The sequence below is a fragment of the Saccopteryx bilineata genome, chromosome 2 (assembly GCF_036850765.1).
Source record: "Saccopteryx bilineata isolate mSacBil1 chromosome 2, mSacBil1_pri_phased_curated, whole genome shotgun sequence".
Lineage (NCBI taxonomy): Eukaryota > Metazoa > Chordata > Mammalia > Chiroptera > Emballonuridae > Saccopteryx > Saccopteryx bilineata.
The window spans coordinates 304504159-304575395 of NC_089491.1; the positions used below are offsets into that span (position 1 = coordinate 304504159).

Below are 71237 nucleotides of genomic sequence, written 5' to 3' on the forward strand. Positions count from 1 at the left end.
TAGGAAAGAAGGCCAGAACCAAACCTGCAGGGCCTTAGAGACCCTGGAAAGAAGCCCTGGGAACCATCTGAGGTTTCCGATCAGAAGCGATGTGAGCTGATTTATGTTTTAGAAGAGATAAGATTATTAATTGTTTCAATAGCATTGGAGTTTTCTAATAATAATAACAATGTTTTTTAAACACACACACACACACACACAAACTTGTTTAAAGATGAAAGAGAGCGAAAGAGAGGAGGGCAGGGAAGATAAGGGTAAGCTGGGAGTAGAGAAAGCCATTCGGCCAGCAAATGGCTTGTGCGGGGGTTTCCCTTGGCTTTGGCTGCAGCTGAATTAAGCCTCATTCACCTTCTATATATTAATAATGGTTGTAAATGGAAATAACTAAATAGATTGCCAGGGCTCTGCTGTGAGAGGGATCAGATTTCTTCCCCTTTCTCTTCCCACCCCAGGGAGGGAGGTAGCCCTGGAGGAGACGGACCACTTGCTGCTGCACAGGGGAGGGGATCTGATGAGCGGTCACCCTTCGGTGTCCTGGAGTCAGGACAGTGGAAAAGGGAAATGGCACTGCTGGGTCCTGGCTGAGACCTCAGATGTCTGCACAGCCTGTCTCCTCAGCAGTGGTGAGATCCAGCTGGTTCGCACCAGTTCAGCAGAACCGATACCTAATTTTTTATTGAGTTCAGCGAACCGGTTGTTAAAATGGCACTTGTGATCAGGGTTTTCTCTAAGGTGGGCGCCTGGGCAGCTGCCCAGTGTGGAAATCACAAATATACATTCCTTACTCTTTTTTAATGTTCATCTGTGCAACAGCGTATTCTAAGCACGCATAGTAATGTTCATTCCATCCACAGGTGAAAAAAATTGCAAGTGAGGACACCAATCAAGAAGCAATATGGAAATATCTTAAATAACAGTTTTATTGTTTTTTGTCAGGTATTATTGAATACTTTTTCATTAATATTTTAAAACTCTTTCTTATAATATAATATAGTTTTGTGTATCTCTTTTATTGTTCTTATTTAAGTATTAAATGTATGAAATAATAAGCTACCTTTCTGTATAGCGTTTTTTTATACTTAAACCAGTCATTAGGGCAGAGAACTGGTTGTTGAATTATTATCTGACGCCCACGACCGCCTTCACCATCCTCCTATCCCAGCCCTCTTCTTCCTCTGGGTCTGCATCTTCGGAAGCTTTCAAGAAGCAAAGGAAAGGAAACCCCAAGAAAGAGGAACTTTTCAGAAAGCAAAGAGATTTTCCTTCCTAAAAATTGAATTTGAAAAGTTCTGGAAAACTGAGTAATCCCACGCATGCAAATAAAATGGAATTATGCAAATTGTAATGTGAATCAATGCACAGTCACATTTCCTCCTGTTCATTTCCAGTGCCAGCTTTTGCACCCCTGGAGGTGTCTGGGTGGGGGCGGGGAGGATCCTGGCAGAGCCTCCATGCTTAAGCAAAGCTTGAAGAAGTGGATTTCCCACCCCCCTCATTCCTAGGCCGCAGACTTGTCACTTGGCTATTTCCCTCCATTCCCAAGGCGCCCCTGGAAAAAGACCTGGGGAAAAGCCCCTCCACCAGCTCCCTCCCTACCCCCCGCCTTGACCTCCTTGTTTTACTCACTGGACAGGACATGCATGTACCATGTTCAGAGATGATGGGACAAGTTTGGAGGAGTGAGGAGCTAAAAAAAGACTCATGCAAATAAAATTCCTTTATGTTAATAATATGCAAATATACACTGATTCCCTTTCCTTGAACCCCTGGAGCCAAGAAATGACTTGTCTATGAGCAGTAGACCAAAAAGAGGCCCAGAAAGAGAGAGAGAGAGAGCTGCAGAGAGGAACAGGGACGAAAGAGAGGACTTAGAGCTCTAGCTTACACCCCCAGACTCAGGTGACCCACTGGACAAAGCACAGCTGAAGAGGGAGATCAGCCACCTGGACAACAGAGGTCCAGCAGGTGGGAGTGAGGGAGTGTCTACTGTGTCCTGAGCTTTCAAGACAGGTGCTATCTCCCTTCACCACCCCCACTCCCGTGGGACGTTCCTCTCAGCACCTCCCTCCACCTGTGTAGAGACTGTCTCCCTCTCTGCTATTATCTCCTGCAATTGCTCATAAATGACAAGGCCCCCAGCGGCCTGCCCCGCACTTGAACCCCTCCTGACCAAGGCTGCTTGCTCGAGGGTTAACTCCTCTTTGGAGAGCCCACAATAGCTCTCCACATCCTTTGTGCCTCTGTTTGCAGCAAATATTGAAGCTCTCTCCTGAAACCCATTACAGGCCATGGGGACAAAGGCTTTCCACTATCTCCAGGACGGAGCCAGTGCCAGGATGTTCCTGGCTACTGTACCTGCCGTCTCACCTGCCTTGTCTTCTCTAGTTTCCCCCAGAGGGAAATAATCTACATTTACACCAGTCACCTCTGTGCCAAGGCAGTGGTCGGGCTGATGCAATGGTGCCCACACCCGGGCTTGCCCATTGGAGGGAAGTAGAGAGATGGGCACCCTCAGAGTGGGCGATTAAAGGATGTGAGTTGAGGTACCCTGGGGTGGGGCTGAGGACACAGCAGCAGGTGCGCTATGATTTCCTTTGCCATCGGATCTTCCCAAATGCTGTTACCTCTTCCTGGAACATTCCTCCCTCCCACTAATTTTCGGAGGCTAATTTTATTCATCCTTCTGGACTCAGCTTAGACTTTGCCTCATCATATCCTCCAGGAAGCGATATCTGTCTCCCAAATTCAGGTGTGCCTTCTTGGTACTCACACCTGGTATTCAAAATACCTGTTCAGTGTCTGTTCCCTTGTCCCTCTGACACCTCAACCTCTGAGCTCCTGGGCCAGTTCATTATTTCACTCACACTTGGCCCAGCTCCTGGAGCATGGCAGATAAATATGGTTGAATAAATGAAGGATTGAATAAATTCAACAAAGGTGGGCTGTGCCTGGTCCTTGAGTTCTCAGAATTCTGACTAAAGTGGTTTGAGTCATGAAGGTGTCAGGGCAAGGAAGGACCCAGAATTTCTCCCAGTTTCCTGTGAAGACCCTCAGTTTAATGAAGAATACCAGGCTGAAAGTCCACCAACCAGGATGCTGGGCAGGTCTCTGATCCCACCCATGCCTCAGTCCCTTTATCTAGCAAATGGGAAGAATAACATCGGGAAAACAGAGGGAGAGAATGCTCTGGAAACAGCAAAGGAGTTGATGGGTGAGCCATTACATGGCGGACTGTGAAGGACCCTGGCTCAGGGCGACAGGATACTTCATGAGGAGACATAAGGATGTTCTTTGGGCAGGGGGGGTGACTCCGGCAGTCACCCAGCTGCCACTTGTAACCGTGCTGGGTGCAGAGACACAGGGGATCTGCTTCCAGGTGGAGGAGGGGTCAGCGCCTCTGGGAGTGGAAACTGCAGGAGGCAGCCCTTGAGCCTGAGAACTGCGGGCCCTTTCACTCCTGGGGTTACCGCAGTGAGCCTGGTGGACCGCCCGGGCTGACTCCTGCCATTCAGTGGGCAAGCTTCTCATTTCTCTTTGCCTCAACTTCCCCGTCTATAAAACAGAAATTAACAGCAGTGTTACCTCATAGAGTTGCTAACAGGCTTAAATGAGGTAACTATATAAAATATTTAGCAGTGTCCCCAGCATGTAACAAGGGCCCGGTAAACACAGTCACGGTTCCAGTCTGTCCCTGCCCTCACCCTCGCCATTCTGCGGAAGGAGAACCCAGAGAGTTTCTGGAACTTTACCGCAGGGTACTGGTGACTCAGGAATGGGAGGTGAACACAGACCTAGGGTGCCCCGTTTCTACTCCCATTTCCTTGTGGTTTTGAACTTGAATCATTGTCTCATTATTTCATGTGTACAAATCCAGGCCACCCTATGAGGCAGTGGTTTCCCTGTGTCCCTCTTAGCCCCTTGGCGATGCTGAGCTATAGAAACCCTAAAAAAAATAGTGGAATGGCTGGTGTAGTGAGAGACCAGCACAAAGCAGAAGCAGTTCCCTGACCCCTCCCAGCCCCCTGGAGACCTGACTGAGCTGAGGAGCCCAAAGGAACCGGGGTGTCAGGGAGGGGACTTCGCAGGCCTGCCTCCGAAACAGGAACTTTCCCTGCAGTAGCAGGTCGGAGGCCAGGCCGGGGTCAGCCTGCGCTGCTCAGCCTGTCTGCAGGCCTTTCGTCACAGGGAAGGAGGCTCCCTGTGGAAATGTGGTGATGTGCCTGAAAGCTGGCCGCCAGTCAACTCTAGAGGTTTCCCTGCAGAAGCAGTGGGGGCAGGTTGGGGAGGGGCACTCCCGGGGGAGGGTGTCTTCACAGGGTGAAGAGAGCTCCATAGGGCATTTTAGCCCTCCAGGCACCGACACTCACTCCTTCCTGGGATCCCCAGCACACCTCCACCCTGCCTCCTAATCCCCCTTGGGGATCTGAGTCCCCGAGGGCTATTTGGGCAAAGACCACACCTCTGCCCTTGCTGCCTAGGTGTCTGGTCTGTGGATCGCTCCACAGGGAAAAAGGCTTTCCAGGAAGAAGGGATTTTCTTTTTATTTTATTTATTTTTTGCAAGAGAGACAGAGACAGAGAGAAGGACAGCTAGGGACAGACAGGCAGGAAGGGAGAGAGATGCAGAAGTATCAGTTCTTTGTTGCAGCACCTTAGTTGTCCATTGATTGCTTTCTCATATGTGCCTTGACCTGGGGGCTCCAGCAGATTGAGTGACCCTTTGCTCAAGCCAGCGACCTTGGGCTCAAGCCAGTGACCATAGGGTCATGTCTATGATCCCAAGCTCAAGCCAGTGACCTCGTGCTCAAGCCTCAAGCTGGTGAGCCCACTCTTAAACCAGTGACCTCAGGGTTTCAAACCTCTGTGCCCTAGTCCAACGCTCTACCCACTGCACCACCACCTGGTCAGGTCAGAAGGGATTTTCCACTTGACTTTCAGCTCAGAAGGCCAGGGAACAGCATTCCTGTTCATGGTTCTTTTTCCTGTACTGAGCAAGTACAATAGACACTACAACATATCTGAGAAACAACTGAACGAACTGCCCTCAAAAAACACCGGCACAGAAACTTCCACAGCCTTCTTCCTGGACCCATGTCAGTGCCTCACGAGTCCCTTCCTCTCATCTCACCTCAGTCCTTTCAGCTGTCGCCTAATCTCCGATTGTTGGGTCAAGAGTCTAATACATAAGCCTCTCCAAGTTCTTGGGTGGAGATAAGGCATCCCCTGAGCCTTCTCTGGAATAAGTAATCCTAAAAATATCTTTCTTCACTTCCTTGGCTCTCCTCTTGGCCCATCTCCAAGCCCTTCCTCAAATTTCCGCCTTGGCCCAAACCTGAGCATTCCTGGCCAGCTCTGCTGAGGGAGAGACTCTTGTGTGGAGAACCTGGCTCAGGGGTGGCATGGGGGTAGGGACCGGGAGGTGAGAGAGCAATTTTTCGCCTCAAGGGCCTCCAGTGAGGGCACTGCCTCCCTGCCTGGGTTTCCGAAACTCTGCTTATTCGACTGGTCTTATCTTACCGCCACCAACCCAGACTCCTTCCTGGCATCTCGGGCGACTAGTCCCTCCCCAGCAGGACGTGTGATGATCTCACGCGGTAGCTGTCGACCTGTACTATTTTAAGAACTCCCCAAGGCAACCTGTAAGAACGCAGATCCCTGAGCCCCATCCTCAACGATTCTGATAATAAGGCTCAGAATTGTCCTCAGACACCCCAACCTCTGTACCCACTCACTCTACATACCCTCCCTCTACATACCCAAATCCTAAGGCTCTCCCCAAGCCTGCAGACTCCTGCCTGCACTGAGTTCTTTCATCGTCTCCAAATCAGGGTCCCCTGTCAGTCTTTCAACCCCACCTGGCCCCACACTCCCTGAGAACCATGATAAGCTCTGTTAGACACCTGAGTTCTTTGGGTTTTACTGGGCTTGAGGAAAAAGAGTTCTTTGCTGCCTAAGTGGGAGCGGGAACTGGGAGGGAACCTGGCTTCATAAATTTTCACCCTCACAACATCCTGAGGGGACTGTCCCCAAGGTTACACAACTACTGTAAGTTAGTAGCAGCTCTTAGAACCAGACAAAAAAGAGATAAGTTCTTGGGCGGTTGCCTCTTTGTGTAGCTCTGCATACAGAAGTCCCATGCACATAGAAGTCCTATGGTAGAGACATCTGCTATGACCCAGAACTCATTCACTCACTTGCTCGTTCATTAAACACCTACTGAGTGCCAAGAACGTGCCGAGAGTGTGCTGAGCACTGAGGATAGTGAAGAACATAGTCTAGCAGCCAGGGGGGTGGGGCTCTTAGTGGGGTGGGATCCACCCTGGCCCTCAACTCTTGGCCATAAGGGAATTCCAAGAAGCAGGAGACAGCATGAGCAAAGGTGGGTAGAAGCCGTTTGTGCATGCTTAGAGAAAGATCTGGAAAGGTGTATGCACAACTGCTCTGGTTGGTTATCTCAGGAAAATTTGGTTGTGGAGGCTTTTGCTTTCTCATTGGCACATTTCTATTTCGTTTGAAATTTTTATAATAAGCAAGAATTACTTTGATAAGCTGAAAAATAACTAATACACAAGAAAGAGTGTTGTGTGTACGATAAAACTTTAACAAACATGGTATTTGGGAGCATAAAATTGGAGACTGCTAGTAGCAGAGGAGAAAATCCAGGGAGCTGTCAAAAGTCCCTCAGGCCTGAAAAAGCAGTGGGTCTGACTCTAGCCCCAGGCAGTGTCTGGAGTGCTCATTAATTGGGCCAGTCCTTGCCTGGGAAGCCTCAGGGCAGCCCTCGAGGAACCCCCATCAGCTCAAGCTGATGTATTCCAGCTAGAACTCAGGGGAGTGAGCAGTTCCCTAGGGCTCTGGTGGCCCCAGTATGACTCCCTCTTTCCCTCGGGCTGGGAACCATGCAAAGGTGAGGCTGAGGGAGCTTCCGGGCTTCTTCTCAGGGTTATTCTGGGCGCCAGTTCCTGTCCCACCTCCTCACTCCTAGCCTGCACCTGGGCTAGATTGGTGAAGGACAAAACACTCAAAGCTCTGGGAACAAGGTCATTTGAAAAGTTAATCGTACAGAACTTTCAACGGAGTTTTCTATAGACATCAGTCATTTAAAACACCCTCAGTAGTAGCAGGGTCTTTATTTGTCCTTTGCCAGAGAAGGAGGAAGTAACTTGCAAGATCTAACTCAGGCGCATCATTCAAACACACATATGTTTATAGTTTATTCATTCATTCAAGTAGGGTCTGTAGGAAGTGGCTGCAAACTGAGGGGAACCAACAAAGTCCCCAATCCAGAATAACCCCTCTTTCAGTGCGGGAATTTTCTCTCAGAATTAAGAACTGTTTACTTTCTTTCTATAGCTTTCCCTTTCTTCCTTCCTCCCTCCCTCCCTCCTTCCCTCCCTCCCTCCCTCTCTTCCTTCCTTCTGTCCTTCCTTCCTTCCTTCCTTCCCTCCCTCCTTCCCTCCTTTCTTTCTCTCTCCCTCTTTCTTTCTTTTTTCTTTCTCTCTCTCTCTTTCTTTCTTTCTTTCTTTCTTTCTTTCTTTCTTTCTTTCTTTCTTTCTTTCTTTCTTTCTTTCTTTCTTTCTTTCTCCTACTAGAAATGCCCTGAAAAGGTTAGGAGGAGTTACATACTAAATTTAATACAGGTTTACTGGTGCATATTTCCCTCTGTGGAGACCACAGACCAAGACAGTAATATCAGTTCCACGGCTTAAATAGCTCAGAACGGGGACGGGGTGCCTGGGACAGGGTGCCTGGGGACAGGGTGTCTGGGGACAGGGTGGGGTACTGGTTGGTATTGTTGATGTAAGAAACATCTAAACCTGCAGAAAATTTTTATGAGACCTTTGAGCCAAAATTGACAACAATTGCTGGGAAGCAAGATCTCAAATGCTTCAGAGAATAACAGTTTTGCCATTTCTTTCACGCATTTGAAATTAAAGAGGGAGAACATATGGAAGATTTCGTAAAGGTGAAAAAAAGCAAGGCAGGGGTTGGGTTACACTGTTAAGTTTATGTGCTCTCTTGAGGGTGGTTATGCATTTGAGGGGCATTACTTCTGAAATTCCAAAGGTGTGTTAATCTGGATGCACAAGAACAATGGACAGGTCTGGCTTTAAATTCTTCCACTGAAGAAGTAACTACCCACCATGACCTGCCCAGCTAGGAATTTATGATTGTATCACCCAGTGAGGCTTTCGGTAGAATCCCTTTTCCATCTATAGTGTATATTACCAATATCCCTCCTCTCCTTGGGACTGAGGGGAGACTCTCCAAAAAAGAGAAGCCAGTTTTTATTTATTTATTTTGTCTTAGAGACAGACAGGAAGGGAGAGAGATGAGAAGTATCAACTCATAGTTGCAGCACCTTAGTTGTTCATTGATTGCTTTCTCATATGTGCCTTGACTGGGGGCTACAGCAGAGCCAGTGATTCCTTGCTCAAGCCAGCGACCTTGGGCTTCAAGCCAGTGACCTTAGCGTCATGTCTGTGATTCCACACTCAAACCAGTGACCCTGCACTCAAGCCGGTGTCCTCGTGGGTTTTGAACCTGGGTGCTCAGCATCCCAGGCCAATGCTCTGTTCACTGAGCCACCACCTGGTCAGGTTGAGAAGCCAGTTGTTTAAAGGAAAAGCTTGATTTGGGGTTGAGACTAGAGTCCTCCCCTAAGGGCCAGTCCCCAGTTTGACCACTTCCCTTTTGGCTAGGACAGTATAAAGCTGCTCTCTCCCCAGTGCCCTCTACAGCCTCAGTAAATGAGGGGCAGCTTCAGGAGACAGGGGCGTGTCATATACAATGACACAGCTGATGACAAAGGATGATAATTTCAGCATCAGTTTGGAAATAGCACAGGAGACAAAGGGACACTTCAGAGACTGATTGGTTTAAAAGTGATGGTGTAAAAAGTCATCCATTACCTATCAAAATCACATCATTTGTGCCAGAAAACAGAACACTTATTTCAGAAGTTAGAAGAGAAAGAGGGCAGGATTTGGGGTAGGGCAGACTTCCCTTACCTAAACTATGTATTTGGATTATCTAAGGACCTTTTATAAAATACTTGTGACTAAGACCCACTGAGACATAGTGAATCTGGTTATCTAGAGACAAGACCTAAGAATATGTACATTTATTTTTTAAATCCTCCAGGTAGTTCTAAAGTACAGTCAACCTGGAAAACCTAACTATGGTTAAGATGAGGATGGGGAGCTGGGGGAAAGGACCACTGGGTTAGAACAAGAAGCGGAAGAGAGTCCAGCTCTGAGAAGGTGTCAATGGAAGGAATGTCCAAACCTATAGAGAATTTTTGTAAGACTTTATTTGAGCCAAACTGCCAACATATGCTGTAGAGCAAGATTGTCAATGCTCTTAGTGTAAGAGTCCTGCAGCTTCGTTCATGCACTTGAAATTAAGAAGGGAACATAAGGAAGATTACGTGGAGATGGGGGCAAGGAATAGATTACAGGTTAATTAAGATCATGTGCTCTTGAGCAGGTGATTGCACAGTGGATAGAGCATTGTACTGAGACACAGAGGACCCAGGTTCAAAATCTCGAGGTCATTGGTTTGAGCGTGGGCTCATTGGCTTGAGCACGGGCTCGCCAGCTTGAGCCCAAAGGTAGCTGGCTTGAAGCCCAAGGTCGCTGGCTTGAGCCCAAAGGTCACTGGCTTGAGCAAGGCAGTGACACCCCCCTCCCCCAGTCAAGGCACATATGAGAAAGCAATCAATGAACAAAGCAGCCTCAGCGAAGAATTGATGCTTCTCATCTCTCTTCCTGTTTGTCTGTCCTTCTCTCTTGACCCTCTCAGTCAAAAAAAAATAAAAAATCATGTGCTTTTTTGAGGGTGGTTATAGCTTATTTCAAAGGTATATTACCCTAGATGCCCAGAAACAATGGACAGGGTTTGCTTAAGGCAAAAGTAAACCTTTTACTAAAGTTATACGCCAGGGACGTGACTACCCACCATGACCTGCCCAGTTAGGAATTAATGACCAGATCACCCTGTGAGGTTACTTTCCATAGAAGCCCTTTTATTCATCCACAAAGGAAAAATCTGGAGGGGGGAGGCCAAGCAGAAGCGAGCTGGTCCCATTTGTGGTGGCCTCCTAATGCTGAGAAAGCCCATCGGGAAAGAAGCTGGACTTTCTCTGGTTCAGAAGCAAACTTCCCACAGCTCAGGAGCAGAGGCTCTGGGAGGAGTGGGGCTCACAGAGAGGAGGCTAGCCTACACAGCACCCGGACATAGCACAGCCAACATCCTGATAAAAGGACCAACTTGGATTTTCCTCCAGGGCCAGCAGAATAGACTTGATTTTCTGGGTCCCTCAGACCCAACATACATTTCCCATTTCCTACCTGGATCTAAAATGCCTTTGCCAAAGGCTGTGACTCTCAACCCAGGGCATTCTTGGAGGGCAGGGGCAGTCAGACAGTCCCAAGCCCAGGGAAACACATAGCACATACCCTTTTATCCAGTGATCTGGCAGCATGTTGGGGGGGGGAGGGGCTTTCATATCATAAATAAACCTGAGCATAGTGTGCAGTGGGAGGCCTCATTCGCATACACTTTTGAGAAAATACACAATTTTCAATGACGAAACTGTCTTCATCTCCCCTCTCACTTTTCCTAACTTTTGTTGTGTTGGGTCTTCTGGCAATTGCCTTTGGGCTGTTCAGAAATGTTAAACCTTTATGCATTATGATTATTTTTTAGATGTCAGCTCCAGATAGTGATTATGGCCTCCCCATCCCCTACCCCCAAGGAAGGGCACAACTGGCATCACCATGCATCCCACCCTTCTCCCTTTCCTGTCAGCACAGCATTACTGAATATCATCACTGTTATAAAGCCTTCCGTGCTGGGGCTGGTTCTAAAAATCTGTATCTTTTTAAAGAAACGCCCTGCCCACTGAGCACTGCAGGGGTTCTGCTCTCGGGCCCTGTGGGGACAGGGCTCCCTGTGTCCTTAGGAAGCCTAAGAGGAAGTCAGAGAGGCACTGCACCCGAGCCTATCGGCCTGGTCAGAGATAAAATCGGGAACAAGTCCGTCCCGTGGAGGCAGCACCTCCGTGGAAGGCGGTCCAGTTACAGTGTAACCGGACTATCAGTTATCTAGTGTAAATGGCTGGATATCAGATCCTCTAGTTTGGGCTGGGAGGTGGGGAAGGGTGTGAAGAAGGCGGAGCCCTAAGCTGTGGAGGGGGAAGAGGATGTCAAGTGGGTGCTGGGGTCCCTGCAAGGGCAGTGAGCAGCAGCAAGAGAGAGCTGGGGCCAGGAGACCTGGCACCCTCTGGGCCCAGCCCCGTTACCTTCACTGGTCAAGGACAGACGGAATGGGCGTGCTGAGGTGTTGATCATGCCCTTGCAAACAGTTTCCCTGTGGTTAATGAAGATTATTATAGATTTGGGGACATGTTTTTGGGTAGTTAAAAAAAAATGTTTTAACTTTATAATAAACTCTTTCCCAAAGAATGTGAAATTATTATACCGAGGGACAGGAGCCTTCTCAAGAGTACATATTATATGACTTGTGCATAGAAATGAGCAGGCAAAGCTCATCTGTAATAAAAAAACAAATCAGGACACTTTTTGAGTGGTAACTTATTGGGAAGGGACATGAAGGAACTTTCTGGAGTCATCACTATGTTCTGTGTCTTGATGGGGGTTTGAATTGCACAGGTATAGACATTTATCAAGACTTATACATGGTATAGAGGAGATTCATGCAATTTGTTGTATGTAAAACTTACGTTAAAAGAAAGAAGTAACAAAAATATTGATCTCTTGTTAATGATAATATGATGCTGAAGTGTTGGCCTAGATGATATTGATGTCTACACCTTACTTTAAAATGCATCCAAAACTAGCCTGACCTGCGGTGGCACAGTGGATAGAGCGTCACCCTGGAATGCTGAGGCTGCTGGTTTGAAACCGTGGGCTTGCCCAGTCAAGGAACGTACAACAAGCAATCAATCAATCAACAGCTAAAGTGAAGTAACTATGAGTTGAAACTTCTCACTCCCTGTCCCTCCCTCTCCCCTCTCTATAAAATCAATAAATAAAATCTGTTTAAAAAATGCATCCATGTGATAAAACACATATAACACATTAATGGTAGAATCTAGACAGTGGACACATGGTGCTCACAGTAGAAGTCTTGCAACTGTGCTATATGTTTAACATTTTTTATAATAAAATGTGGAAATGAAGACAATTAAATCATCAGAGAATCATCCACTCTACCTCCTTTTGGCCCTCTCAGCCCCTCGCACAGAGTGTTGGCATTTGACTAACAGTCTGGCTGAATGAGCAGAGGGGTGAGTAACCCTTCTCTCTTCCTCCTTAGCCTGGCTTCCCCTCTTGCTCTGTCCCTTGAGTCCACTTGCCCAAGTAGACCTGATGACCATTCCAGATGTCTCTGGCCCACTGGACACAGAGAAATACTGTATCTCACAGACTCCTCACCATTTCCCTGTTCTAAGGACCAAAGAATCCTTCTCCCTTGACGACTCACAACCCACCAGGTAAGTAGCCCCCTGGCTGCTGCATTCTAAACCCAGGATTCCCTCTTTCTTTCTCATTCTCAGGCACAGAAATAAGATGTAGTTTCTACTACACCTCTCAATTTGTTTGATTATTGCTTTTCCTTCTGTCTGTGCTCCAGGCATTCACCAGTAGGGATTCCATGCCTTATTCCTATGGCTGCCTCCTGGCAAGTCCAATGCAAGGATCTGCCCCACCCCCATCCTCATCCCCACAATTAGAGAGATAAGCATTTCGTTCACATATATAGAGACTATCATACTTCCTTCAAAAGATTCCACACTGTCCAGTCTCTGATCTAATACCCTCACCCCAGGAAGTTGTGTCTAGCTTAAATACTGCATGCTGCTTTTCCATAAAAGTCGATGAGGCTGGGGTCTATGGCTCTTGAAACCCAAATGTACTCATGTTGGGTGCACAGGGCTGTGTTTGTGCAATTGGGGGGACAGCAAAATCTAGAGTACTGGGGTCAAACCAGTGGTGGGATTCAGCCAGTCCACACCGGTTTGGCAGAACTGATACCTAATTTTTTGTTGACTTCAGCGAACCAAGTTGTTAAAATGGCACTTGTAATCAGGGTTCTCTCTAAGGGCCAGGCAGCTGCCAAATGTGGAAATCACAAATTGACATTCCTTACTCTTTTTTAATGTTCATCTATGCAACAGCGTATTCTAAGTGCCCATAGTAATGTTCATCCCGTCCATAGGTGAAGAAAATTGCAAGTGAGTATGTCAACCAGAAACAATACAGAAATATCTTAAATAATGGTTTTATTGGTTTTTGTCAGATATTATTGAATATTTTTTCATTAATATTTTAAAACTCTTTCTTATAACATAATTTAGTTTTGTGTACCTCTTTATTGTTCTTATTTAAGTATTAAATGCATGAAATAATAAACTACCTTTTGCTACATCATTTTTTATACTTAAAACGGTTGTTAGGTCAGAGAACCAGTTGTTAAATTGTTTGAATCCCACCACTGGGTCAAATCAACCTTCCTTCTCCACTGGCCCTGTAGCCCACACTCCACCCCAGCACCTGGTGTGGTGGGGTCACTCGAGGTGAAAGTCCCCTGGGCTGAGGATTTCTCTCAGGGGCAGCTTAGTATGGTTCACCCCAGGAAGATCCAACTAGGTATCTCTTCCTTCCCAGATGCCAACTTCTTCAGACAAATCTAGGCCTGCAGACCAGTTTACCTCGAAGTCTTGCAGTAAGGGCAGGAATTGGATGGGACAAGCTGTGTGGGAAGAACAACAAACCCTCCAGTTGGCCCAGGAATGAGCAGGGATGTCTTTCCCCTTTACAGAAGAAGAATCTGAGGCCTGAGTTGGCTAAGTGCTTTGCCCAAAGTCAACAAAACACCCTCTTCTTTATGTCATCCTCAATGACTAGCACTTTCTGAGCATAAGTCAGAATACACCGTGTTTTCAGCCTGGCAGTATATAGAAATTACACAAGGCTAGAAGTCTGGAACTCTGAGGTCTGATGCAAAAGTGGGCATTTCCCTGGGTAGAGAACTCCTCCTCAGTTTCCACATATGAAGAATTGGAATGAAGGCTCCTGTACATGTCACAGGGCTGTGGCCAACAATTAGAAGAGATGACATATGTGAAAGCACTCTGCCTACTGTAGGTGCTCTACAGATGCAGGGAGTCTTTTTCTTCTTAACCTCAGTTAGTAGCACAGCTTCATCCATCACCTTCTTGCTGTTGTCACTCTGAGCCAAGCAGGAGGGCTGAGCCCTGATCCAGGAAGCTTGCTTTAACTGAGGGCATTGGTTCTGGAGATTCTGCTGTTAGAGACACACAGGGCTGTCTGTCCCACCTGACCCTAAACTGACCTCCAGAGTCCGGGTGTGTCTGATGAGCTCTATAGACCTCTATTGACAAGAGGGGAAGAGTCTCCTTAGTCAAGTTTCTGGGACAGAGAAGGAGCCTCTATGGCCTCTTTGTAAGACAAGCCCTGGGGATTGGTCCATTCCTCAGGAAAAGGGGGTGCAGGACCACAGTCAGAAGCCGAAGGGGTTGTGTTCTCACTGCACTCAAGTCCCATGTGTGCTAAAGACTAAACTCCAGGACAGTGGTGGCACACAGTGGCTTGCAGAACATCGCTGTTTTTCTCTCATACAACTGTCTCACGGCAAGTTGTCCAGGCCGGTGGAACCCTGGCTCCATGATGTCATGCACGAGCTCAAATCTTTTGCTTTCTCATTTACCAGGCCATTGTTATCACCCGCGCAAGCTCGGTCACCAGCTTGACAGAAGGAGGCACATCCAACACCTTAAGGTTCAGACCTGGAAGTGGCTCAGCTCACTCTACATTCTGCGGGTGAGAGCCGAATCACACAGCCCCACCTCATTGTAAGGGGGGGGGATGGGAAATGAGGCCAGCTTGCCACCAAGTGCCTCACTATAATGCTGTCTTTGAGGCTAGACAGCTAGCAGTCTGCACCACAGTACTATCAAGGTTGAGGCAACACAATGTAACATCGATTGAAGAGAAGCCACCACCTATACTCTGGGTGATGCATGGCATGGCTACTGGTCATGATGTGCACTAAGACATTGGACCCTCAAGGCTTGGACCTCCAGGAGATAGCAGAGCAGAATTCTTAGCAGGGGCCCTCTCTCCACGGCAGTGGGCAATAAACGTTAAGAATGAGCTTGGAGCAAAAAAATCTATCCAGAGACGCACCTCCATCCCCGATATTCTCACACCTAATCACAAGAAACTGTAGCCAGGGATGGGATTCAGGCTCTGAGGTCAGAAGGAGGGGCACAAACCAGCAAAATGTGGGTAAGTCGCAATAATAGGAGCTCACCAGCTGGTGGGGTGTGGCTGCAACCAAAGCACTTCTTTGGGAACCTTTGCCCTCACAAATCATGGCTGCAACCTCAATAAATGATGGGCCTTCTGACTGCCTTGGGCAGGACCCAGGATGGGCATGTTCAGTCAATAGGAAGCACTCATGTTAGAATGCTTAGTACAGTTTGGTCTGTGAAGAACAAACCAGATGCAAAACACCCAACTGTACTCTCCAGGAAGGTCACCTCCTGTAAACCATTAGAGCCAAATTCCTAACAGCATGTGGTCAAGTGTCTACCAGTAGTTATCTCATGAGAAAACTACAGGCATTTAAATACAATCAGAGCAAACAGGTGGGCTTCATGGAGGAGGCATGGCATGAGCTGAATGATTTGGAGAACAGAGAAGGGAAGGGAGAACATTTTAAGCTGGATGGGGAGAGGGTGTAATAGAAAGGACGGTGCCGGTGGGGTAAGCCCTCTAGAAAGTACCAGACCCTGTGCTACTAAGTGCTTTTCATGTATTACTGTGTTTAATCTTCCCAACATCACTTGGAGACAGGAGGCATTTTGCAGAGGAGAAAGCTGAGAGATCAGAAGAGTTCGCTAACTTGTTCATAAACACACAGCTTTTTCCTGCAGCACCAGAACCACATCCAGATGCTCTGGTTACAGAGTCTGCTCTCAGTCAGCCTCCCCACCAGAGCCAGCGGCAGCATTGGAACTCCCCCGGAAGACTTGCCGCTGCCCTTGGCAAACAGCCCCGTGGTAACATCAGTCGCATCCCAGGCTGATGAGCCCCTGGCTGCTTCTGAGCTCCCTGCTTGGTGGAGGAACCTGGGTCCTGCCCACAAGCCTGGCACCCTGCCCGCCCCCTAAGATGTTTTCAGTGGGAATCACAGCCAATGAATGTACTGGCAGGATGAGACAAACTGAATGCTCAAGAGGCTCCCCGGGAACAATGCAGCTCTGTAAGCAGCCCCAGCCGGAGCACAGCCCAAGAGGGCCGACAGGAACCAGCCCCAGCCAACCGAGGTGTCCCGAGGACTCAGAACATGCTTGGACTATGGAGCTGTTTTCTACACTCTGGGGGTTAGGACATGGAATTCTTGGATCCCAGCGCCACTTAGCCAGACTCCATCATACCCCTCCCCCCGCCTGCTATGCAAGGGGGACCCAGAGAAGTGGCCAAAGCAGAGGTCCCTGGTTCCATCCTATACCCTCCCACAGGGACCATGTTCTTGGGAACTCCATGCTTGTCTCACATCCTTCCATCTCCCAGAGGGAGAAGAGGGGCCTGGCTGGCGAGGGCTGATGGGCCTGAGGAGTCCTGATTGTGCCCCAGGCGTGGTCCCAGTCTCCCACTCTGAGTGGCCCAGCCCGTTCTTCGCTAGGGCTGAAAACTTATCCCTGACCAGGCTCCCGCCCCCAGCTTAGCCTTTTGTGAGTAGGCTGCTAGAAGGAGAGAAAGGGAAGAATCAGGGTTCTAAATGCCCTGCCCTTGAAAGGTTAAAAAGAAAACCAGAGATAGAAGGCTGACTTTGGGGAAGGACGCTGATAAATTCCTGGACTAGACCCCCAAATATAGCCCTTGGGGAAAAAAAACTCAGGAGAGACCCATTCCTCTCCACCCTCCCTTGAACTAAAGGCACTTACAGCTGCAGGACTCTGCTCTTATAAGCTGCCATGCATCGCCTGACCTGTGGTGGCTCAGTGGATAAAGCGTCAACCTGGAAATGCTGAGGTCGCCAGTTCGAAACCCTGGGCTTGCCTGGTCAAGGCACATATGGGAGTTGATGCTTCCAGCTCCTCCCCCCCCCTTCTCTCTCTCTGTCTTTCCTCTCTCTCTCTCTCTCTCTCTCTCTCTCTCTCTCTCTCTCTCTGTCTCTCCTTCTCCTCTCTAAAAAATTAATAAATAAATAAAAAATAAATAAGCTGCCATGCATCAACCAGAAGTATGGGGTGTGGCTGAAGGGCTGGAGGCAGTGGGTAGCAGAGAGATGATGGAGATAAGCAAATGGTTGTGCAGTACCAGCTCTGTCCTGAAGGAAAGGAAGTTGTCTTACAAAAGCATTTTCTCTTTGCCAGCTGTCCCATCTACAGAAGGACAAATTAAGCCTCAAAGAGGTTACCGTACTTCCCCATGTATAAGATGCTCCCAAGTACAGTATGTCCGTAAAGTCATAGTGCACTTTTGACCGGTCACAGGAAAGCAACAAAAGACGATAGAAATGTAAAATCTGCACCAAATAAAAGGAAAACCCTCCCAGTTTCTGTAGGATGATGTGGCAGCATGTGCGCATGCACAGATGATGACATAACACCATGTATACAGTGGAGCAGCCCACAGCCATGCCAGTTGAGATGTAGACGGTACAGAAGAAAGTTCAGTGTGTTCTGTGGCTCGCTAAATTCGAATCTGTGACCAAAGTGCAACGTGAATATCGGCACGTTTATAATGAAGCACCACCACATAGGAATAACATTACTTGGTGGGATAAGCAGTTGAAGGAAACTGGCAGTTTGGTGGAGAAACCCCATCTGGTAGGCCATCAGTCAGTGACAAGTCTGTAGAGGCTATACGGGATAGCTACCTAAGGAGCCCTAAAAATCTGTGCGTGAGCCCACATCGAACTGCACTTAAATAGGTATGAAATTGGGAGAGTTTTCCTTTTATTTGGTGCAGATTTTACATTTCTATCGTCTTTTGTTGCTTTCCTGTGACCGGTCAAAAGTGCATCATGACTTTACGGACACACTGTATAAGACACACCTTAATTTCGGGGCCCAAAATTTGGAAGAAAATGTATTACATAAAGTTATTGCACTCAAGTTTTATTCATCATAAAATTCATACAACTCCTCATCACTGTCAAAACTCCCATCCATTATGTGGAAAACAGTATGGAGATTCCTCAAAAAATTGAAAATCAAACTGCCTTTGACCCAGCCATCCCACTTTTAGGAATATACCCCAAGGACACCATAGAATGGTTCCAGAAGGAGAAATGCACCCCCATGTTTATAGCAGCATTGTTCACAATAGCGAAGATCTGGAAACAGCCCAAGTGTCCATCAGAGGACGAGTGGATTAAAAAGCTTTGGTACATATATACTATGGAATTCTTCTCAGACATAAGAAATGATGACATTGGATCACTTACAATAACATGGATGGACCTTGATAACATTATACAGAGTGAAATAAGTAAATCAGAAAAAAACTAAGAACTATATGAACCAATGCATAGATGGGACATAAAAATGAGACTCAGAGACATGGACAAGAATGTGATGGTAACAGGGAGTGGGGTGGAGGGGTGGGGAAGGGGCGAGGAAGGAGAGGGAGGGAGTGGGGGGAGGGTAGGGGCACAAAGAAAACCAGATAGAAGGTAACGGAGGACGATTTGACTTTAAGTGAGGGGTATGCAGCATAATCAAAGGTCAAAATAATCTGGAGATGTTTTCTCGGAACATATGTACCCTGATTTATCAATGTCACTGCATTAAAATTAATAAAAATAAGATAAAAAAAAAACTCCCATCCATTAGCTTGTCCTCATCTGTGTCTGATGACAAATCACTGTCTTCAACAATGAGCATAAAAACAAGCGTGAAAAAGCAGGAAATGCAAGTTAAAAAACTACAACAACTGATAAGACACACCCAATTTTTAGACCCCAAGTTTTTCACAACAGGGTGTGTCTTATACATGGGGAATACAGTAATATTTTGCCTGAGGTCACATGACCAGCAAGCCCAGAGTCAGGATTTTGGAGGAAATTCTGTTTTTCCCACTATATCGTGCTGTCTCTCAAGTACATGTGACACAGTCCCTGACTTCAAGGAGCTATTGGGAAGACAAAACCTAGAAGATCCAGAACTCCTCGCCTCTGGCAGACAGTGGAGTACAGAGTGGCTGTCAGCACTCCGAGGAGAGAGGCCTGTGGGATGGAGTGACTGGGTGCTGGGTGCTGGGCACCTTCCAGCTTTACTCCTTCCTTAGCAACTGTGGAATAGGAAAGGGCATCGTTTTCCTATGACTTTCTCAAGGTCACAAAACACCTTCTGACTGAAATCCTGGCTACGCAAGCTGGACCCTGGAGGTAAGGTGAGGCCCTGGAACCCTGGATCATCAGTCCCATGTTTCTCCAATTATCTCAGTTGTCCCTGAATTGGGGATCTTGCAGCCAGGAGACTTGTGAGTCAACATTAATCACCTGGAACTCCCCCCCTCCCCATGTCCAGCCTTATTCTCAGTATTCCCGGGGCAGTGTGAACCGCCTGGAACACTCACCCAGGCCACCAGTTTCTGGGTCTGAGCAGAACCTCTCTGAAAGCCTCCAGACCAGCCCACCCGAGAGCCACATTCTGCTGGGCTGCCAGCCCCTGACACTGAGACCTGCTTCCCCACACCTTCCCCTGCTCAAAGCTGGCTGGCGCTCCATAGGCGGCATGTGCCACCTCACCAGAGTGTCATGTCTCTCGGAATGATCAGGTGACACCACCAAAGGGGAGTAGGAGAGGGCCCAAGCAACCTCCTGCCACCTTTGTGGAAGGAGAGCTTGGTTTGTGCCTCAGGGCCAGGCTGGAGGGATAGGCTGGGGGCCTGTGGTGAGCAGGAATTCGGGGCTCTGACATTGTCTCTCTGTCCCTCTTGCCTTCGAGGCCTCAGGGTCCCTATCTGTAAAAGGAAGTTAGTGACTCAGATGGACCCCAGGCTCCTCTTCTCCCCATGCTATGGTTCTGTGACACTCCCTTTCCTGGAACCTCACATGCTTGGGGGTCTTGGCCAGCTCAGATCTGACTCCAGGTGGGTCCTGTCCTCACTGTTCACACTTCAGAGTCCACCCTTATGTTCCTTTCAGCCACTGTCCCCTCACTCTGTCCTCATCTGTATTCTGGGAATCCTCCCTCAGCTCCTTTCACTGTCTGGACCTCCCAAAGACTGGCTCTCCTGGGTCTTGTGTTCCCAGCTCCTAGCACAGTGCTGGGCACATGGCAGGAGCTCAGGTTCCCTGAGTTGAAAGACCAGACACAGGTCGGCATCACCCTGCTCACCTCACCTCCTCTGTCTCCTGATCGATCTAAGATGCTTCCAACTGGGGCACTGAGCTCCTGGCTTCCCTGAGGAGAGAGGTGAGAGTTTGCCTTTCCTAGAGTCTCTCCCAGCCCCGCAGTCCCCAGGCACACATGAAACTGGCAGCCAAGGGCCAGGTCAGAGCTGTCACGGCAGGGCTGGGCAGTGAAGACTTTTCTGCGTCCAGCCTTAAAGTGTTTGCTTAAGTCACTGGGCTGCTCTGACCAAAACATGATCCTGTTCACACCTTTGGCACAGGCCCCACACAGGACACACATGCAAGAAGCCAGCAGATGCAGATAAGACCAGAGGCCCAAGGTGAGACAAAAGTGGAAGAATTAGTCTCCTTCTTGGGGGATTAGCCTCAGTTTGTTCATCAGAAAACTAGGTATTCTTTAGCTGGACCAGCTCAAAAGTGAAATGTGTCAGGAGGGTACTTTGTGGATATTTTGGCTTATCTGCACAGCTCAGTAAATCCCCAAAACCTGTCTGGTGTGAATGTGTGAGAGTGTGAGTGAAATGTGACATGTCGAAAAATAAGGTTGGAAGAGGATGATAAGCTCTGGGTCAGAGAGGAACACAGGACACAGAAATGGGCTTGAAAGGAGAGACTCTTGGATGGATTCAGAAGTCAGGGGGCTAGGGGACAAACTGGAAACTCTTTCATAGAGTAGTGCCTTTGGGGGCAGCCCTTACCTTCTCCTTCCTGGAGTGGCCACCTGGGGTTTAGAGCTCAGGGCCGCAGGCCCTGGCTGAGGAGGACCCTCTGTGACCCCTCCTGGGGGAAGTCTTCCCTGACCTCCATCCAGCAGGGACCGAGGGTGGTGCCTCTCCTCTGCATTCCCATGGCACTCTGTGTTTCCATGTAACAATGCTCTCTGCGAAGTCAGGTCTTTTCCACCATAGTGAGATCCTTTCAGAGCAGGGGTTGTGTCTTTCTTATCTCAGTATCCTCAGGAGAGGATCCTGGCACTGGTTTCAGTTTTTAAGTGGAAGAATGAGTGAGTGAATGAATGAGTGAATGAATGAATAACAGCTTTCAACCCTAGGGGTGGGGGTGTGGCCAGTTGCTACAGAAGGAGAATCTATATGCTCCAGAGAGAGGAATAAGAGGGATGCTTACCTCCTTTCACTGTGAAAAACGGTGATTGAACAAAACTCAAGACAGGGCGTTGCTTTGGATGTTAATGTGTTCTTTGTTCCTTGCTTGTTGTTTCTAAGTCTCTTTTTCTCTGTGTTTCTATTAATGCCATCTGTCTCTCATTTCTTTTCTTTTTTTTTTTTTAAGATTTTATTTATTGATTTTACAAGGGGAGGGTAGTGAGAAGTATCAACTCATAGTTGCTTCATTTTAGTTGTTCATTGGTTGTTAGTCATATATGCCTTGACCTGGCAAGCCCAGGGTTTTGAACTAGCGCCTTCTGCATTCCAGGTCAAGGCTTTATCCACTGTGGCACCACAGTCAGGCTTTTTTTTTTTTTTTTATTCATCTTATTTTGTTTACTGATTTTTAGAGAGAAGATACAGAGGGAGGTAGGGGGAAGAGGGAGAAGGAACAATTCATAGTAGTGGCTTCTTGTATGTGCCTTGACCGGGCAAGCCCAGGGTTTTGAACTGGAGACTTCGGCATTCCAGGTCAAAGCCTTACCCACTACACCACCACAGGTCAGGCTCTCATATTGTTGTTTTCCCTCCACCAGCCCTAACTCTGTTCCACTGTTTAATTCTATCCCTATTAGCCATCAGGGCCTCCCCTCCCCCTGCCTCTGCCTCTCCAGCCTCTGCTCTGGATTCCTCCTTGCCGGCTTCTCACTCACAAGGCTCCTTGTCTCTCTCCCATGGTGACTCTAGAGGTACCTCTAGGCTCATCTAATCTTCTTATCACTATTCTGCAATATCTACACACCCAGAATTAGCTAAGACAATAGGAGAAGGGTTAGGGAAGAGAGCCAACAAGTTCCAAACCCAGAATGTGTCCTGGAGTCCCAGCCACCTTCATCTGGAGAGATATACCGGAAGTGTCTAAAAGGTGGGGTCTTGTATCACCAGTAGCTTCGCAGGTTCAAAGATTAAAGTGATAAAATGGACAAAGCATGGGATCTGAAGCCATAGCACCTAAGTTAGATTCCTGTCTCTTCCATCTAGTCTTCTGTGACCTTGGGGCAAGTTGTTTTGCTTCAGTCAACCTCAGTTTCCTCATCTGAAAAATGACAGCAACATGCCTAAACCACATGGTTGTTATGAGACTGAAACCAGATAACCTGTGTGAAAGCCAAGTGTTACTATGGAAACTCAGTTGGACTCAGGAAAGATTGACTCACATTGGCAAAACTCACACTAGACCAGCTGATAGGCCACAATGTTTAGGGATCATTTAAAAGAGAGCAATGTACCTGCAGGCAGCCCGGGATGCTCCAGTCAGTGAGGCAATGCTTTCTCTGCTCTGAAGGAACCAAATTATAACAAAAAGTTTCCCTGACAGACATGGTATCCCATCAAGGGGACTTTTGGTTGGCTGACCTCAATGGTCACTGTCACCTAGCTATAGGAAGAGCCTGATGACTCATCTGCTTTCTAAGAAGTGCCTGCCTAAAGTTTAGAATAGGTCAGGCTACCCATGCCACTGGACAGTGCTGGAGACATATGAACCAATTCTTGCCTTCCGGCTCTGTTTTGTTTAAAGACCCCATCATATAGTTATTTACCCATTCCACAAATCTACACTGAGCTCCCACAAATGCCAGGCACTGGGCTAGGCAGTAGATACAAAAGTGAGTGAAACAGACACTGCCCCACCCTCCCCATGGAGTTCACAGTCTTTAGAGAAAGACTGACAATTAAATGCATAATGACCATCCGTTATGAAAACAGAATATTGTTACCATGGTGAAGCAGGGGCAGTCGTGGGAACATGGCAGCTAAGCCAGTGCAGAGCCTGGGGAAGGGTTCCTGGAGGAAGTGTCCATGCACATATCCTTTCTTCAGCAGGTGACAGGGCATGCTTGGGTGGCTTGCATTCTAGCTTTCTTTAGTCGTGTTCGGGCACCTTGCTACACCCTGACAACTTTGAGTGACCTCGGGTGTTACCCTAGTCCCCACAGCAATGCATCTATAAGCTCTCACTTGGGCTAGGCTTGCAGACAATTCATTCTTTTATTCACTCAACAAATATTTATTGAGTCCCTATTATGTGCTGAAGCTAGCTCATTTCACCTTCCCAGGGAGACTTTTGCCTTCCCAGGTGAGGCAGCACTTTATCGAAGCCCCCTGTACTCGTTCTAGCCCCCTGCAGAGCCTCTGTTTTCTTCTGGAGAAATGGGAGGGCGTTCAGGATTAAGGCAGCATTGCTCCAGATGTTGCAAAGGAAGGGGCTCCTGGCATCAGGTGGGGACTCTCCTTCCCAGGACATATATTAAGAAGTAGCAACTCTCTTATCCACCCTTTCTGAGGTTCTCCCATAAGGCTCAGCGGGTCAGGGAGAAGCAGGCAGCTCTAACGCGGACAGCAGGCATCAACCTGAGCAGAGCTGCGACCCAGGAAGACATGAATTCTTGGAAATGACAGAGGCCTATGAGTTGGAGACTTGCTAGCCTTGAGGAACGCTTACCTATCTATCATCATTGTGAGTCCACTGTCTTGAGCTCCTTCACCATACCCCCAACCCCCATGTTCCCTGTGCACCCTACCTGGGAAGTTAGGAAGGCGGGGAGTACTTTTCCCTTTGCACTGCTGGATAGACCAAGGCAAAGAGCTTACAAGCAACTTAAGGTTGGGGACAGAACAGGGACCAGGTCTCCACTGCAGCCCCAAACCTCCCAAGGACTCTGAGGGCCTCCCAGACAGGGCTTGTCTCATGCCTCAGGGGTGTTCAGAGGTCTACTGTCTCCCCCACCATCCTCCCAGCTGTCCAACCTTCAAAGCAAACAGCCCTAGGACCCCAACCCGCTGGTGGCCTCAATGGGTCCCATTGTCCAAGAGGCTATTTGGCTTGACCCCAGCCCCATCAGCAGCAGGGCAGCAAGCTTGGAGAGGGGTCTGCCTTATCCCCTCCTCAGCCTCAGCTGGCTGCCTTGGGGGAGCCCGTAGTGCAGGGGCCCTGCTGAATGTGACCTATTGTCTTCAGGGTGGATTTAGGAAGTGCCAAGCTCCCATCAAACAGCCCTGCTCCTCGGGTAAAACAAAAAAAGGGCTGTTCATTTGGGACCTTTTCTCCTTATCTCCTTTTCCTATCTCCTCAGGTTTTGCATGGTGTAGAGTTTAAAACCACTTCCCCTCTGAGCCAATCAGAAGCCGGGGCTCACCCCGTGGCCCTGAGCTAAAGTTATTTATAAACGCCTCCCTGGATTATTTGAGCAGAACCCTTTCGAACACCTCTGGGACACCTTTCAGCCGCCTGCTCCCCAGACACACCTTCAGCCTTGCCCAGCCGGCTCCGCTCACCCACCGGTAAGCCCCACCCAGCCCACCTCACTAGGCACAGGCGTGCTGAGGAGGGATGCCAGGAACCTGCTGGCCGGGGGAGGGCTGCGTGCCATCCCACGCTTGAGTGGGAGGGATGCCCCGCCCTGGGTCTGAGAGCAGCCCCCAGCCTCGAACCTCTGAGGAGCACTTTGGGCTCTCACCTCCATGTGAGGACCTGAGCCAGAAGTCAGGAGCCTAAAGCGAGGCTGTAGGACGGAGGCTCTGGTGGAGGAGGTCTGCCAGCCCCCCGAGCACAGTGGAGCAAAGCACCAGCTCCTCTGCAAAAGCTCCTTTCCTTTGCAAAGGAAAGAACAAAAATATTGGACCCTCCTCGGGGCGCCAGGCTTTGAAGCTGCTGGCTGTACCTCTCCCTTTCTTTTCAGTCTTGAAAGCAAAAAGCTCTTAATGCCTGGCTCCCGGGCCTGCTCTGTGGGCTGTCTCCCCCTCCTTCTGCCCCCCAGATGTCCTCTTTCACTCATTCACTCCTCCACCAGCTCCGGGCACCTGCCTGGGCGGCTGGGCGGCGTGGAATCTGTTTGTCGCCATTAATCCTGAGAGGTTGGAAGAGGAGGAAAGAAAGGAAACGGAGGAGTGGGAGAGGGCTGTTGAGGACCCGGCTTTCGCAGGCAGGTGGGATCAGGACCCAGGGACCTGACTCCCAGGTGACTCCTTTAACACAGGAGGGTTTAGGCCAGCCCAAGTGGTTCCCAGCCTCCTAAACGCAGCTCTAAGGGGTCTTAGGTCACCCTCAGGCATTGCCCCTGTTTCTCAAGATCAGCCCACAAGGTCCCAGCCTACATCAAACAAATCTTTCATCATTCTAGTGTAAACACCCCACTCACCCTTGGCCCCCCTGGGTCTGCGCACAGGGAGGAAAACTGGCTTTAAGGATGTGCCCCTCTGAAAGGCATAGCCTCCCAGCTTGGGCATGGGCAGATCACGAAGCTCTCCCTCTGGATGGCTTCACTCACATAGACACCCCCTCCTTCAGAGCCCCAGGGTCCTCCTCACTCTCACCCCGGGGCCCTGGCATTCGGAACCTGGCAAGACCCCCCCTGAGCAGCATGGAGACCAGCACATACGGCCTCCTCCACCGCCAGAATGGCCTCCCTGGGCACTTCCTAGAGCCTGGTCGACTGTACTGAATGCTCTCATCTGGACAGAACCCCGGACAAAGACACCCTCTTATCTCTTAATGTCGAGGGTCTCCTCAGGGATTGGCACAATTGGGTGCATGTGTGCTGCATTGACCCAAATAACCAGAGTCTGATCCAATGAGCTCCCTCAGGGAACAGGGCCAGCTCAGCAGTGACCAAGCTCTGGACTCCTTGGACTAGAGCAGCTGGCCCTGCACAGGCCTCCTTGTCCATTCACCTGCCTCCAAGTGAACCTCGCCCTGACCTCACAGACCCCTGGGTGTCGAACCTGAAATGTCCATTTCAGGGCTCCCACGGCCTTGGTCAGGTCTCCCTGCTGGAAAGTGCTTCTCAAAGTCCAGCCTCAATCTGGTTACTGGAGCTTATCTCTTCAGCCCTGCACCAGTCCCTGTCTCCAGCAAGGAAAGCAGACAGGGAGGGAAGCACGAGCTCAGAGATAAGGAGGGACGGGGGTAGCAGTAACTAACTCTAGGATGCCACTCCCTAGAACAGCCGGAGTGTGGGAGGCCAGCTCAGGGGCACCTCATTCCTCCCCTCACATTACTAATGGGGGAACTAGGCTGAGGTGAGGAGGGGATAGAAAATGTACCCGATAACATGGGGACAATAGGAATAAAAGGAGTGTTGACAAATGCCTTGGTGACCCACAGGCTTGCACTCTCCCTTCTGCCAGGGACATGGTTCCCAGCTGAGAGCTCAGCCCTCCTATCCCATCCCCATCTCCCCCCACCCACCCACCCCGCCACTCAGAGGCAGCTCTCACCCCGTGGCTCCCACCCTGGATGAGGCAGGAAGGAACCAGCAGCTAGAGCAACAGGGAAACCTCAAAGTGACCTTCCCTCTCCCCAGAACACAGCGACAGCCCCGGTAGAACCAGTGATAAGAACGCTAGGGTGGGTTGGCCAAGCCAGGACTGCTCCCGTGCCTGGTACATGTGCACATCAAAGATCAAAGAATCCCCCACCCCTTCCCCGCCCAAGCACAGCCAGGCTGGGCTAAGGAGAAGTCAGCCTGGCTCACAATGACAGAATCACCTCCAGACCTGCCCCAATCCCCACACACAGGTTCCTCGCCTCCCTATTCCCCAGATGCCCTGCCGTCTTCTAAAAAGATTTTCTGCTTTTCCTTTCACCAGTCCTGGGAGATTTTGGAGGGACAGGTCATGGGGAAAGGGAGAGAGAGGGATATAAGGGCAGATGTGAAAGGGAAGGTCAAGAAAGGCAGAGTGACCTGCCTAAGGTTGCAGAGCAAGGAAGAGAATCCGCAGCGTAATTGTAGTAATGAGAACAATAACCCAGCTGGAATCTGTTGCACGCTGACCATAGCCAGGCACTGTTCCAAGCCTTTCTATGCATTACCTTGGGCACTGTGCCCGGGCTCATCTCTGCTCACAGTACTCTGATGATGTAGCCAGACCTAGGCAGTGGGTGAAGATACCTGTGGGCTTTCTTTTTTTTTCTTTTTCTGAAGCTGGAAACGGGGAGAGACAGCCAGACAGACTCCCGCATGCGCCCAACCGGGATCCACCCGGTACACCCACCAGGGGCGAAGCTCTGCCCACCAGGGGGCGATGCGCTGCCCCTCCGGAGCGTTGCTCTGCACGACCAGAGCCACTCTAGCGCCTGGGGCAGAGGCCAAGGAGCCATCCCCAGCACCCGGGCTATCTTTGCTCCAATGGAGCCTTGGCTGCGGGAGGGGAAGAGAGAGACAGAGAGGAAGGAGGGGGTGGAGAAGCAGATGGGCGCTTCTCCCATGTGCCCTGGCCGGGAATCGAACCCAGGTCCCCCACACGCCAGGCCGACGCTCTACCGCTGAGCCAACCAGCCAGGGCTGGGCTTTCTTTTATATAAGCTCTTTGTGGGGTAATTAGGGTCTGACGAGGGGTCCTGGAGAAGCCCAGAGGGAGGTCTAGCCCATGCCCTCCCTACAAAATCCATTTCCCCTTTGCCCCCCCAAAGCTCCTTAGCTCTGCAAGACCTGTGGATCCCCTTGTCCCCAGATGTGACCCCATTCCCTTGTCAAGCTTTGGGAATTGAATTGTCCATACACCCACCTCTCCAACCCTCTGCTCTTCCCTTCCTGCCTTCTGTTTCTCTGAAGTTCCACAGCACCCCTCCAGGTCTCTCTGGTAAATCAGGACTGGCCCCTCCTTCCCTCCACAGTGGGGAGGGGGTAGAGACACCCTTTTGTTCCTTAATATTGTCACATGGCACCTGCTATTTATCCCTGACCTGATGGGGGTTGAAAGTGCTGTTTGATGGGAGGCAAGGCTGGGTGAGACACACCTGGCAATCGAGCACTTAACTTTTTCCAGCGATGCTAACGTCGGTGCAGAGCTCTGTGCTTGTTTACCTAGAGATCAAGTCATCAGATCTCCTATACCTCTCTCCCTTTCTTGCTCTCTCTTTCACCTTCCCACCTTTAGCCTGACATTGCAGGAGCCCTATCTGGGGGTTCCTGGGAGCCCCTGGACTCTCTGAGAACTGTCTAGAAGAGGCAGGCAGTGCCTCCCGCCTGCCGGCTCACCCTCTTGCCTGTCCCAACCCCCTTTCCTCCCTGGCCTGAAGTACTGGCTCAGGATGAAGTAACCTCCCGTCCTAAGCCCCACCCAACTCAACCCTTATTTTTAGAATTAGGAAGCACGACCAGGGCAGCTCCTGTGACTGCAGATTTGCCACTCTGGCTGTCATTTTCATGGGAACCCGGAGGCTAGGACTCGGAACCCCCAGCAGAGCCTTCTAGAAGAGAAAGACCCAGTAGTCCTGTCCTGTCAGCTGGGCTGGAAGGTCACCAGGGTGGCCCAAAGAGGGCACTCTCAATGCCACTCAGGGGACAGCCTCCAGGGCAGGATCAGGGTCATCTCTGGGAGGGCTGGGCTTTTCCACAGGAGCACTTGAATTGGAGCTGAGGGCCTGGTTCAAATCCCCATACTGCCTCTCTCTCTCTCTCTCTCTCAAGACTCAGGCTAGTCCTCAAGTTCCACTTTAGACAAAACTTTGTGAGTCCAGCTGGCAGCTGGGTTCTCCTTTTATTGTGGTACAAACTCAGGATTGAGAAAGCACCCAGAGCCTTCTTCCCCTCAACACCCTCTTTCTGGGATGGAAAGGGCAGTGCTCGTGGGGAAGGGACAGGTTTTGCGTTCCGGTGAAACCAGGCAGCTTTTTTGCCTGTTAGCCGGTATGAGCGGCACCTGCCCAAGCATCTAGTCCCCGTCTGTGGGAAGTGTGCCCGCAGGGGCAGCAAACATCCGAGTCTTCTACCTGAGCCCTCCAAAAGATCTCCAGCACCATTGCCCCCTCTCCGCCCTCCCTTCCCTGAAGTGACAGCCAGGAGCAGCCAAAGCCAATGCTGGTGTACAGGCTGGAGAGGTCCAAGTAAAGGAGAACTGAGGAGACAGAGATTCCAGGGCAGAGGGTCAAGAAAAGCTTCACAGCAGAAGGGGAAGAGCGCAGGAGGAAGGAGGAGAGGGATGAAGGGAGGAGGAGAAACCCAAGCAGGTCTTAAGGATGGGCAGGTCTAGAAAAGCAGAATGAGTCAGGGTGCCTCGGGTAAGGAGGAAAATGTGGACAGAGCCCAGAAGTAAAACTGAGCCAAGCTTGTTTGGGGGTACAGGATGGTGCCATGGATCCCAGCCAATAACTTTACCAAGTCCACCAAAACAGGGCCTGATAGTAAAAGGACAAACTTACTAAAAAGAAGGGGTTTAGGCTTTATTCTCCTGGAAATGAAGAAGTCAGGGTTCCTGAGCTGAGGATATAGGCTGGAGACAGGGAATCAGTTAGCAGGTGATTGCCATCACCCAGGTGTGAGAGAAGACCTGCGGGGGTGGGGGAGGGGAGAGACGCTGGCAGGAAATAGCAATGGGCTTGATGAACACCGAATGTGTAGGCTGGGGGAAGGGCAGGGCCGGGGCAGATGTGGGGGATAGGCCTGGCGGACAGGGAGAAAGGCACCACTGAAGAGGTAAGGAAACGGGGCCAGGGGAGTTGGATTAGTAGAGGTTCAGCAGGATCAAATGGCAACAACCCACTCCCCACAAATGCTACTAGAACTCAGAACCTTGAAAGCTGCTGGAGAAGCTCAGTGGGCTTCTGGGACCACTGCCTGCCAGTTGGCATGAAATCAAGATCTCCCATCACCCCCTCTTCCAAGAGGCTCCCTTTTCTGGGTTGGCTCCCTTTTCTGGGTTGGCTCCCTTTGAAATTGTGGCGGTTCTGGCCGGTTGGCTCAGTGGTAGAGCGTCGGCCTGGCGTGCGGAAGTCCCGGGTTCGATTCCTGGCCAGGGCACACAGGAGAAGCGCCCATCTGCTTCTCCACCCCTCCCCCTCTCCTTCCTCTCTGTCTCTCTCTTCCCCTCCCGCATCTGAGGCTCCATTGAAGCAAAGATGGCCCGGGCGCTGGGAATGGCTCCTTGGCCTCTGTCCCAGGCGCTGGAGTGGCTCTGGTCGCGGCAGAGCGACCCCCGGAGGGGCAGAGCATCGCCCCCTGGTGGGCAGAGTGTCGCCCCCTGGTGGGCGTGCCGGGTGGATCCCGGTCGCATGCGGGAGTCTGACTGTCTCTCCCCGTTTCCAGCTTCAGAAAAAATACCAAAAAAAAAAAAAAAAATTGTGGCGGTTCTTTTGCAACTGGTCTTCGGTGACCTGGAATAACGCCCCCTAAACCACATGTCTTTCTCTGAAGCCAGGCGGGAGCTCTGGGCTCCTCCAGAGGGCCACATTCCCCACTCACCGCCCCCATCAGGCCCTCCGGGCAAGCCATCTGGACAGCGAGACCCTTCCAGCCCCTGGAAAGAGTGGGGAGCACGGCTACCCTGCCTTACTGGAGGGTGAAGGTCTGGAAGTCTTTGAATAGTCTCTCCTAAGAGGAAGAAAGCACCCTCCCATCTTAATCCTAGTCGCCATGGCTGTTTGCTGGGTGCCTGGACGGCCAGCCACTTTACACACAACAATCTCCACGGCAACCGCCTGGGACTGTTGTTATGCCCACTTACAGATAAAGAAACCGAGTCTCTGAACCCAGGTCATCTGGCTCTGAAACATGCTGTGTTCCTTATGCTACCCTGTCTCTCACTTCTCCCACTGGAATGTCCCCATGCCATGACTCTTACTCAGTTCTGCCCATGTCTTCTCCAAAACACCATTCATTGATTCACTCAACAAGCATGTTGTGTACATCCTAAGCACAAGGCACAGGGCTGGGTGCAGGCACTGTGGGCAGGTTCAACCCCCACTTCCCTTCCACCTGGGCACTGTCTGTGGGGCTTTGCTGGATTTCCAGACTCTGCTTATAGCTCCTGATGGACCTGGGGGTCCCACAATCAAAGGAATGGAATGCATCAGCTCAACCTTTATCAATTTGGGCATAATTTTATTATAACAACAACTCACATTTGCAGCATTCTTTGCACTTTACACCACCTTCTCTTGTTCATTACCTCATTTGATTCTCACAACAACCCTGCGAGGTGGCTGTTACCCCATTTTACTGACAAGGGACCTGGGCTTCAGAGAGGTAACGCTGCCCCTTTGCCCTCGCCAGTAAAGCCAGACCAGGACTGGTTTCTAGAACCCTAGTTAACGCACTTTCCATCTCTCCCCCATGTTCTCTTCCACAGAAGGCATCAAACGCTTCCCTCTGAACACTTCCCCTGCACCCAGGATCCCCCCCTAGGAAGGTGGGAGACATCCTAGCTCTGAGTGGTTTCTCTTTTCAACCCCATCTCAAATCTTTTGCCAAACTGGCCAAAGCTACCCCACACAGCACCTCCCAGAAGTTACCCTCCCTCTGAGCCTGCCCCATGGCTTTCCTCTGCCTTGTGCCTTCCCCAAGGTCCTCCAAGTGCTTCTCCCAGCTCTGGAGGGCAGGGGAAAGGAGGGGAGACCAGTGGTCAAAGGAGGGAAGAGGCCCCGTCTGGACCTCTAGGGCTCTGCGCTTAGCTCTGTCAGCTGGGCTCCTGGAACATCAGCAAGGTTGCGCAAAAATTGAAGAGAGGAACAGCAGTACACAGGGTGGGGGAAAGGTTAGGTACAGGAAGTGTGGGAAAGCCAGCCAGCACAGATAATCCTGATTTCCCCTAACATGCCATTGTCCCTCATCCCCGGGGAAACCTGTTGGTGAAGTCCTAGGCGTCTCCTTCAAGAAAGAGCCTGCTTAAAGTCACTTTAGCCATCCCCGTGCCTCCAGGCAGACTGTTTTCTCTATTTCTTCCAAGCTGACTGGCTGAATGGTACTAGCCTTTATGCCAGGGAAACTGAGGTATTGGGAGGGGAGGGGCTTGTGGAGACATCAGGGCCCTTGGGGGGAGGCAAGGGGTAGAATCAATTTGCTGAATCTCCGCTGAGATTCCTGCCCTCGCAGTCCCACTGTTTTGTTTTGTTTTTTTTCTGCCTGGTGTTCAGCGGGGGTGACAGTGATGTCACAGGTGCAGAGTGCCAGCCATGTGCTCAGCGCCAAGCAAAACAGCCAGGGCGAGTGTGTGCATCATCAGTGCCCGGGAAGGAAGGCCACCAAAAGAAGTGATTCTGGTGGAAGGACTTGAAAGAAAAAAGGGAGGCACCTTCTGGATGGGGGCGGGGAAGACCAGCATAAAACTGCTGCAGTGAGGACTAGAGAGAGAAGGCCCAAGCAGGTACCGGGGAGGGATGCCCCTCATCCTCCCCTTCTCTGCTTCTCCCAAAGCCTGTCAATGCCCCAGACATGAGCCAGCCCAGGCCCCGCTACGTTGTAGACAGAGACGCCTACTCTCTCACCCTCTTCGATGATGAGTTTGAGAAGAAGGAGCGGACGTACCCCCTGGGAGAGAAACTTGGCAGTGCCTTCAGGTAATGTGACCCAGAGCCCAGGCTCCTCTCCTCTGCTCCCCAGCAGAAGCCCAGCTCTCACACCAGCATCCCTAAGACAGAGCCTGGGAAAGCTTGGGAGGGGTGGTTTGGAACACTGAATCAAAGACCCTACCATTTCATCTGTCCTGAGACTCCCAGGGAAGATGGAAAGTAGGAGTAAGGACTATCCACAGCCTCAGCAGGACCATCCCCAACCCCCTGCGTGAGGTCATGCCATATTCTCACTCCACTCAAGTTTCTCTTGGGTTCTTAAGGAGCTACAGATGGGCATGCTACAGCATGGTTGGGGGAGGGGGGCATCAGAGCCCTTATTTCATGACCTGTCCCCTCTTTATTAAGAAAAACCTGAAGCAACCACCACCCCATGCTCTTTGTCCTCATTCTCTTGAACTGTTCCTTCCTTCTCCTGGTCCAGAGAATGCCCAAAGCGGGTCACTAAATTCCTGGGCTGTCCTAAAGGGAACCTACCAGGATGTGGTCCTGCCAGCCCCTGGGCTATTTCCGGTCTCAGGTCTTTGGCACTTTGATGGTGGTAGCCAAACCTGGTCTGGAAGGAAGGGCTCCAGAGGTGATCTAGGCTCACACTCCGGAAGCCTGAGGCTGTAAGCTTCACCTCCCCCTACCCAGACTCCTGGCAGACCTCAGGCAGGCTCGCTGTAGGCTGGCTCCTGTAGGCTGGCTCCGTCTTCCTCACTCCCTGGGGGAAACAGCTGATTCAGTTACCTGGATTGAGGTCACTGGCAATGGCTGAAGTGGAGATGCAGGTGGAACTGGTTCAGACCAGGGGAATCACCCATTTCAGTTTTCACCAAAAGCCCAGACCCAACCCTGCCTCTCCTGAGAGACTCCATCTCTACCCAATTCCAGCTACGGCCTTGGGTGGCCCGTGTCCAGGCACTGTACCCACAGCTGTGCCCCTCAGATCGTTGGGCTCTGCCAACCTCGGTGCCCAAAGAACTTAAGTTTGGGTTGTTTCTGCACTGGAGGGATAAGGGTACCTGCTGTTGTCCTAAAAAGTTCAGATGATGAAAGCTATAAAGAGATGAAGGGAACTAACCCATGAGGCTGGCATGAGAGCTTTGCACAGTGCCTAACACACAGAAGGTGCTGCAATAAATATTTGCTGAATGAATGAATGTCTAGAGAGCTTATCCCTCTGCCCACTTCTCTCTTGACTTCTGAAGCCTCCACAGAGGTGGCTGGCATCACTGTCCAGCTCTTCTCTCAGGCTCCAGGTTGTTTTTCTCAACATAGGGCAGGCTTGCAAGTGAGGCTGGGCAGGTACAAGCCTTCGAGTGGGTTGTTTTTCTTTCCCTAGCCAGCTGTGTATTCACAAGTCCAGTTTTCCCTGCCGCAAACAAACCTGAGATGGTTCCTGCAGGGCTGGTTCTCTCTCAGGACAAGGCTTTAGAGATGCTTTTAGCTATTTAACACCAGTCTAAGCTCCCTAGTCACCCCAGAGGAGACTAGGGAGCCAAATGTATATGGTGATGATTTTCCACAGAGTGTTGGTGGGGACAGAAAATCTGCACAGACCATACAGGGTACAAAGCATTGCCTGTGTGGGTTTCAGTCTTGGGTGAAATCCAGGGGACCCAGTGGCAGGGAAACTATTGTTGAGCAACAGCAAAGAGCGAGAATCGGTGCTGGGCAGGGAAGGAGGCCTAATCAGAGTGGGCCAGTGAGTCATCAGGTGGGCCCTGGGTATTTGAGTTCCCTCAGCTGCGGGAAGAAAAGCAAATGCCTCCCACCCTCTTCTAGTCATCAGTCCCCCAGCTGTCACCTTCAAGTTCGTAGGCCCTTGTTCTTGCCGCTCCCGAGTTTCTGTGAAAGGACCTGGAGGTGTTCAACAAACAGGGCAGGGAGTGACTCTCCCCACCCTGTGCTGCCCGGTGAACGGCTCCCTGTTCTTCCCTCCCCTGATGAATTAACAGGGGAAAGAACTTGGTATTGGAGACAGCACACAAAAAGGATGGTGGGTCCTTAGAGGCGTACCCTGCGGAGACAACGGAGCCTTCCTTTTGGAAGAAGTTCTAAGAAAGATGCCAGCGGCCCCCACTCAGCCTGAGTTTCTATGTTTTTTTGTTTGTTTGTTTTTATATTGGTTAATTTTTACAGTGAGAACATAATCACTTTCCAAAAAGGGGAAGGTTTAGCAGCAGGCCTGTAGCCTATTCCTTTTTTTTACCAAAGATCCTTGGAGCAAAGGGGGGATCCCCACTCAGATTTCCTTGCCAACAGTCTAGAATCCAGAGGTTTTGGTAAGCAAATATATGACATTTACTAGTGGAAAATAATGGTGAGTCTATATCTATAAAATGCATTTAGCAATACAGGGTGGGGCTAAAGTAGGTTTACCCCTAATTGTGAGTACACAAAACACAGAGTTTATTCTTGTATTATTATTTATTAATTAGGCTATTATTTTCCATGGGAACTACTTTTGCCGCACCTTGTATATAATTGTTCTGCCTGGATCACTTATTACAAATACCCTCGGACAGGGTGAGTTTCAATACCAGCTCATCCTTTCACTAATTCATTACTCAACAAATATTTACTAAGCACCCTAACGTAATGCATAAGGTATACAGAAGTAAACAAGAGAGACATACTTCTCACTATAGTGAATTTGCTGGGAGAGAGAGACGAAAAGCAAGTCATTAAACACAGGGCACACACGGAGCTAAGGAGCCCAGGCAAGGGAGCCCAGACCCATGCTCAGTAAGACAGGAAACCCAGAGAAGCCATTCCTGGAGAAAGACCAATAGAGATGGGGGGCAGGGGGGAGGCTGGACTTTACACCTCCGAAGGGGAAGCTGCCGTGAAATCCATGCCTTGAAGCCAAGTCCTGTAGACTTCCCAGGCAGGCAACAGCCAGCAGAAGACCTCCAGCTAATGCACAGGGCACGCTGATGGCTCTCATGAGCAAGCCCCTGCCTTTTCTCCTCAGTATCCCTTCACACTCCACAGTATGGGTACTCACCAAATTTTGAATGAATTTTGAAAGAATGCCTGAGCAGCAACAGGATATTGTAATCCCTCCCCAACTTGGGGCATCCTAGCCGGTACAGTGCTGATGGGAACCTGCCCTTTCCCCTCCAGATGTTCCTCAGCCAAGATCAAGACCGTGGTGTTTGGGCTGCTCCCCGTGCTCTCCTGGCTCCCCAAGTACAAAATCAAAGACTACCTCATCCCCGACCTGCTTGGCGGCCTCAGCGGTGGATCCATCCAGGTCCCACAAGGTGAGAGGACCCTTAGCCAGGCCTGGTCCTCTCCCACCCCCACCATCTCTGGCCTCTACAACCCACCATGTTCCTGCGCCTTCAATCTCTCGTCCCCTGCAGGAATGGCGTTTGCTCTTCTGGCCAACCTTCCTGCGGTCAACGGACTCTACTCCTCCTTCTTCCCTCTCCTGACGTACTTCTTCCTGGGGGGCATACACCAGATGGTGCCAGGTAAGACCTCTCCCCTCCCAGCTGGCAGGATGACCTGGGCCACAAGGACAGGTGGGGTGTAGAGAAGGGTCCGTGTGATTTTCCATCCACATTCTCTAGCCGGTGCCTGTTGGTTCTGGAGGGACCATCACTGTGCCAGTACCAGGTCCTCTGTGACCTTGGAGAAGCCACTTAGCTTCTGTGAGCTCAGTTAGCCTTATGAGTTTTGCCTTCCTTTCTAGAATGTGGGGAAGATTTGGTGGAACAAGATAAGCCATGTGCCATAAAATGTTAAACAGTTGTGAGAAGTTACTGTCTAACCCCCAGGCTGGTCCCAGAAGGCCACTGCAGGGGACATTTGGACTTCTCTGGTACTAAGTGAGATAGAGAAAAAAGACCTAGTCACGAGGCTTGTTTCTGGGGCGGGTCCTGCTTGTATTTGTAAACTTAGCGCCTCCCTTGTCCAATGACACGACATGAATAGTTGAGAGGAACACGCCATGAAAAGTGTATACCACGGCTGGGTGTGTGGCGACATGCGGAGAGCAGCCTGGGAGACCTGGGGCTCCATCCCCTGGGGGTCGGGGAGCAGTCCTGGGCCCCTTGATTGTGTTCATGGGTTGGGTCCAAACCTCTGACTTTTGCTGGCTGGGTGGGGCACCACAGGTACCTTTGCTGTTGTCAGTATCCTGGTGGGTAACATCTGTCTGCAGCTGGCCCCAGAGTCAAAGTTCCGGGTCTTCAACAATGTCACCAACGAGAGCTACGTGGACACAGCGGCCATGGAGGCCGAGAGGCTGCACGTGTCAGCAACACTGGCCTGCCTGACTGCCATCATCCAGGTGAGGGGGACGGCCAAACCCCTGCCAGGGCCCCAGCCCAGGAGGGCATCAGACTGCCCTGTCCCTAGGTCCTAGACCCAGCTTTGATGTTAAAGCTGATTCAGGACTCTACCTCCTCCATCTGCCCCATTCTCGGGGCCACCAAAGACCTTGGAAAGCCAGCTGTCTCCTCACCTCCCCCCAGCAGGCCCATGACCTGACAAAACTGTCCCGAGTCCACGACTGTCTCACAGACTCGCGGCCCCTCCCCGCTCCCCGAGCAGAGCCAGCTTTCTGCCCACACAGTCCTCTCGGTCCCTAACATCTCTTATCCCCCAACCTCCTCTGCTCCGACACACAGCATCCCCCACACAGCATAAATTTCTTTTCCACCACATGCAAAAGACTCCGCTAGGTCTTGTGAGGGGGAGCACCACCTGTCAGAACGCCAGAGCCGGAAGCAACCTCAGACGGCACCTTTCATTCATTCCTTCATTTAGTTAATATTTCTTAGTTGGTACATTGTGCCAGGAACTGGGCTAGGCCCTGGGGATCAAAGATAAGTAAGAAGGAGGCCCAGTTCTCCAGAAGCTCCCAGCTCAGCGGCTGAAGTAGCCATGTCAACAGATAAATGTGGAGGCAGTGAGATAAGCAGCATAATAGAGCTATGTACAAATAGTGTGGGAACACCAAAAGGAGTCAGGGGAGGCCTCTCCTCAGAGAGGAGGTGACATTTGACTCAAGTCTTAAAGGATGACTAGCAGTTGACCAGTAAGCGATTGAATAAGGTGTGGAAGGACGGCCCAGGCAGAGAAAACGTGCCCCAAAGCACTGAAGCCTCAGAGAGGGCGAACTGATCAAGGCAAGGACTGTGGTGGGTCTGGGGGACAGGGGGCCTTTGCGGGTGGACCAGAGAGAGGCTAGAAAAGTAAGCATGGACCTGACAATGAGGTCTGTCCCCTAGGCAGTGGCTTTGGGTCCAATTGGCAGTTTAAGGATCATTCGGGCTACAGAAATAATGGGTGGGAGGTGGATTGCTATTGGGAGACTACAGAGACTCAGGCAAGAGTACTGAGGGCCTAGACCAGTGGGGGCTGTGGAAGGGCTGAGGAGATGGGGTGGACTTGAGGAACATTTTGCCAGGAGAGGGTGGTGGAAAGTGGCACAGTGTTTGTGAACAGGGTCTAGTGATAGATGGGGCATGGGAGGTGACAGAAGGATGACTCCCAAGGTATTGTTTAGCTAACTGGGTGGATGGCAGTCATCTACTGACAGAGAAAACACCAAGGGAGGGCCAGTTTCATTCATGGATGAGGAAACTAAACCAGAGAGGCAGAGTGACAAAGAGACCGGTGTCCTAAAGGGACCCAAGTTCTGCTGGCACAGTAAAGAGCAAGACAAGGTCATGAAGGACTGATTTCCCTAGAGCTGCTACTGCCCGGGGCTGCACAGGACTTCCAGCACTGGGTTTGGATCAGGCAGATACGGAAGATGCTGACCCTCTTGGTCATTCCCCCCTCAGATGGGCCTGGGCTTCATGCAGTTCGGCTTTGTGGCCATCTACCTCTCCGAGTCCTTCATCCGGGGCTTCATGACAGCTGCTGGCCTGCAGATCCTGATCTCAGTGCTCAAGTACATCTTTGGACTGACCGTCCCCTCCTACACAGGCCCAGGGTCCATCATCTTTGTGAGTCTAGGACCATGCCCTGCAAATGGGGAGCGGCTCAGGCTGACACCACAGCCAAGTTTGCTGTTTTACACAGTTAAGAACTTCTCATGATGAGATGCCGTCAAGCAAGGACTGGCTGACTGGTGTCAGGAGGGATGTTGAGGAGGTTCTCACGATGGGAGGGAGAGTCAAACACATGGCCTTGAAGGCTTGATGAGGTTCTCTGTGGTTAACACCTGCAGAAAAGGAGAGGTACACTTGTAATCGGTTCCCCATTCCACTGCCTGGGAAGTCCTTCCTCATGTCTAGTCTCTATCCCTCCTCCATTAGCTTGGAATCTTTCTAGAGAAACAGGAAGGGAATCAGCATTCCTATCCCAGCATGAGCTCCAGACATGCCTTTTGGAAGAGGGTGGTGAAAAATGGCACAATGTTCATGACCAGGGTCTAGATCCTGCTTTGGTCTGCTGCTATGAGCACTGACGATATCCCTTCACGGGCTCAGACGCCCAAGGGTGGGGGTGGTATGGGAAGAAAGAAAGGGTGGGAGCCCATAGGTATGATGCTTTCTCCACCAGACATTCATTGACATTTGCAAAAACCTCCCCCACACCAACATCGCCTCGCTCATCTTCGCCCTCACTAGTGGCGCATTCCTCGTATTGGTGAAGGAGCTCAACGCTCACTACATGCACAGAATCCGCTTCCCCATCCCTACAGAGATGATTGTGGTAAGGACCTTGCCTGGGGCTGGGTACTGAGGGTCAGGTTAGAGGGGCCAAGAAAGATGAATCCAGCTCCAGCCAGGTCCAGGGAAGCTCTACCCACCGGCACCGCCCTCCACTGTCAGTCAGGGGGAATCCCTTCCATCCCCCCGCATATGGCTTCCACTCTTCCTGATCCTTGAGGTCTTGCCCCTCAAAAAGGCAAGCAAGTGGGATTTGGGTTCCCCAGAGAAAAGGGAGGCTTGAGAGAGATGTCTGCCCAGACCCCAACTTCAAACCAATCCCCATTCTCTGCTTTGGGGGTTGCAGGTGGTGGTGGCAACAGCTGTCTCTGGGGGCTATAAGATGCCCAAAAGGTACCACATGCAGATCGTGGGAGAGATCCAGCATGGGTGAGTCCTGGGGGAAAGCCTGGCACCACCCCTTACACTCCCCATCAAGGTCTAGGCTTAGAAGCTAAGTTGAGGCAGACTCTGTGAAAGTGCATTATAAACTCTGTGACACTGACCAGCTGTGAATCACTACCACACTGATTATGGGAAGAGCCACACAAGGGCCAGTGCTAGCTGTTTCATGAACAGTGAGTCTTCATTGCCGCACTCCCCCCAGAAGTCTCATTCCAATGGATGCTGTTAAAACAGTGTCTCTCAGCCCTGGCCGGTTGGCTCAGCGGTAGAGCGTCGGCCTAGCGTGCGGAGGACCCGGGTTCGATTCCCGGCCAGGGCACACAGGAGAAGCGCCCATTTGCTTCTCCACCCCTCCGCCGCGCCTTCCTCTCTGTCTCTCTCTTCCCCTCCCGCAGCCAAGGCTCCATTGGAGCAAAGATGGCCCGGGCGCTGGGGATGGCTCTGTGGCCTCTGCCCCAGGCGCTAGAGTGGCTCTGGTCGCAACATGGCGACGCCCAGGATGGGCAGAGCATCGCCCCCTGGTGGGCAGAGCATCGCCCCATGGTGGGCGTGCCGGGTGGATCCCGGTCGGGCGCATGCGGGAGTCTGTCTGACTGTCTCTCCCTGTTTCCAGCTTCAGAAAAAAAAAAAACAAAAACAAAAAAAAAAAACAGTGTCTCTCTGATCAGTCCTTATCTGGCCCTTTGCCCTGTTCTAATGCATTGGCTCTTTTTATCCACATGGACAGAAAGCTATTAGGATGAACCAAATTCATTAAGCATCCTCTCTGGGCCCTCGGAGGAGTAGGGCAATGCTGTGCTGCAGAGTTGGAGTAGGTGGGGGAGGGGTGCTCACAACACTGAGGGCTGGTGAGTGTAAAGAGTCCAGAATCTGGACGTGAAGCTACGAGGCCCTGCCCAATACTGGCTCTGTGACCTTGGACCAGCTTGGTCTTCTGAGCCTCAGATTCCTACTTTGTCAATGGGAGTGATGGCCCTACAGCATTGTACTGAGGACTCAGATTGAAAGGGTAGCTCACATGAGACCCTAGCACCAGGGGGGCCCGCTGGGCACTGTGGTTCCCGCAGGACTCGGCGCCCTCCCTCTCCTCACACCCTGGGCCCTGCCTCCTCTCTGGCTCTTCGGCAGGTTCCCTACTCCTGTGCTGCCTGTGGTTTCACAGTGGAAGGACATGGTGGGCACAGCCTTCTCCTTGGCCATCGTAGGCTATGTCATCAACCTGGCTATGGGTCGGACATTGGCTAGCAAGCATGGCTATGATGTGGATTCTAACCAGGTACATCTGCTACCCCTGGAAGAACTGAGCAGGACAAGCCAGGGCCCACAGAGGCCTGGCAAAAGATATCTAGGGGCTCTGGACTGAGGTGAAGAAGGCTGCTTGCCAGTGGGCAGAGGGTCTCTGACCCCAAAAGCTGACTTCTGCTTGATTGGGAATATATGGCTTTTGTTTGTGTGTGAGAGAGAGAGAAAAGAGAGAAAGGAAGAGAGAGAGGAGAGAAATAAGAATCATCAACTCATAATTGCATCACTTTAGTTGTTCACTGATTGCTTCTCATATGTGCCTTGACCATGGGGCTCAAGCAAGCCAGTGATCCCTTGCTTAACCTTGGGCTTCAAGCCAGTGACCTTTGGGCTCAAGCTGGCGACCATGGGACCATACTGATGATCACATGCTCAAGCCGGCAACCCCTCAGTCAAGCTTGTGAGCCCGCACTCAAGCTGGCAATCTCAGGGTTTCAAATCTGGGACCTCAGTGTCCCAGGTTGACACTCTATCCACTTTATCACCACCAGTCAAGCCTGATTGGGAGTATATGGCTTTTTAGCAGTCGGTCATGTCCTAGGTCCAGAGTCCAGCTTACATGGCCGACTGGGTTTGGTCTATACCCCGCAACCCTAGCCCTACACCCCCAACACCCAACCCTGCCTCTGACCCCACAGGAGATGATCGCCCTGGGCTGCAGCAACTTCTTTGGCTCTTTCTTTAAAATCCATGTCATTTGCTGTGCTCTCTCTGTCACCCTGGCTGTGGATGGAGCTGGAGGAAAATCCCAGGTGAGCACTGTGCCAGAGGAGGGAGGGGTGCGGGAGGGGAACAGAAGATTTGTCCCAGAGAATCCCGGGAACCCACAAGCCAGGCCCGCTGCTCCTCCAACCTTCCTGTCTCTTCCCTAGTCTCCACTCCACCAGAGGCATCGACTGGAAGCGAATCCAGAGTAACACTCCCTCTTTCCAACTCTTTCTCTGGACAGGTGGCAAGCTTGTGTGTGTCTCTGGTGGTGATGATCACCATGCTGGTCCTGGGATCCTATCTGAACCCTCTCCCTAAGGTAAGAGCCCAGCAGGAGAATAGCAGCCAGCAAAAGACTCCAGTAAAAACAACCCCTTAGAGCTGGGCAGCACTTTACAGATTACAAAGTGCTGTCACGGTTGTACTTTGTCCTAATCACAACCTGTAGAGAAGACAACATGGATTTGCTCTCCCCATTTTACAGGTGAGGTATACTGAGGCTGAGAGAGTGTCTAAGTGATGTGCTCATGGTGGTACAGCTCACAAGTTCAGGGCTGGTCCCAGACTCCAGCCTCCAAACCTCAGGGTTGATTGCTCAGTCCGTTGACAAGTGCCTACGAGCGCCAGCATAGGAAGACTCTAGGCATGGGCCATTTGGGTATAAGAGAAGAGGGGAAGTGAGAGGATGGGGCCAGGATGGGCCCCATGACTCTAGCACATGTGCTCTCTACAAGCCTAAGCCTGAGAGTGCAGAGATATGGGGGTTGTGCTGGAGAAGTTATGGAACTCTAGTTCTGTCCTGCCAGGCTCCAGGGTCAGGTGTGTGTGTAAGAAGGGCAGGAAGAAGGGGACATCACAGTGACAGGAACAATGTTCTGCTTCCCTAGTCTGTGCTAGGAGCCCTGATAGCTGTCAACCTCAAGAACTCCCTCAAACAACTTGCCGACCCCTACTACCTGTGGAGGAAAAACAAGCTGGACTGTGTAGGTATTGGGCGGCCTCTGGGTACCTGTCTGAGCCCTGCCCTCTTCCTCAACCTTACAGACCTGTCATTTGTCTTGTGAATGATCTCTCTGGCCAACAGCTCCTGAATTTGCATAACTAAGAGCTAAGAGCTCAGGTTTTAGAGTGAGATACCCTATGTAAGCTCTACAGTTAATACAGGTCCTTGAAGTTCTTTGAGTCTCAGCTTCCTCATCCATGAAATGGGTATTTTATCCTTTCTACCCCCTTAGGGGCAACCCCTTAGGGTTGCTTAAGAAGAAGAAATGAGATGACACAAGAAAGGAGTACTTTGTTGAATTGTATCTTGTGCTCAATAAAACTTAGCTATTATAGTTCCAAAAAAAGCAAAAGGAAATAGTTTTTAAAAATCAAAAAGAAAACCTTAGAACATAAAGCCAGTATATCAGTGTCTTAAGTGAGTTATCAGCCTTCTCTGGAGTTCTATTTTCTCATCACAGCCGCGTCACACACTGATTCTGAAGATTAAATGCGATCGTAATGGGAAAGCACTGTATTACCATAGAATACTCTGAAAACATGACTTAAGTTATCGTTAGCCACATTCCCACTACATCTTCCCCTGGACAATAGTAAAGAGAGGCTACTACATGTTGACAACACGTAAGTCCCATCAGAACCTATGAGAAAGGACTTACTAAGCTTCTTTGAGATGATAAAACCAAGGCTCAGAAAGGTTAAGTAACTTGTCAAAGGCCACAGAGGTAGTAAGTGGTACAGTTGGGACTGAAACTTTAAGTCTTAGACCCAAACCTCTGGGCTGTACTATCTCCTAGGGGAGCCAGAGAAGTGAGTGGTCCAACCTGGAGTCGTCCAGTAGGTGAGTGAGTGAGTGATGAAGAAAGGAGAAATAAAGTCCAAATTCCCAGCCCACAGGTGTGCTTTTACCCCATCCCAACAACCCCTGACCATGGCAATTAGTCCCGAATATTCACAGAGTGCTTTGGGTACCCACCTAATGCTTACAATTCTCTATAAGAATTGGGCAGATTTCTTTCCTTTAAAGAAATCTGGGGAACTCCAAAGGACTGTAGGGGGCCTTGCCCCCCACCCACCAGACTCCAGGAAACATCACCTAAGCCCGTGTTGGGCACACACAGCTTACTGGTAGATGGAGAAAGGAAACTCATGTTTATTGATCATCCATTGGTTGCCCATCACTAGGCTAGGACCTCTCTGTTTCTTAATTCATTAATCCTTTCATGAAGCAGGTATTATTATTACCCCTTTGTGGATTAGGCAACTAGGACTCACATAGCTTAAAAGAAAGAGAATGAAACTTGGAACTTAGGACTGACCTAACACTATTGCTCTTATCATTATGCCCTCCAAGACCTCTGTATGCTGGGCTTGTCTATTAAAAACTAGATAAAATCAAGGAGCCATACTCAATATAGGGAAAATAGACAAATGTAATCAAAGCATAAAGACATAAAACCGTGCAAAAATGGCATGAAAATGGAAGGTTGGATCTGTGTTGTGCTAACAGAGAATGGCCTTGGCTAATCCAGGAAGACTTCCTGAAAGAGGCAGTTTTCTTCCCAGGTCTGTTTTGACATCTCTCTCTTCACAGTGTGTCTGGGTGGTGAGCTTCCTTTCCTCCTTCTTCTTGAGCCTGCCTTATGGTGTGGCAGTGGGTGTCACCTTCTCCATCCTGGTTGTAGTCTTCCAGACCCAGTTGTAAGTAACAACCCATCTCCCAAGACACAATGAGGTAGGGGGTCACCTTGGCCAGCCTGCCAAGGACTCCCTTGCTGATGTCTACCTAACCCATCCCACCATACCCTGCCATCTTCTGGGTCTGGCACTGAAGGTGCTGCTAGGCCTGAGGAGAGACAAACCCAGCCAGGACTGTGGGCACAGTTTAAGTTGTCGGATTTCCCATATCCTGAAAATCCCAGATGAAGCCATCATGGTCTTGGAGGGTTGGGGGTCTTGAAGGGAGAGGTAGAGAAAGTCAGGGAACAGCAGGTAGGTAAGACTCAGTGTCCTTTCAAAGGCACTGCCAGACACCAAACCAAATGGGACCCCACCCCAGGGGAATATGAGGCCAGAGCAGACACTGTGTCCTTCCTATAAAAAGATTAAATAGAACAGTGGATCCAGGCCAGGGTAGGAAGGATGCTATATGTTAGGGAAGCCCTACCTTCTCTTCTTGAGAACTAAAGAGCAGAAAGCAGTGACTTAAGGGCCAATTAAGCTTGTCACCATATGTACCTCCACCCCATCTCCCTGCTGAGTCCCAGTCTGGGAGCCATGTCAAGGGCCTCTCACCCTTCTGGTTATAGCTCAGCCACCAGGCATGTGTCTTCAGTGAAGAAAGACAAACGCAACAAGGCCAGGGGTGAGGAAGGGACCCTCTCCCGCCCTGCCCCTGCCCCTCCCCCAGTGCCCACCCCAGCATCTTCATGCCCATTCGGTATCAGCATCCATTCACATTTTTTTTCTCCTTCATCTAGTCGGAATGGCTATGCTTTGGTCCAAGTCATGGACACGGACATTTATGTGAATCCCAAGACCTACAATAGGGTGGGTAACCCAAACTGATGACCCTCCTTTTTTGCTCTGTCCCCACCCCAAATAAAAGAGTGTTTAAAAAAAAAAGTTAATAAAGACATTTCTGCTACCTGAACTCAGTCTCCCTGTCACAGGTCCAGGAAATCCAGGGGATTAAGATCATCACTTACTGTTCTCCTCTCTACTTTGCCAACTCGGAGATCTTCAGGCAAAAGGTCATTGCCAAGGTAAGTGTCAGTCCTCTGGTGACCAGAAAGGCTGAACCAGAAAGAGGGGCCAGAAGATGGAAGAAAGGGGGCTGGGAGCCAAGGCGGGCCTCTTCCAAAAAGGGTGGAGTCAAGCCTGCTGTTGACTCTTTCCCTACAGACAGGTGTGGACCCCCAGAAAGTATTGCTGGCCAAGCAAAAATACCTCAAGAAGCAGGAGAAGGAGAAGATGATGCCCACGCAACAGAGAAAGTCCCTGTTTATGAAAACCAAGGTGAACTGAGGCTAAGCACGGCCCATGCCCTCTCCCCAGAGCCCTCTCTCATCTTGCACCTCGATGCGCCTCTCCCAGCACCCTTTGAGGCAAAGACAAAAGTCTCTGAGGACATTGCTCAGTGGCCACTGACCATTCTTACCGTTGGGTGAGGGATGCCAGTTCCCATGTCCCCCCATTCTCTGTTAAGATTGAATATGACCCATTAACTTAGGAACAACTCCAGACAGGGAAGAGCAGTGAATATCCTGGGGTACGCAGCCAGCCCAGAGCAGCATGGTGGCGTTAGAGGGTGAGAGTTAGAGGGTAAAACAGGCAGGCATGGACAAATGCAAAAATGAGCTCAATTATTTCCAAAGAACTCCCTCCCAGAATAGAGTAGGCTGTGGCTTCAGGGGCCCTCTTGGAAGGGCCCTCCAACTTTGTCTGGGTGCTGAGAGACCACGCTGCAGGCCCTCCCTGGGGAAGGGGCTTTGGGAGATGTCTCTCCCAGGAGGATTTCAGGGCTGGCATTCACCATGATCAAGCTCAGTGGTTCTCCTTCACCTGCAGGCTCCTTGGCCCTGCTTGAACCACAGCAAAGTCTGGTTCAGTTTGCTGATGCCCCATTCCCCCCCTTCAGACTGTCTCCCTGCAGGAACTCCAGCAGGACTTTGAGAACCCCTCCCCAACGGACCCCAACAACAACCAGACGCCAGCCAATGGCACCGGCGTGTCCTACATCACCTTCAGCCCTGACAGCCCCCCAGCTTCCCACTGTGAGCCGCCGGCCCTTGCTGAGACCCCCCGTGAGCCCACTGATGTGCTGGCCAGTGTCCCGCCCTTCGTCACCTTCCATACCCTCATCCTTGACATGAGTGGGGTCAGCTTTGTGGATCTGATGGGCATCAAAGCCTTGGCCAAGGTGAGGCCCTCAGGCAGAAGGAACACCGGTCACCCCCCATGCATACCCTCGCCCCTGCTCTCCCACACTCCCTTTTTTTGTGACAAGCTGAGAGAGTACGCACACCAAGGAGACTCAAGGTCCCTAAGGCTCCCTTTCTCCCAGACACGAGCAGGACAAGATGTTCTGTGCAGAGCGGGTCAAGATAGCCAAGACAATGAGCAGCGAGAGGGAGACGGAAGTCCAGGCCCTGCGGTCTCACCCTCCCCTTACACCCTTTCCCAGCAGAGCTCCTTCCAAGTTCCCCCTCAGGCACCAGGAACCCACCCCCAGGGTCTTTTGAGTAGAGCCCAGCTTGGCCCTGGTTCATAGTCTGCTGCTCCTTCCCACATCCACCCAGACACTCCAGCATCAGCCGGTTCCGGCCAGCCAAGAAGGGAAGAAATGGTATCAGTGACCCACATCCTTGGGCCAAACAGGCAGCCCGTGAGACACCTTGGATAAATGTATTCATCAGACAACTTTTCAGTGACTACCTCCAAGGGCTGAGTCAACCAACCTCAGAGCTGGCTCAGATTGAGGAGAACGGAGGGGAACAAAGAGTATAAAGGCTGACATCACCATTGGCCGGGTGCACAGAAAGTTCCATTCCCAGCTAGGAGTTCAGCCTGCTTCCCCAGCCTGAACCTGAAGTCCAGGTGGGCCTAGGCTGGAGCTCTAGATTCTCTGGGACTTGGGCCTCCCTTGCAGCTTCTGACTGAAGCCACAATGTGGGGAAAGAGGTGGAATCTGGGAATCCAAGCTTCTGAAAGAAAAGATCTGGCCCCATCAGAAGAGGCCTCGGTGACTTTAAGAGCCCGCCTTCTTGGCAAAGCCCCACTTCCTCCCTGCCTTTCAGAGCAGCCACCAGCCAACACTCCAGTGAGAAGTGGTGTGCTCTGCTGCTATTTTCGTGTTCGGCTGCCAGGGCTCTCGGGGCTGCTTATTTGTCCGGCTTCCCCTCCAAAGTGAGTTTTGTGAATCATTTTTGAGACCCACTCAGAACATTCCTTTCCTTTTGTCTCCCTGCCCGACACTTCTAGTTGAGCTCCACCTATGGGAAGATTGGTGTGAAGGTCTTCTTGGTGAACATTCACGGTAAGAGAAGCAGGACACTTAGGAGATTGAGAGGCTGGCAAGGGGGTCAGGTGGGAACAGGTTGGGGGGATGCTGAACAATGAAGGGGATGGAAACGAGAGCACCCGTGCATCTCCCCCAAACAGCTGCCTGCTCCTAAGAGCTCCAAATACAGGTCAGAAGAGACTGGCCAGATTGTGTAAACATCCCAGGGGTCTCAACAGCACAGTGGGAGATCATGGAGTTAATAAAGGACAAGTAGGATTCTAAATTTGCCCGACCACTAATTTGCCGTAATCTTTGGCCAAGTGACTTTATCTGTCTAGGGATCAATCGTCACCAATGTAAAATAAGGTTGACTAGATGAATTTGGAGGTCTTCTGTAAATATGAAATCCACGAATAATAAAACACAAACATACCATTGCTGCTCCCCAGGGAAGGCAGATAGGCAGTTTTATATGCACGCAGTCCCCATGAGAGCACGTAAGTACAGCTGGAGGGCAGGTCCACAGAGCAGCGCACTTTCATCAGCAGCACACACTTAGCATTCAGGGACATGGGCACACAGCAAGCACACAGAAACACACAAGAGAATGTGAAGAGACACATATTCATATGCCCTGTTTCCCATGGAGGGTCAGAGCCTTTCCCTGGGGCCTGTCCGACTTTAGAACTGGCCTGAGCATGTCCCAGGCTTGACAGAGGCCTTGCTCTGGGAGAGGGAATCGGTGATGGTAATGATGTGCTGAGACATGCGCCAGAGTTAGAATCTGGAGGGTCCCCACCTCACTGACACTCCTTGGGAAATCAGCTCTAGGCTTTGGTAGGAGTAAGAGGTCTGCCACACTGGAAGTTGCAGGTAAGTCCTGGGTAAGCAGGAAGAAGGATGGACTCTCAGAGGATAGAACTGGCAGCAGCCTCCTTCCTCATGAACGTTTTAGCCTTTTCCTCTTGAATGGCTACAAAGCATCAACTCCCAGAATCAAACTGCTTCTTTCTGCACTGGGTTGAAAGTTCAGCATCCTCAAGCTCGTGTTGCCCTCTGCTGCCCAGAGCTGATATTGCAAGGCCAATGCCACGGCCCTCAGAGGCCTTATGAGAGCAACCCTCATGCCTTTCTAACATATCCTCTCACCAACTTCCCCCACCCCCATCTTCAGTCCGCAGTGGCTGTTTGCTTTCTGAAGATGGCCTTTTCCTCCTTCCAGCTCAGGTGTACAATGACATTAGCCATGGAGGCGTCTTTGAAGATGGGTGTCTAGAGCGCAGCCACCTCTTTCCCAGCATACACGACGCAGTCCTCTTTGCTCAGGCAAATGCCAGAGAAGTGGCCCCAGGACATGACTTCCAAGGGGTAAGGTCCAGACACCTGGGGAATCTTAGGCCCCAAGGCACTGAAATACTAGGACCATGGGGCGTTAGAAAGAACACAGGAGAAGTTTGGTGTTCCAAAATCAATTCTGAACCACAGTTTCCTTACCTGTAGAATGGATCCCCTAAACTAACATTTCCTACCTCAAAAGGTTTTTCTTTTGTTTTTGTTTTAGGAATAACTGATAGTTGTATCTTTTATCTCACTTGAAAGCATGTTGTATACTGTAAAATCTTGTATTAATATTCATGCCCAGATAAGAACAAAAATAATAAAAAAGAAAGAAATGGGAAAAAAATGAATGTCCAGGTCACACAAATACTCATTAGAGTATTTAGCGATGCCCATTGCTGGCATGGCTCACTCCTCCTCCTTCCTTCTAGAAGAGGCTTGTGGGGGGAGGGGAGTAAGCCTGCCTAGGTTTTTTCCCTTCTTTTCCAAGTGAGAGGAGGGGAGATAGACAGACTCCTGCATGTGCCCCAACCTGATCCACCTGGCAACCCTGGTCTGGGGCCAATGCTCTGCCCATCTGGGGCCATGCTCGCAACTGAATTAATTTAACACCTGAGGCAAGGCCACAGAGCCATCCTCAGCACCTGGGGCCAACTTGCTCAAACAAATCCAGCCATGGCTGCAGGAAAAGAAAGAGAGAGAAGGGAGAGGGGGAAGGGTGGACAAGCAGATGGCCACTTCTCCTGTGTGCCCTGACCAGAAATTGAACCTGGGACATCCTCAGACTGGGCTGACGCTCTGCCACTGAGCCAACCAGTCACGGCCTAAGCCTGCCTGTTTTAATTGAACAGACCTTGGAGATTTTAAGCTAGTGATAAATGAAGAGACTGGATCCAAGTTTTGTCTGTCTCTTGACATTTACCGTATTTCCCCATGTATAAGATGCTCCCATATGTAAGACACACCTTAATTTGGGGGCCCAAATTTGAAGAAAAAAATGTATTACATAAAGTTATTGAACTCAAGTTAATTCATCATAAAATTCATACAACTTCTCATCACTGTCAAAACTGCCATCCATTAGCTTGTCCTCACCTGTGTCTGATGATGAATCACTGTCTTCAACACTGAGCGCCAAAAACAAGCACAAAAATGTGGGAAATGCAAGTAAAAAAATCTACAACCACTGTATAAGACGCACCCAGTTTTAGGCCCTAAATTTTTTGGAAGAAAAAGTGCATCTTATACATGGGGAAATACAGTAATTCTCTAGCTCAGTAAGTGACATGCAAATGAGCTACAAATAACACTGTTAGGACTCCCTGTAAAACTAGGGAAGCAGAAAAAGCTCACCTCACTGGGAGCCTTGCCCAGGCCTTCCCTGCAACCCCCCACCTCCCAGAATCTCCTCCAGCTCAGCTCCTGCCCTTGGCCCCTCAAGACTCTGTGTCCTGGCCCTCAATTCAACCCTCCCCTGCTGTCTGTGGGTCATAGGAAAGCCTTTTCTGGCTCTAGAGCAACCATTTGCTCTTTGCTTTAAGAGGCTGATGAAGGTGAAGACATCTGCTCTCAGTACTGAAAGACTGCCCATGAATACACAGGACCTCGGCTCCTGCCATCGACACGTGGGGGGAAGCCACGCAGGAAGACAGTTAATAAACCTGTCTACATGTCAAAAAGAGGGAGGTTCTGGAAGAATCCTCCTTTGTTATTGTACAAATCATGTCCAGTTATTACAGGTTATATATTTAAAATAATTTATATTATATGCAATATATTTTCATGATATAGAATATATTCATATATCAATTACACCATGACCTTTTCAACAGCATGGCAAGTAGAAAGCCAGCAAAGTGAGTGTGATTATTCTACTTTTACAGATGAGGAAACAGGGAAATAGATAACCCGAGCTTAGGCAGCTGGCCATTTGTCGTTGTAAGTTAGGCAAACCCTCCTTGTCTGTACAATGCCCACAGAGGGCAGACCCTGATGCTCCCCTGAATGCTGCAGGGAAGACCAGAGCGGGGCTGTACCTTGTGAAGCAGATAAGAAAGGGGAGGGCAGGGCTAGGAGAGAAGTTATGCACCAGAAAACATGGTGCCCACCCAAAATCTGCCGCTTGCACCAGCCTTTGTCATTCAGTCGCCGAGTCCATTCTGTACTGGTTTTTCCTCTCTAGGCTCCAATGGACCCTGAGGTCTCCTTTTGTGATTCGGAGGAGGAGAGCCCCAGCTACTGGGACTTAGAGCAGGTGAGCTAACGGGCAGGGGGCAGGGATGAAAAGGAGAAGGAAGGAGACCCTCTTTTTTTTTTTTTTTTTAATAAATTTTTATTAATGGTAATGGGATGACATTAATAAATCAGGGTACATATATTCAAAGAAAACATGTCTAGGTTATTTTGTCATTAAATTATGTTGCATACCCCTCGCCCAAAGTCAGATTGTCCTCCGCCACCCTCTATCTAGTTCTCTGTGCCCCTCCCCCTCCCCCTAACTCTCTCCCTCCCTCCCTCCCATGTCCTCCCTCCCTCCCCCCACCCCTGGTAACCACCACACTCTTGTCCATGTCTCTTAGTCTCATTTTTATGTTCCACCAATGTATGGACTCATGTAGTTCTTGTTTTTTTCTGATTTACTTATTTCACTCCTTATAATGTTATCAAGATCCCACCATTTTGCTGTAAATGATCTGATGTCATCATTTCTTATGGCTGAGTAGTATTCCATAGTGTATATGTGCCACATCTTCTTTATCCAGTCTTCTATTGAAGGGCTTTTTGGTTGTTTCCATGTCTTGGCCACTGTGAACAGTGCTGCAATGAACATGGGACTACATGTGTCAGATAAGGGCCTAATATCCAAAATTTACAAAGAACTCATAAAACTCAACAACAAACAAACAAACAATCCAATAAAAAAATGGGAAGAAGACATGAACAGGAGACCCTCTTAGATCCAAGATATTCAATGAGCTCTCTCACCTCCAGGCTAGAACAGTCACCTTGAAGTCGACAACGTTTTTTCCTCACTTTCTTTTAATAGCAGATCTTAATTCTTCTCACTCTCTGAAAGTCATGGGCTGGGAGGAGGGCACTGGACCTAGTCCTAGAGAATGAACATCTATTCTTAACTCTCTAACACATCAGTCACATGATCCTGGGCAAGCCACATAACAACACAGGCCCCAATTTTTATCATTGCAGAATAAGGAAAATGTGGGTGATACCTGTCCCACCCACCTCACAAAATTAGCAGGGGATTCATTTGTTTTTTCCTTAATTCAACAAATATTTATGGAGTGCCAACTGTTTGCTTACACAGTTCCAGGATGGGCATATAGCCACGAACAAAACAAAGACTCGTGCCCTTAAAAAATTTAGAGTCTGGTAGAGTCAGATGAATTCTAAGGATGCAAATTCTAGTGGGACAAATATTACAGCATGTGGACAAGCTTTATAAACTAAGAACTATGCAGATGGGAGAGGTTAGTATCCCCGCAAGGATTTGTGGTCCCAACAGGAAGAGTAGCGCTAAATTAAAGGAAATCAGATAGAAATAACATTTAACTTTATGCTTCTTCCTATTTTTTGTGGGCTTGAGTCCCACAGTCCTCTGATCACACCTCTGGGAGGACTGATGGCATGCAGGAAACATTAAGAAATACAGCCAGAGCCTCAAAGACTTGGCAGGCTGATTGCTAAGCCACCCTGGAATGTCCAGCATGTTCCAAGACTCCTGGGCAGGACCAAAATAGTTTAGCAGAGCCAGAAAGGACTAGGGAGCTTGCCTGATCTCAAACCTCATTCTACCCAGGGAAGAAAGTGAAGCTACAAAAGGGGAGGGGAATGTGGAAGGTCACAACACATTGGAGGACACTCCAAATTAGATGCCTGTCACCTTTGGAGCCATTTCTCCCTCAGGCTGACCCTGCCTCTCCCCTGTTCTCTCTCACATCCACACACTCACACTCACTCACAATGCTGCTTTCTGGCCAGCTCACCCCTTGGTTGCAGCCACTCTGAACCCAACAGGTCTAACATAGCTCCGTCAACTCCCCCTTCCTGCCCTGCAGGAGCTGTTCGGGAGCATGTTCCACGCGGAGACTCTGACTGCCCTGTGAGGGCCCGACAGTTCCCATGCTGCCTCCAGAGCGCATGGCACCTGGGACTTCGTGAAGGATGAGCCTGGGATCCGGGCGGATGGCGGGTAGAGGGAGCGTCTCCACCGGGACTCGGCTCCTCTCTATTCTCCTCCGCCTCTCTGGTTCCCCCACCTCCCTCCTGGCATCTCTACAGCGAGCCAATCTCAGAAGCAGGTAGAGCAGTCTCTTCACCCTTCTGCTCACCCTCACGGCCCAGCCAGAAAGCGTCCTGTTTGCTCCCTGTGGCTGACGGAGACCCTGACTTCTGGGCGTAAAGCACGAGCCAAGAACAGAGGGGAAGTGCGGCTGCTGACCTAGAGTGTAAGCTTCGGGAGTGTCCTCCTGCCGGAACGCCTTGGTGTCAAATGGTGTCAAGCTGTCACAAGGCACCAGGACAGACTTGCTTAAGACTCTGCCACTTGCCCCCTCCAGCTGCCCTCTGTTCCTGGTAGCTCTGCACCTCTGGGGCCATGTGCTCCCACAGCCCAGGAATCTCGGTCTTGGTGACGGGGCCACTTCTTCCTCATCTCCAGGCTGCTGGGACCTCCAGGCTATTCAGCACATAAGACTCAAGCCTGGGGAGTAGCCAGGGCCCTCGAGGCCGGCAGAGCTGCCTCCGCAGGGGCAGCCCACCAAGGTAGCCGCCCCATCTTTCTGAAACGTGACCACTGCCCCCCGCCCTCAGGGGCTGCTCCCTTGCACTCGGGATGGTAGGGATTCAAATGGGAGAGGAGGGTCGCTGGCAGAATTCTCTGGCAACCTAGCAACAGGTACCAGTTATTCTGCACAAAAGCTTTTGAGATTCCCTCTTTGTACCAAAGAAGGGGGTGGGAGTGTTAGTGCCAACTTAAGACAAACTAGTGAGACCTGAGTGGGCCCTGACAGTTCCTCCACCCTCAGAGTCCGTCAGAGACATGCCTCCCCTGCTTGGGAGAGCTGCCTGTCTTTCTTCACTTGGCACAGAGCCCATGAAGTTAACTCTTCCTTATCAGCTTGGGGCCTAAATACTTCAGCCAGGCAAGGGAGAACGCTCCCCAATGACCAGCTTCATCGCCCAACTAAGCATAGAAGATGGAGAAGGGCTGAGCCAGAATGAGTTTCCTTCCACAGGGATTCCTTAACAAACTCAGGACCTCAGGCCACCTCCCTCTAGGAAAGATGACAAGATGGGTTCAGTTCTCCATGGAGGTATGGAGGTAAATAGAAGAACCACACTGTGACTTTAAAAAACAACTAGATTCCATATGCAAGTGCTTGGGGAAACTTCCATGGATGTGCACAGAAAACCTCTGGGCCTCCCCCTTGGCTTCTCCCAAGCTCCTTCAACCTAATGACCCCTGCCCAACAGGTTGGGCTGGCCCAGCCTGGAAAAACATCCTAATTCCTAACTTCAGTCTGCCCTGCATTGTGTGTCTGTGTGTTGAGTAAGCTGGTCAGCTAACAAGTCTTCTTAGAGTTAAAGAGCTGACAGGTTTTGGCCAAGCACTGCTTCTCCATGAATCATTATGCTATGTCATCTGGCTGCCAGTGGAACTCAAAGCTTGGGAGGTGGAAGACAATGTTATCCGGGATTCACCATGTCCAGCACCCAAAGTGCCAAATTCCAGGAAGACAAGGCCTTAGCCAATGACAAATCACCCTCCCCTACTCCACCTCCTTCACAGTCTAGCTCAGGCCTCGGAGGTGGAAAAAGATCACAGAGTCTCAGGATATCCCCACTCAAGACCTTTGAACCAAGCGTTCCTATCTCTTGAGGATTTAATGAAGTCGCCATTAACCATGAGGCCAGCCCCAGGCTGAAAGAGGATTGCTGACTCACAATGGCCTGGACTTGGGGTTCAAGGAAAAATCCTACGATGGTATCAGCATTCCCAGGGCCCACAGTGGAGGTAGATTGGAATTGGAAACACATGGAAGTGGAGGAAGACATTTTAAAAAAACTTCACTTTTAGAGTACTTTGGAAAGAACACAGATTCACACAGACCATGCTCCGGAAATGACTGAAGCAGGATAGGACTGAAAGGTAGTGAAAGAATCCAGAATTTCAATACTTTTAAATGTTCTTAGTGACACTGACCTGTGATGATATCATTCCCGGGGAAGGCCGGGACTCAAGATATTTGTGTAATTTATTTAATTTAAACGCATTCTTCTTTTGTTCATTTTGGTAATAAAGTGCTTTTGAAATATGAGCCATTGCATGTGTTTGGGTGGCTTTCTAGAGAGGCAAAATAAATCATCTCCAGGAAAATCTGTCCTTGCTTTGCACTGTCCTGGGGGTAAGGAAGCAATAGGAGCTGAGACTTAACCATGAAGAATGAATGAACTCCGCGATCCAGCTAAAGAGCCGAGACTGGGGTAAGGAGATGGGGGTAAGGGGTCTGCATGCTCAGGACCAGTTCCCAGAGCCCATTCTGTGATTCCTGTGGCTATCAGAGCAGTGGAAGACCCATCCTCTCCCTGTCTATCCTTCCAGTTCCCAGAGCCCACTCTGTGATTCCTGTGGCTATCAGAGCAGTGGAAGACCCATCCTCTCCCTGTCTGTCCTTCATGTGACCATTCTTCAACATTCATGAGATGTCTGTTCAGGGCCAATCCTATCAATACTCAGCAAAGCTTTGAAAATCCTTAGTTTGGAGGAATACAAAATCTAATCCCAGCTCCTCCCTCCCCCCAGTTTGTGAGGCAATGCAAGAAGCATAAAGCCTTAAGAGTCAAGTGTCCAATAAACCAGGTTGACTCCCAACATTATTTACTAACAGTAGGAAGTGGAAGGAAATCAGAGGAATCAGAAAGACCAAAGGCATGAAGGAGATGGAAATATGATGAGGTGGAAAGAGAGGGACTAGAGATACGATAAAGAAAGAGGGAAGGGAGAGGAATGGTCAGCAGGATAGAGCTACATAGAACAAAGAGATCGGGAGAGCAAGAAAAAGGAGAAACTGGTAGGTAACCGCCATGCTTGCTTCCTCCCACAACCACATCAAAATTACAACTAAACTACAGAAAAACCCATCATTCAGAACACCCTGAAATTAGGTGATGGGAAGTCCTACAGGGAATTAAAGGAGCCACATTGAGACTGGTGGGAGGGGCAAAAACAGGGAACAGGCTGGCCCCACACCCACGTGTAATGAATAAAAATTGGGAGGGACATCTTGGCTGCAGAGAAATCCCCAGAGGAGCAAGGGTTCCTAGTCCTTCACCAGGCTCCCATCCCAGGGTTCTGTGCCAGGAAGAGAAGTCCCCAAAACTTTGGCTGTAAAAACCATCAGGGATTGAGGCTGAGGGAGACCAAGGCTGCTGAAGTCCCAGACAGTTCATCTAAAAGGGCCCACACACAGACTTATTTGAACTCACTTCTTCTGAGCTCCAACACTGGGGCAGAAGCTTGGAAGGCACCAGAGACACACAGGGAGGAACTGAACTGTCTGGCATCAGGTGAGAGCTAGGGCAGGGCCAGCTTTTTTTCCAGACAGAAGCACTGGCAAAGGCACTTTTCTAAGCCCTCCCCTCACAGAGCTGGCAGGTGGGTGCCATATCTGAGGCTCCACCAACCTAACACCTTTGGTCCCATCCTGGTGATTCCTTGAGACCCCACCCAACTTTCAGGCCCACCCAAAGCTATTTACAGTGGCTTTTCCATACAAACAGCCTGTTTTGCTCATGCTTCAGATTTTCCCAAAACCTCTCAAACAAGTAGCATCTGGCCTCAGCATGCCCCATACCTCTCACTAAGTGGCCCCAGCCCCAGCACTAGCAGCAGCTGGCCTTGGTTCACAGCCTCACCTCACCTGGGCACCTCTAAGCCCAACACAAGTAGCAGCCATCTGTAGATCCTTTTGTAGCTCATACCAGGTGGCCCCAAGCAGAACACGGGTGGCAGGTGACCTTGATCTGCACCTCCCATGAAGCCCCAAAGCCAGCACACCCCGTGACAGCTTCAGACCATGTCAAAGCATCACCACCCAACCACCTCCATGAGCAACACCCTCAAGGGGCAGACTCATCAGGCACCAGAGCCCACTGAAGTAAGTCCTACTCTGTGGGTTGGGCCCCTACACAGCTGATCCTCCGTGGTGGTTGGAGGTCTGTGGTCAGTGATCGCAGCCAGTCCTTATAGCTGTTTGGTGTGGGGGCAAATCTCTCCCACAGATGTGCCAACAGCAATCAGGGCTCAGCTACAACAGGAGAAAGTACACAGCCCACACAAGGGATGCACCTCAAGTGCCCAGTTAAAGTGATCTGAGAGGCTGTGCCACTGGACCTCACAGAACACCTACTGCATTAGGCCACTCTGCCAAGCCTGGGAGAAGGAGCAGCTCTAGACAGTAGTACATAGAAACAAACACAGGAAGGTTGCCCAAAGGAGGAGACAAAGACACATGTCCCAAATGAAAGAACGAAACAAAACTCCAGAAAAAGAACTAGACAAAATGGAGACTAGCAATCTACTAGATGCAGAGTTCAAAATACTGGTTATAAGGCTGCTCAATGAACCTCAACAGCATAAAAAAGGGCCGTGAAGAACACACTAACTGAAATGAAGAATAATTTACAGAAATCAAGAATACACTAACTGAAATGAAGAATAATTTACAGTGAATCAACAGGAGGTTAGATGAAGCTGGGCATCAAATCAGCAATTTGTAATATAAGGAAGTAAAAAACACCCCATCAGAACAGCAAAAAAGAATCCAAAAATGTAAGGCTAGGTAAGGAGCCTCTGGGACAACTCAAGTGTATCAACATTCGCATCATGGGGGTGCCAGAAGGAGAGCGAGAGCAAGAAATTTAAAACCTGTTTGAAAAAATAATGATAGAAAACTTCTCTAACTTGGTGAAGGAAGTAGACATACAAGTCCAGGATGTGCAAAGGGTCCCCAACAAAATGAACCTAAGGAAGCCCACAACAAGACACATCATAATTAAAATGCAAAAGATTAAAGACAAAGATAGAATCTTAAAAGCAGCATGAGAAAAGCAGTTAGTTATCTACAAGGGAGCTCCCATAAGACTGTCAGCTGATTTCTCAACAGAAACTTTGCAGGCCAGAAGGGAGTGGCAAGAAATACTCAAATTGATGAAAAGCAAGGAACTACAACCAAAATTACCCAGCAAAGCTATCATTTAGAATTGAAGGACAGGTAAAGAGCTAAGGAGTTCATCTCCACCAAACCAGCATTACATGAAATGGTAAAAGGTCTTCTGTAAGAAGCAAAAAAAAAAAAAAAAAAAAAAAAAAAAAAACCAAGATAAAAAAAATAAACAAGAAAATGGCAATAAATGCATATCTATTGACAATTGAATCTCAAAAGAAAAATAAATAAGCAAACAGAACAGAAATAGATTCAGAGAACATTTTGACAATTGCCAGGTGGGAGGGTGGTTGAGGGGAAGGTTGAAATGGTAAAGGGATTAAGAAAGACAAATTGGTTGTTACAAAATAGTCACAAGGATCAGCATAGGGAGTATAGTATAGTCAATCTACTCATAAGTCTATATGGTGTCAAACGAGTGCAAAGTTTATTAGGATGATCACTTAGTAAGTTCAATAATGTCTAATCACTGGAGTGTAAACCTAAAATTAATAATGTATGTCAAATGTAATTGAAAAATAAAAATGATTTAAAAATGAAAAAAGCTAATAAAATTAAGAAGCTCTCTTAGAAAGATTACAATACAAAGAAAATTCTAAAGCAATTGACAAATTGGGAAAACTGTATGACAGTGTTATCATCCTATATTTATAAAGACTTTTTACAAATCTTGAAAAAAAAAGTGGAGAGAATTAAGTGAAAGAAGATATGTTACATAGGCAGAGAACAGTGTGTTGTAAAGTAATATTTATGTAAAATAACTTAATCTTACTTTATCCTACTATTCAGCTGCCCTGCAAGATCTGAGTATATTAGTAAGTAGCATTCTTCCCATTTCAATATTATATATATGTGACCCTTGGCTGAAGCCTTCTGAAAATGGAATAAGACAAAATGTTGTGTAGAGGTGTTTGGGAAATGATCTCAGGGAGCAGGAGTAAAAAGCAAGAGGACTGAAGTGGAGGGAGGGAAAGCAAACACAAGAGTGAGTTACTGAGGTGGCCACTGAACAGGGCAACTGAGGCTGCACCTCAGTGGACCTCCCCAGGAGACCTGTGAAATATACCGTATTTCCCCATATATAAGACACACCTTTTTTCGATAAATTTGGGGTCTAAAAACTTGGTGCATCTTATACAGTAGTTGTAGATTTTTTTACTTTCATTTCCCGCTTTTTCACGCTTGTTTTTGCATTCATGGAAGACAGTGATTCATCATCAGACGCAGATGAGGACAAGTTAATGGAGAGGAGTTTTGACAGTGATGAGGAGTTGTATGAATTTTATGATGAATAAAATTTGTGTTCATTAATTTTATGTAATACATTTTTTTTTCAAATTTTGGGCCCCAAAATTTAGGTGCGTCTTATACATGGGAGCGTCTTATACACAGGGAAATACGGTACCTCCAAACTGTCCTGTAGAAACATTTAACCGTTATTCCTATATTCTGTTGATCAAAGTGACCCCTTGGGTATTAACTCTCCAACAATTATAGGCTTCGTGGATATGAGTGCAGAGCAGATCCCAAGGTGTCCCATGCTGTGGCCTTAGGGAGCCAGCAGGGCAGGAAGGAAGAAGTATGTACAGCTCCAGAGGGGCCTGGCAGTTAAGACCACTTAGAACTGCTACTCAACAGACTCTTAGTAAGAGAGTTTTGAGTGGCACATAAGCAGCATCTAAATCAGATACATTTTTTAACTTCTCAGCTTTAAAACCTGTTGGTTTACCTTTTGTAAAACTATATATTATTTTGGCCAGTTTTGGAAATGTTGTCGAAACATCTATAAGATGACCATCTCACCATTCTAAACCAGAATGGGATCTCTAAACATAGTCTCTAATACCACGCCTTACTTTAAAGAACTGGGGTCCTCAGTAAAATGGCTGATTCCAAGGCCAGGGCAGAGTAGGTACAAAAGGAGTCTAGAACAACTTTTAATGCCAGAAAGCAAGGACTTGCTAAAAAGAAACAATGGAGGCATGCCCCATGGTTGCAGGAACCAGACTAAAGCAGCTTCTAGCCAAAAGTGGGAGAATCTGAGCACCATAATAATTAAATACAATGTCTAATCCTCCTTTTGATCATCTAAGCAGTGTTTTGTCATATAGATCTTGCACATTTTTCTAGTTTATTCCTATTTATATTCTACCTTTTTATTGCCATTATAAATGAAATCTTTTATTGTATTTTATAACTGGTTGTTGTTTGCATATATAAAGCTATTGATTTCCACATGTTAATGTATACCCAAATACTAAATAATAGTTTTATAGTAGTTTTCCAGTTTATTATTTCAAGTTGGTCAGATATACATTTATATCTGCAAATAATTAAAATTTTACCTCCTTTTCAAATTTCATACCTCAAATCTCTTATCTAATCACCCTGATGAATACTAGCAAAACAATGCTAAATAATAATGATAAAAGACATCCTTTTCTTATTCCTGACTTTATTTTTTCTCATTAAATACAGTTCTGAGTTTAACATCGGAAAAATATATTTTATTATTTTAAGACTTTTATCAAGACTAGATATAGAGAAATCAATGTCTGGAATGACCAGCTTCCCAATGAAACTGATGATTTTTTTTTTTAATTTAAGACTTTAGAAATGGTCCTAAGGGCAAAGAGCAAATGAAGAAACATCTATTCAAGAAAATCTATGAAAAATTAGTTTTAAAATATTTACGATATCTGAACCCAAACCACTCCCTCTCTCCCCCTTCCCAACTCAGCAAGCCAAAGGCTTTGCTCCAGGCTGCTGCATCCCAGAACACAGGGCTCCATTTCCAGCCCCTGCTCCCAGTTCCAAACCAGAGGGCATTCTTCCAAGAAGAATAGGACTTCAACATTTTTTATCCTGCCAGATAACTACCTTGTGTTGAGGCTAAGTCTCTAGAGAGTGAGGACTCCCTTCTTCTCCATTATGAACTTGTGTAATGGAGGTTCTATCTTGGGTGAGGCAGTGTGCTGAGAATCCTGAGGTCCAACCACCCTTGCTTCAGTGTGTGAGGCAGTGGTTTCCCATTAAAACAAGCAAGCCAAAAGGACCTTAGGTTGCTGACCTCACCTCCATGACACCAAGTGCAGGGCCCCTGGAACAGGAGCATCACTCAGAGAAAAGCTTGCCATTATTCCTTCTCCCATGTACAAAGCTCTAGCTCAGAGATTTTAGCTGAGAGAAGAAATAGGCCATAAAATAAGTAAAAGATAGTTCCTAAATTTTCCTAAAGGAACTGATTTCATTTGTAATAAAGCATGAAGAAACTAAAAACTAAGGATGCTCACAAAAACAGTGGAGGTTGTGGTAAAAGTCAATTAAAAGGAGATTTGAAGGACTGTGGACTTAACAATGATAAAACCCAGCCTGACCAGGAAGTGGCACTGTGGATAGAGCATTGGACTGGGATGCGGAGGACACAGGGTCAAAACCCCGAGGTTGCCAGTTTGAGTGCAGGCTCATCCAGCTTGAGCACGGGGGTGCTGGCTTGAGCGGGGGAACATAGACATGACCCCATGGTCATTGGCTTGAGCCCAAGGTCGCTGGCTTGAAACCCAAGGTTGCTGGCTTAAGCAAGGGGTCACTAGGTCTGCTGTAGCCCCCAGGTCAAGGCACGTATGAGAAAGCAATCAATGAACAACTAAGGAGCCACAACAAAGAATGGATGCTTCTCATCTCTCTCCCTTCTGTCTGTCTGTCCCTACCTGACCCTCTCTCTGACTCTCTCTGTCTCTGTCAGAATAACAAACAAATAAAAACAAACAAACAAAAACAGTGATACAGCCCAGGCTACATGCTGGCTAGTTTTCATGAGGAAATCATGGTGGAAGAAGCCTTCGTGGTGTCACAATAAATATTAAAAACAGAACTCAGAAACTGTTCCTTTGAAGGAGCCATAGTATGATTGGATTAGTTTGTACAGCAATTTATGCTCAGGGCACTATGGAAAACAATAGAAAAATCAGCCAACAATTGGCAGAGTTTAACAGCTGAATGTGGGCAGGGAGAGGAAGAGAGGCTTACCAGTACCATTCATGCCAATGTGACTGTGGGTATAGCCTAAATTGTGCCTCGTTGAGGAGCAACATCACAGGTTTAACTCTGTGGGATGAAATAGACTTTACTAAAATGATTCATTCAGTTATTAAATAAATAAACAAGAAAATAATTAAATATAAGTCTGAGAGAGAGGGAAAGGGACTAGTAACCAGAGTTGCTACAATGTTATCTAAAATGTTCAGTTTTCAACAAAAAAATATGAGGACTATAAAGAAAAATAAATATTATTAATACACCAGACAAAAAGCACACAATAGAAAATGTCTCTGAAAGCAATGAGATGGATGTCAAATTTAACAGAAAAGGATTTCAAAGTAGCCTTACAAATATGTTCACAAAACTGAAAATAAGGCATGACTGAAAAAGTAAAGGAAAGTATGAAGACAATGTTGCATCAAATATAGAATATCAGTAAAAATATTAAAATTATTTTCTATGGCTCAGTGGTAGAGCATTGGCCCAGCATGTGGATGGGTTCTATTCCTGCTCAGGGAACACAGGAGAAGTGACCATCTGCTTCTCCACCCCTTCCCCTCCCTCTTCTCTCACTCTCTCTCTCTTCCCCTCCTGCAACCATGGCTCAATTGATTTGAGTGCATCAGCTCTGGGTGCTGAGGATGGCTCTGTGAAGCCTCTGCCTCAGGTGCTAAAAATAGCTCAGTTGCAAGCATGGCCCCAGATGGGCAGAGCATTGGCCCTAGATGGGGGTTGCCAGGTGAATCCCAGTCAGAGCGCATGTGGAAGTCTGTCTCTCTGTCTCCCCTCATTTCACTTAAAAAAGAAGAAAAAAACATATTTCCTAAAACCGGATATTCTCGAGTTGAAATGGCTAACTGAAATTTTAAAAATTCACTCTAGGGGCTCAAGTGTAGACTTGAACTGCCAAAAGAAAGAAATGGTAAACCTAAAGAAAGATTGATAGAGATTATGGAAACCAAAGAACAGAGAGAAAAAGAATGCAGAAACATGAACTGAGCTTTGGAAAAATGTAGGACACTATTAAGAACAACAACAACAACATAATGGGAGTACCAGAAGAATGGAGAGAGAGAAAGAAGAAAATATATTCCAAGAATTAAGGGCTGTAAACATCCCAAAATTACTGAAAAGCAGTAATCAGCCTGACCTGTGGTGCTTCAGAAGATAAAGCAACAACTTGGAATGCTGAGATTGCCAGTTTGAAACTCTGGGTTTACTGGGTCAAGGAATATATGAGAAGCAACTACTATGAGATGACATTTCTTGCTCCTTCCCTAGCATTCTCTATCTCTCATCCCTAAAATCAATATATAAAACCTTTTTTAAAAATAAAATAAAAAAGCAGTAATCAATGCATCCAATAAACTCAATGAACTCCAAGTAGAAGACATACAAAGAGGTTCATAAACAGATACATCATAGTAAAAATACTAAAAGCCAAAGACAAGAAGAAAATTCTTGAAAATAGCAAAAGAAAAATTGAATTGTCACTTACAATGAACCACAGAGTATTAACTGCTGACTTCTCAGCAGAAACAATGAAGAGCAGTGGATAATACATTCAAAGTACTGAAAGAAAAAAACTGTCAACTAAGAATCCAATATTCAGTAAAATTATCTTTTTTAAATAAAGACTTTCTCAGCCCTGGCCAGTTGGCTCAGTGGTAGAGCGTCGGCCTGGCGTGCAGGAGTCCCGGGTTCAATTCCCGGCCAGGGCACACAGGAGAAGCACCATCTGCTTCTCCACCCCTCCCCCTCTCCTTCCTCTCTCTCTCTCTCTCTCTCTCTCTCTCTCTTCCCCTCCTGCAGCCAAGGCTCCATTGCAGCAAAGTTGGCCTGGGCACTGGGGATGGCTCTGTGGCCTCTGCCTCAGACACTAGAATGGCTCTGGTTGCAACAGAGCAACGCCCCAGATGGGCAGAGCATCGCCCCCTGGTGGGCATGCCAGGTGGATCCTGGTCAGGCACATGTGGGAGTCTGTCTGCCTCCTCGTTTCCAACTTCAGAAAAATACAAAAAAAATAATAATAAATATTGGAAATAAATAAATAAATAAAAAGACTTTCCCAGATAAACAAAAACTGTGAGAATTTGTTGCTAGAAGACTCACATTACCAAAAAATACTAAAAGAAGTTCTTCAGGCTGAAAGAAAGTGAACCCAAACAATAATTAAAATCTACACGAGCCCTGGCCGGTTGGCTCAGTGGTAGAGCGTCGGCCTAGCGTGCTGAGGACCCGGGTTCGATTCCCGGCCAGGGCACATAGGAGAAGCGGTCATTTGCTTCTCCACCCCTCCGCCGCGCCTTCCTCTCTGTCTCTCTCTTCCCCTCCCGCAGCTGAGGCTCCATTGGAGCAAAGATGGCCCGGGCGCTGGGGATGGCTCTGTGGCCTCTGCCCCAGGCGCTAGAGTGGCTCTGGTCACAACATGGCGACGCCCAGGATGGGCCGAGCATCGCCCCCTGGTGGGCAGAGCGGCGCCCCATGGTGGGCGTGCTGGGTGGATCCCGGTCGGGCGCATGCGGGAGTCTGTCTGACTGTCTCTCCCTGTTTCCAGCTTTAGAAAAGAAAATGAAAAAAAAAAAAAATCTACATGAAAAAAAACAGAGACCATGAGTCAAAGTAATTCTATAATTATAAAAGGTAATATAAGTGTATATACTTTTCCTATCTTTTCTTAACTGATTAAAAAGCAATTTTATTAAAATGTATATAACATATTGCTGGGTTTATAACATACAAATGTAACTTATCTGTAATATGTCAATAACAGCACAAAGGAGATGGGGGAGAACAAAGCTGTATTTAGCCAGGGAAATTATTACACATAGTAAAATAATAATTACAACAAGAATTTGACAAAACCTAACATCCTTTTGTGATAAAATTACTCAAAAAACTAAAAACAGAAACTTTCTCAACCTCATAAAATACATCAACAAAAAATCTACAGCTAACATCAAAGAACAATCTGAAAATAAAACTAACAGAATAATTCCATTTACAATAGCATCAAAAGAAATAAAATACTTAAGAATGATTTTATCAAAAGAATATAAACTTTATACACTAAAATCTACAAAATGTTTTTAAAAGAAATTGAAGGTCTAAAACATCCCATATTCACCTTTAACATAGTTTAAATGACAGTACTTCCCAAACTGATCTACAGATTCAACATAATTTTTTATCAGAATCCAATTTTGTAAAAATTGACAAGCTGATTGAAAATTCACTAGAATTTTAAGAGATGCAGAATATTCAAAACAATCTTGAAAAAGAGGAACAAAGTAGAAGGACCCACACTTGCTGATTTTAAAACTTACTAGAAAGCAGCCTAACCAAGACAGTATGGTATTGATGCAAGGACAGACATATAACTAAATGGAATAGAATAAAAAGTTCAGAATTAAACCCATACATCTATAATTAACTGATTTTTAACAAGGGTGCCAAGACCATATAATGAGGAAAAAATAGTTTTTTTAAAACAAATAGTGTTGTGACAACTAGGTAACCATGGGCAAGAGAATGGAGCTGGACCTTTACCTCATGCCATAAACCAAATTAACTCAGAATGAATCAAAGACCTAAATGTGAAACTCCTAGAAGAAAATATAGAGGTAAATCTTCAGGACCTTGAATTTGACAAAGAATTCTTAGATATGACACTAAAAGCATGAGCAACACATAAAAAATTAAACTTTACTCATCACAATTAAAAACTTTTGTGCTTCAAAGAACACCATCAAGAAAGCAAAAAGAGAATTTCCATAATAACATAAAATATTTGCAAATTACATAATCTGATAAGAAACTTGTATCCAGAATATTTAAAAACACAACTCAATAACAAAAAAGAGCCTGACCAGGTGGTGGCGCAGTGGATAGAGTGTCGAACTGGGATGCACAGGATACAGATTTGAGACCCTGAGGTAGGCAGCTTGCGCATGGGCTCATCTGGTTTGAGCAAAGCTCACCAGCTTGGACCCAAGGTCACTGGCTTGAGCAAGGGCTTACTCGGTCTGCTGAAGGCCCACAGTCAAGGCATGTATGAGAAAGCAATCAATGAACAACTAAGGTGTTGCAACAAAAAACTGATGATTGATACTTTTCATTTCTCTCTGTTCCTGTCTGTCTGTCCCTATCTATCTCTCTCTCTGACTCTCTCTCTCTCTCTCTGTCTCTGTAAAAAAACAAGAAAATAAAACAAAACAACAAAAAAACTAAAGCATGCACCAAAAAACAGATTTCAGATTTGGAATCAGCAATGCAGAAATATATAGAAACAGCTCTAAAAAAAGAAAAAAATACAAATAACCCAATTTAAAAATGGAAAAAAAATCTGAAAAGAAGGAAGAGAAACACAGTTGCCTACAAGAGAGTTCCCATAAGACTTTCACTTGATTTCTCAACAGAAACATTTTAGGTCAGAAAAGATTGGCACAAAATATTAAAAGTGATAAAAAGCAAGAATCTACAACCAAGGCTATGCTACCCAGCAAGGTTATCATTTACAATTGTAGGAGAAATAGAAAGCTTCCCAGACAAAAAAAAAAAAAAAAGCTAAAAGAGTTTATTACCACCAAACTAGTATATACAAGAGATATTAAAGGGATTTCTTTAAGAAGAAGAAGGAAAAATAAAAGAGAGGAACATAATTATAAAGAATAACATACTAGTAAATACATAGCTATCAATAATCACTTTAAATGTAAATGGCTTAAATGTTCCAATCAAAAGACATAAGATATCTGAATGGATGAGAAAACAAGACCCATATATATGCTGTCTACAAGAGACCAACCTCAAAACAAAAGATACACAGAAACTGAAAGTAAAGGGGTTAAAATATATATATTATGCAAATGGAAACCAAAAAAAAAAAAGCTGGGGTAGCAATATTTATAACAAAATGTATTTTAAAACAAAGGCTATAATGAGACAAAGAAGAACACTGCGTAATCATAAAGGAATCAATTCAACAACATAGCAGCATAGCATCATTTAAATATATAATATAAAGCAAATCTTTAGGGACATAAAGTAATACAGTCATAATAGAAGATCTTAACACTCATTGGCATCAATATATAGATCTTTGAGACAGAAAATAAATAAGAAAACAGCAGCCTTAAATGACACACTAGACCAGATATATTTAATTGATATTTTCAGAGAATTTCATCCCAAAGCAGCAGAATATACATTCTCTTTCAAGTGCACATAGAACATTTTCTAGGATAAATCACATGTTAGGACACAAAACAAGTCTCAATAAATTTAAGATTGAAATTATAGGCCCTGGCCTGTTGGCTCAGCGGTAGAGCGTCGGCCTGGCGTGCGGGGGGGACCCGGGTTCGATTCCCGGCCAGGGCACATAGGAGAAGCGCCCATCTGCTTCTCCACCCCCCCTCCTTCCTCTCTGTCTCTCTCTTCCCCTCCTGCAGCCAGGGCTCCATTGGAGCAAAGATGGCCCGGGCGCTGGGGATGGCTCCTTGACCTCTGCCCCAGGCGCTAGAGTGGCTCTGGTCGCGGCAGAGCATCGCTCCTGGTGGGCGTGCCGGGTGGGTCCCGGTCGGGCGCATGCAGGAGTCTGTCTGACTGTCTCTCCCCGTTTCCAGCTTCGGAAGAATACAAAAAAAAAAAAAAAAAAAGGAATTATATCAAGCATCTTCTCTGACCACAATGGCATAAAATTAGAAGTCAATTATAGGGGGGAAAAAAACTAAAAAACACATAAAGGTGAAATAACCTGCTACTAAACATTGAACAGGTTAATGATGAGACCAAGAAACAAATAAAAAAGATACCTTGAGCAAACAAAAATGAATACATAACAACCCAAAATCTATGAAACATAGCAAAAGCAGCCCTGAGAGAGAAATTCAGAGCATTAGAGCCCTACTCAAGAAACAAGAAAAATCTCAAATAAACAACCTAAACTTACACCTAAAGAAACTAAATAAAGAAAAACAAACAAAGCCCAAAACACATAGATGAAAGGAAATTATAAAGATTAGAGTGGGAAAAAAATGAAATAAAGTCTAAAAATAAATACAAAAGAGCAATTAAACCAATAGCATGTTCTTTGAAAAGATAAGTAAAATTATTAAACCTTTAACCAGACATATCAAGAAAAAAAGAAGAGAGAGCCAAAATAAATAAAATAAGAAATGAAAGAAGAGAAGTAACAACTGACACACTGAAATACAAAGGATAATAAGAAAATATGCCAACAAATTGAACAATCTGGAAGAAATGAATAAATTCTTAAAAACATACAATTTTCCAGAACTAAATCAAAAAGAAAAAGAAAATATGAACACACCAACTACAACTAATAAAAACAAAGCAATAATAAAATAATTGTCAACAAACAGAAGTCTGGGACCAATAGCTTCTCAGGTGAATTTTATCAAACATCCAAAGAGCTAACACCTGTCTTTCTCAAACTATTCCAAAAAAGTCAAAAGGAGAGAAGACTCACAAACTCATTGTACAAAATAATGAATTCAAATTCCAAAATCAAAGACATTGCAAAGAAAGAAAATTATAAGCCAATACAGGGTTTACAACAGTCTCAGTTTACAACAGTCTCAACATATGATATTTCAAGTTTACAACATTCATTCCCATAAAAACTTTAAAAATTTGGCCCTGGCTGGTTGGCTCAGCGGTAGAGCGTCGGCCTGGCATGCGGGGGACCCGGGTTCAATTCCCGGCCAGGGCACATAGGAGAAGCACCCATTTGCTTCTCCACCCCCCCACCTCCTTCCTCTCTGTCTCTCTCTTCCCCTCCTGCAGCCAAGGCTCCATCGGAGCAAGGATGGCCCGGGCGCTGGGGATGGCTCCTTGGCCTCTGCCCCAGGCGCTAGAGTGGCTCTGGTCGAGGCGGAGCGGCGCCCCGAAGGGGCAGAGCATCGCCCCCTGGTGGGCAGAGCGTCGCCCCCTGTTGGGCGTGCCGGGTGGATCCCGGTCGGGCGCATGCGGGAGTCTGTCTGACTGTCTCTCCCCGTTTCCAGCTTCAGAAAAATGCAAAAAAAAAAAAAAAAAACCTTTAAAAATTTGAGACGTGAGTATTTTAGCTTATGTCGTTAGCATCGTACTTATGGACTATGTGGGAGAACTAATTTGGAAGTCTTCTGACATTTACTATGCTGTACAAAACATTGCTTTTGCCTGGGATGAAGTGAAGCGAACAAACTTAAATGGTGTGTGGAAAAAAACTGTGTCCCCAGTTTGTGTATGACTTCCATGGCTTTGAGGAGTCAATGGAGGCTGTAATAGCAAAGGTTGTTACCATGGTAAACAGCTTAATTTGAAGGTGGAGGCTGAGGATGTCCCAGAGTTACTGGCATCCCAGGGAGAAGAGCTGTCTGCTGAGGACCTCATTCAGCTGAAGCAGCTGATTGAAAAGGAAGACATAGAAACCCCAGAACCCAAGAGATTTACTACCAAGAGTTTGGCAGAAGGTTTTTCTATGGTAGAGGATGGGTTGGCAAAATTTCAGGCTGAGGACCCCAGCAATGACAGATTCAGCAAGGTCTACAGAGCTGTTATGGATGCCTTGCAATGCTATAGGCAGATTTTGGAAGAGAAATCATCAACCTTCCAGACTAGCCTGGAACAATTTTTTTAAAAAGTAACGAGGCCTGCAACAGATTCTGTACCCTCTGCATCAGCTGCTTCTCCAGATGAAACACGTGTAGTACAGGTAGAATCATCTCCAGCATCTGCTGCATGTTCCTTAGGCAATCCTAACTCACCTGACCCAGTATCTCCAGCACCTTCTGCAAGCTCTCCTGCCTCTCCAGCTTCCTCTTCTCAATAAGTCACTCTCTCCCACTATGAAGCACTCCTTCCAATGTGCAAGCCAACCACAGAAATAAAGTTAAGAAATATTTTTACACTCATTGTCATTTTTTCTGTTACTACAGTACAGTGTACAGTAAATATATTTATGTCCTTTTCCTTTTTCCGTGGTTTAGTTGTGTTTTTATGTTTTAGATTATGATTTTACAACTGTGTTAAGATAGGTAAGTGACTTGGGCTAGGGTGTGTTTCGACTTACACCAAAATTCGAATTATGTCACTGTTGTAGGAATGGAACTGTGTCATAACCCAAGGACCCCCTGTATCCCTGATGAACAGAGTAGCAAAAATCTCCAACAAAATATTAGCAAACCAAATTCAGCAATACATTAAAAGGTCATACACCATGATTAAGAGGGATTTATTCCTGAGATGCATGCTTGATATAATATGTACAAGTCAAATAATGTGATAGATCACATAAATAAAATGAAGGATAAAAATTATATGATCTTATCAATAATCACAGGAAAAACATTTGATAAAATCCAGCACTCATTTATGATAAAAATGTTCAGCAAACTGAGAACAGAGGAAACATACCTCAACATAATAAAAACAGTATATGACAAACCCACAGCTAACATTTTACTCAACAAGAGAAAACTGAAAGTGTCACCCTAAAATCAGGAACAAGACAGGGATGTCCTAACCACAGCAATCAGACAAGAGGAAGAAATAAAAGGCATCCAAATTGGAAAGGAAGAAGTAAAACTGTCATTATTTGCAGATGACATCATACTGTATAAAAAGGACCCTAAGGCCTCCACCAAAAAAC

General features: G+C 48.0%; 1 protein-coding gene across 2 annotated transcripts; it reads left to right on the top strand.

Moving 5' to 3' along the window:
• Positions 1-24802: 24802 nt before the first annotated feature.
• SLC26A9 (solute carrier family 26 member 9) lies at positions 24803-55617 on the top strand. Of its 2 annotated transcripts, XM_066261532.1 has the most exons (21): positions 24803-24871; positions 32722-32864; positions 35991-36130; positions 36233-36343; positions 36989-37164; positions 38666-38830; positions 39390-39542; positions 39846-39928; positions 41072-41219; positions 41884-41997; positions 42195-42272; positions 42841-42936; positions 44550-44656; positions 45436-45505; positions 45628-45720; positions 45860-45973; positions 46596-46877; positions 47939-47993; positions 49183-49328; positions 51481-51552; positions 53375-55617. In XM_066261532.1, exons 2-21 carry the CDS (start codon positions 32740-32742, stop codon positions 53420-53422), a joined length of 2376 nt encoding a protein of 791 aa, XP_066117629.1. In that variant the 5' UTR covers positions 24803-24871; positions 32722-32739; the 3' UTR covers positions 53423-55617. The 2 variants fall into 2 exon arrangements, with proteins under 2 accessions (XP_066117629.1, XP_066117630.1); XM_066261533.1 differs by lacking the exons at positions 24803-24871; positions 42841-42936 and having other exon boundaries at positions 32684-32864.
• Positions 55618-71237: the final 15620 nt, after the last annotated feature.

Coding starts and splice junctions, on each gene's coding strand:
- SLC26A9 (XM_066261532.1), top strand. CDS start 32,740: ATGAGCCAGCCCAGGCCCCGCTACGTTGTAGACAGAGACGCCTACTCT. Junction 38,831..39,389: donor GCCCAGGGTCCATCATCTTT/GTGAGTCTAGGA, acceptor TTTCTCCACCAG/ACATTCATTGACATTTGCAA. Junction 42,937..44,549: donor GGAAAAACAAGCTGGACTGT/GTAGGTATTGGG, acceptor CTCTCTTCACAG/TGTGTCTGGGTGGTGAGCTT.